The sequence below is a fragment of the Orcinus orca genome, chromosome 4 (assembly GCF_937001465.1).
Source record: "Orcinus orca chromosome 4, mOrcOrc1.1, whole genome shotgun sequence".
NCBI classification, from domain to species: domain Eukaryota; kingdom Metazoa; phylum Chordata; class Mammalia; order Artiodactyla; family Delphinidae; genus Orcinus; species Orcinus orca.
Window position 1 is genome coordinate 55,227,619 of NC_064562.1, and position 72,089 is coordinate 55,299,707.

Genomic DNA, 72,089 nt, shown 5'->3' on the forward strand with positions numbered 1-72,089 from the left:
CTACTCTGTTTACAAGAACCTCAACTTCAGTACACCTTAAATATCCCAGGAAAGAGAACAATGGATAAAGAAAATGTGGTACTTATGTACAATGGAATATCTCTTCACCATGAAATCAATGTAATAAGGCTAGTAGAAGGATAAAGAGTGGATCTAGGTCCGATAATACTACTTGAAATAAGTCAAACAGAAAAAGAAACATATCATAAGATATCACTTATAGAGGGAGGATAAATATGGCTGCACAAAAAATGAATTACAAAACAGAACAGTGTCTCACATTTAGAAAACACACTTATGTCAGCTTAAGGGGAAAGGAGAGGTGGGGTGATGCATAAAACCAGAGTTTGAAATTAGCACAGATACCGTTCAATAAACCAAATAGGTATTAGACAAGATCTACACCTTGCTCAATGAACTGGCCTCAACACACCCCATACACCGCAGAGAAATATATCTGAGTAATAAGAATCTTAAAACCCATGTATTGATATATCTCCATAAGGGAATCAAGTGTGTGCAGAGCGGCACAAACACAGCAGTGAAAATGGGCTAAACCCCATTATAGAAATAAATTTTAAAACCAAAACGCAGAAACAATGAAAGAGAGAAAAATTCTTACAAAATTCGCTCAGGGGCTGTGATGCCACCTGGAATGACCACATATAAACCCACAGCTGGATAAGACATAAGGCTGGACACTTGGGGCTGAGAGGATTGGTGAGCTTTGGTGAGCAACTGCCGACAGTTTAATGCAATACTTCATGCTACTCATTCCAAGGGTCCCAACACTCCAGGTTGAAGGGAATCTTCCTACAGCTAAACCATGCATGGGAAATCCAGCAGATGGTATACCATATGATCGGGAAGGGTTTCTAAAACGCACCTCATTTTCCTCTCCTGGGGCTCCAGATCAACATTCCAGCCACTTTACTAACAACATCCCCACATGGAGAGTCAATGCCTTTAAGTTCCGGTATCGCACAGTCTGCAGATAGTGCGGAGGATGAATGGGAATAGGGGGAACCAGTGAGAAAATAGCTGTAGCGGTTTCAATGGCCACATGTCACTCTAATTTCACATAGGAAGAGGAATTAACCAAAGGCACAGCAAGGCGCCCCAGAAGAAGAATAGGGCCTGAAGAAATCCTGTGGATATGAGGCATGATCACAAAAATAACAGCTGAAAAATGGAACTAAGGGAAACTGCAATTCAAAAACCTGCAGAGTCATACAGGCCAACTATTTTCCAAAAGTATATTGAGGTAAGGCTATGAAGAGGCACTGACAGCAAGGCAGAATTGCAGGAAACCGATTTCAGGAGGTAGACTGGAATTGCATCGAAAACATATGAAAAGACTCAGAACATCGACAATCATGCACTTGGCCAAAAAGGGCGTATGTGTTTCTTCCTGAATATATTCAGGAAGAAATGCATACGCCCTTTCTGGCCAACCAAGCAAGCTTGCAAAGGAAATCTGCACTACAATGAAGTCTCACTGCCCCCCAGTCAAAAGGGCCATCTGAAAAAAGTGTAAAATCCAGAAAGGCAGGACAGGCCATGGAGAACTGGGAGCCTTGTTATGCTGATGGGCAGGATGTAAATTGCCAACAGCCACTCTGGAGAAGTGTATGGTGTTTCCTGAAACATCTAAAAAACAAAGCAACAGAGCCTAGGGAACTTCCACTTATGGTCCTATAGCTTAGGGAAATTAAAATCAAAAAGACACAGCCACCCCAAATTTTGGGACAGCTCTGTTTACAAGAACCTCATTTACGATACAAGTTCAATATCACAGAAAGCAAAAAATGGATAAAGAAGTTTTGGTACTTATGTACAATGCAATATCACTCAGCAAAGAAATCTATGTCACCAGGCCCATAGCAGCATAATGAGTGGATTCTGGTACGATGATTCTAAATGAAATAAGTCACACAGAAAAAGAAACATCATAAGATATCACTAATACATGGAATGTAAACTTGGCTACACAGGAACTGAATTACAAAACAGAACAGGGTCTCAATTGTAGAAAACCAACTTATGCTTGCTTAAGGGGAAAGGTGAGTTGGGGTGCTGCATAAAACCAGAGATTGAAATTAGCACAGATACCGTTCCATAAGCCAAATATGTAATAGAAAAGAGATACTCCTTGCTCAACGAAATGGACTCAACACCCCATATTAAACGCCTAAGGATATACCTGACGAGTAAGAATCTTAAAACCTATGGATTGATATGTCTCCAAAAGAGAATCAAGCATGTGTACAGCGGCATAAATGCAGCAGTGATAGGATTGGTGAGGTTTGGTGAGCAAATGCAGACGCTTTGAAGTCATATTGCATGGTACCCATTCCATGGGTCTCAACTCTCCAGGTTTAAGGGATTCCTCCTTCAGCTAAAACATGCATGTGGAACGCAGAGTATGATCCACCGTGTGATCGGGAAACATGTTCAAATGTGTCTCAGTTTTCGTCCCCTGGTACTCGGGTGCAACATTCCAGACGCTTTACTAACACTCTCCCCACTTGGAGAGTCAGTGCCTTTAACCTCCTGTTTGGCCCAGTTTGTAATTTCTGCAGAAGATGAACACAATAGGGAGAAACAAAGGGACTAGCTGGAGGTGTCTGGACGGGCAAATTTAACTCTCATTTCCCACCAGGAAGAGGAATTAACCAAAGGCTCAGCGTTCCTTGCCAGAACCACACTAGGGCCTGAAGCAATCCTGCGGTGTTGCGGCCAGCTCACAAGAAAGCGAGTTGAAGAAAGGAGCTCAGGGGCACTCTAATTCACAAACATGCAGAGTTATAAATGACAGCTATCGTCCAAAAATACATTGAAGTAAGGCTGCCAAGAGGACTTGAAAGCGGGGCAGAATTGCGGGAAACCAATTGCAGGAGGTAGACTGGAATTGCATGTAAAGCATAGGAAAAGAGGCAGAACGTCCACAATGATGCACTTGGCCAAAAAGGGCGTATGCGTTTATTCCTGAATATATTCAGGAAAAAACGCATACGCCCTTTTTGGCCAACCAAGCAAGCTTGCAATGGAAATCTGCACTACAATGAAGTCTCACTGCCCCCCGGTCAAAAGGGCCATCTGAAAAAAGTGTAAAATCCAGATAGGCAGGACAGGCCATGGAGAACTGGGAGCCCTGTTATGCTGATGGGCGGGATGTAAATTGCCAACAGCCACTCTGGAGAAGTGTATGGTGTTTCCTGAAACATCTAATGAACAAAGCAACAGAGCCTAGGGCACTTCCACTTATGGTCCTATAGCTTAGGGAAATTAAAATCAAAAAGACACAGCCACCCCAAAGTTTGGGACGGCTCTGTTTACAAGAACCTCGTGTATGGTACAAGTTCAATATTACAGAAAGTGAAAAATGGATAAAGAAGTTGTGGTACTTACGTACACTGCAATATCACTCAGCAATGAAATCTATGTCATCAGGCCCGTAGCAGAATAATGAGTGGATTCAGGTACGATGATTCTAAGTGAAATAAGTCACACAGAAAAAGAAACATCATAAGATATCACTAATACACGGAATGTAAACATGGCTGCACAGGAACTGAAGTACAAAACAGAACAGGGTCTCAAATGCACAAAACCAACTTATGCTTGCTTAAGGGGAAAGGTGAGTTGGGGTGCTGCATAAAACCAGAGCTTGAAAGTAGCACAGATACCGTTCCATAAGCCAAATATGTAAGAGACAAGTGCTACTCCTTGCTCAACGAAGTGGACTCAGCACCCCATATTAAACGCCTAAGAATATACCTGACTAGTAAGAATCTTAAAACCTATGGATTTATATGTCTCCGAAAGAGAATCAAGCGTGTGTACAGTGGCATAAACGCAGCAGTGATAGGATTGGTGAGGTTTGGTGAGCAAATGCAGACCCTTTGAAATCATATTGCATGGTACCCATTCCATGGGTCTCAACTCTCCTGGTTTAAGGGATTCTTCCTTCAGCTAAAACATGCATGTGGAACCCAGAGTATGATCCACCGTGTGATCGGGAAACGTGTTCAAATGTGTCTCAGTTTTCATCCCCTGGTACTGGGGTGCAACATTCCAGATGCTTTACTAACACTCTCCCCACTTGGAGAGTCAGTGCCTTTAACCTCCTGTTTGGCCCAGTTTGTAATTTCTGCAGAAGATGAACAGGAATAGGGAGAAACAAAGAGACTAGCTGGAGGTGTCTGGACGGGCAAATTTAACTCTCATTTCCCACCAGGAAGAGGAATTAACCAAAGGCTCAGCGTGCCTTGCCAGAACCACACTAGGGCCTGAAGCAATACTGCGGTGTTGCGGCCAGCTCACAAGAAAGCGAGTTGAAGAAAGGAGCTCAGGGGTACTGTAATTCACAAACCTGCAGAGTTATAAATGACAGCTATCGTCCAAAAATATATTGAAGTAAGGCTGCCAAGAGGACTTGAAAGCGGGGCAGAATTGCAGGAAACCAATTTCAGGAGGTAGACTGGAATTGCATGTAAAGCATAGGAAAAGAGGCAGAACGTCCACAATGATGCACTTGGTCAAAAAGGGCGTATGCGTTTTTTCCTGAATATATTCAGGAAAAAACGCATACGCCCTTTTTGGCCAACCAAGCAAGCTTGCAAAGGAAATCTGCACTACAATGAAGTCTCACTGCCCCCCGGTCAAAAGGGCCATCTGAAAAAAGTATAAAATCCAGAAAAGCAGGACAGGCCATGGAGAACTGGGAGCCTTGTTATGCTGATGGGCGGGATGTATATTGCCAACAGCCACTCTGGAGAAGTGTATGGTGTTTCCTGAAACATGCAAAAAACAAAGCAACAGAGCCTAGGGCACTTCCACTTATGGTCCTATAGCTTAGGGAAATTAAAATCAAAAAGACACAGCCACCCCAAAGTTTGGGACGGCTCTGTTTACAAGAACCTCGTGTACGGAACAAGTTCAATATCACAGAAAGCGAAAAATGGATAAAGAAGTTGTGGTACTCACGTACAATGCAATATCACTCAGCAATGAAATCTATGTCATCAGGCCCGTAGCAGCATAATGAGTGGATTCAGGTACGATGATTCTAAGTGAAATAACTTACACAGAAAAAGAAACATCATAAGATATCACTAATCCACGGAATGTAAACTTGGCTACACAGGAACTGAATTACAAAACAGAACAGGGTCTCAAATGTTGAAAACCAACTTATGCTTGCTTAAGGGGAAAGGTGAGTTGGGGTGCTGCATAAAACTAGAGATTGAAATTAGCACAGATACCGTTCCATAAGCCAAATATGTAATAGACAAGAGCTACTCCTTGCTCAACGAAGTGGACTCAACACCCCATATTAAACGCCTAAGAATATACCTGACTAGTAAGAATCTTAAAACCTATGGATTTATATGTCTCCGAAAGAGAATCAAGCGTGTGTACAGCGGCATAAACGCAGCAGTGATAGGATTGGTGAGGTTCGGTGAGCAAATGCAGACCCTTTGAAGTCATATTGCATGGTACCCATTCCATGGGTCTCAACTCTCCAAGTTTAAGGGATTCTTCCTTCAGCTAAAACATGCATGTGAAACCCAGAGTATGATCCACCGTGTGATCGGGAAATGTGTTCAAATGTGTCTCAGTTTTCGTCCCCTGGTACTTGGGTGCAACATTACAGACGCTTTACTAACACTCTCCCCACTTGGAGAGCCAGTGCCTTTAACCTCCTGTTTGGCCCAATTTGCAATTTCTGCGGAAAATGAACAGGAATAGGGAGAACCAAGGAGAGACTAGCTGGAGGTGTCTGGATGGGCAAATTTAACTCTCATTTCCCACCAGGAAGAGGAATTAACCAAAGGCTCAGCGTGCCGTGCCAGAACCACACTAGGGCCTGAAGCAATCCTGCGGTGTTGCGGCCAGCTCACAAGAAAGCGAGTTGAAGAAAGGAGCTCAGGGGCACTGTCATTCACAAACCTGCAGAGTTATAAATGACAGCTATCGTCCAAAAATATATTGAAGTAAGGCTGCGAAGAGGACTTCAAAGCGGGGCAAAATTGCAGGAAACCGATTTCAGGAGATAGACTGGAATTGCATGTAAAGCATAGGAAAAGAGGCAGAACGTCCACAATGATGCACTTGGTCAAAAAGGGCTTATGCGTTTTTTCCTGAATATATTCAGGAAAAAACGCATATGCCCTTTTTGGCCAACCAAGCAGGCTTGCAAAGGAAATCTGCACTACAATGAAGTCTCACTGCCCCCTGGTCAAAAGGGCAATCTGAAAAAAGTATAAAATCCAGAAAAGCAGGACAGGCCATGGAGAACTGGGAGCCTTGTTATGCTGATGGGCGGGATGTATATTGCCAACAGCCACTCTGGAGAAGTGTATGGTGTTTCCTGAAACATGCAAAAAACAAAGCAACAGAGCCTAGGGCACTTCCACTTATGGTCCTATAGCTTAGGGAAATTAAAATCAAAAAGACACAGCCACCCCAAAGTTTGGGGCGGCTCTGTTTACAAGAACCTCGTTTACGGTACAAGTTCAATATCGCAGAAAGCGAAAAATGGATAAAGAATTTGTGGTAATTACGTACAATGCAAGATCACTCAGCAATGAAATCTATGTCATCAGGCCCGTAGCAGCATAATGAGTGGATTCAGGAACGATGATTCTAAGTGAAATAAGTCACAGAGAAAAAGAAACATCATAAGATATCACTAATAAATGGAATGTAAACTTGGCTACACAGGAACTGAATTACAAAACAGAACAGGGTCTCAAATGTAGAAAACCAACTTATGCTTGCTAAAGGGGAAAGGTGAGTTGGGGTGCTGCATAAAACCAGAGATTGAAATTAGCACAGATACTATTCCATAAGCCAAATATGTAATAGAAAAGAGCTACTCCTTGCTGAACGAAGTGGACTGAACACCCCATATTAAAGGCCTAAGAATATACCTGACTAGTAAGAATCTTAAAACCTATGGATTTATATGTCTCCGAAAGAAAATCAAGCGTGTGTACAACGGCATAAACGCAGCAGTGATAGTATTGGTGAGGTTCGGTGAGCAAATGCAGTCCCTTTGAAGTCATATTGCATGGTACCCATTCCATGGGTCTCAACTCTCCAGGTTTAAGGGATTCTTCTTTCAGCTAAAACATGCATGTGGAACCCAGAGTATGATCCACTGTGTGATCGGGAAATGTGTTCAAATGTGTCTCAGTATTTGTCCCCTGGTACTGGGGTGCAACATTCCAGACGCTTTACTAACACTCTCCCCACTTGGAGACTCAGTGCCTTTAAACTCCTGTTTGGCCCAGTTTCCAATTTCTGCGGAATGAACAGGAATAGGGAGAACCAATGAGAGACTAGCTGGAGGTGTTTGGCCGGGCAAATTTAACTCTCATTTTCCACCAGGAAGAGGAATTAACCAAAGGCTCAGCGTGCCAGGCGGAACCACACTAGGGCCTGAAGCAATCCTGCGGTGTTGCGGCCAGCTCACAAGAAAGCGAGTTGAAGAAAGGAGCTCAGGAGCACTCTAATTCACAAAACTGCACAGTTATAAATGACAGCTATAGTCAAAAAACATATTGCAGTAAGGCTGCCAAGAGGACTTGAAAGCGGGACAGAATTGCAGGAAACCGATTTCAGGAGGTAGACTGGAATTGCATGTAAAGCATAGGAAAAGAGGCAGAATGTCCACAATGATGCACTTGGCCAAAAAGGGCGTAAGCGTTTTTTCCTCAATATATTAAGGAAAAAACGCATACGCACTTTTTGGCCAACCAAGCAAGCTTGCAAAGGAAATCTGCACTACAATGAAGTATCACTGCCCCCTGGTCAAAAGGGCCATCTGAAAAAAGTGAAAATCCAGAAAGGCAGGACAGGCCATGGAGAACTGGGAGCCTTGTTATGCTGATGGGCGGGATGTAAATTGCCAACAGCCACTCTGGAGAAGTGTATGGTGTTTCCTGAAATATCTAAAAAACAAAGCAACAGAGCCTAGGGCACTTCCACTTATGGTCCTAAAGCTTAGGGAAATTAAAATCAAAAAGAAACAGCCACCCCAAAGTTTGGGACGGCTCTGTTAACAAGAACCTCGTTTACAGTACAAGTTCAATATCGCAAAAAGTGAAAAATGGATAAAGAAGTTCTGGTACTTACGTACAATGCAATATCACTCAGCAATGAAATCTATGTCATCAGGCCTGTAGCAGCATAATGAGTGGATTCAGGTACGATGACACTAAGTGAAATAAGTCACACAGAAAAAGAAACATCATAAGATATCATTAGTACACGGAATGTAAACTTGGCTACACAGGAACTGAATTACAAATCAGAACAGGGTATCAAATGTAGAAAACCAACTTATGCTTGCTGAATGGGAAAGGTGAGTTCGGGTGCTGCATAAAACCAGAGATTGAAATTAGCACAGATACCATTCCATAAGCCAAATATGTAATAGACAAGAGCTACTCCTTGCTCAACGAAGTGGACTCAACACCCCATATTAAACGCCTAAGCATATTCCTGACTACTAAGAACCTTAAAACCTATGGATTTCTGTGTCTCCGAAAGAGAATCAAGCGTGTGTACAGCGGCATAAACGCAGCAGTGATAGGATTGGTGAGGTTTGGTGAGCAAATGCAGACCCTTTGAAGTCATATTGCATGGTACCCATTCCATGGGTCTCAACTCTCCAGGTTTAAGGGATTCTTCCTTCAGCTAAAACATGCATGTGGAACCCAGAGTATGATCCACCGTGTGATCGGGAAACATGTTCAAATGTGTCTCAGTGTTCGTCACCTGGTACTCGGGTGCAACATTCCAGACGCTTTACTAACACTCTCCGAACTTGGAGAGTCAGTGCCTTAAAACTCCTGTTTGGCCCAGTTTGCAATTTCTGCGGAAAATGAACAGGAATAGGGAGAACCAATGAGAGACTCGCTGGAGGTGTCTGGACAGGCAAATTTAACTCTCATTTCCCACCAGGAAGAGGATTTAACCAAAGGCTCAGCATTCCGTGCCGGAACAACACTAGGGCCTGAAGCAATCCTGCGGTGTTGCGGCCAGCTCACAAGAAAGCGAGTTGAAGAAAGGAACTCAGTGGCACTGTAATTCACAAACCTGCAGAGTTATAAATGACAGCTATCGTCAAAAAATATATTGAAGTAAGCCTGCCAAGAGGACTTGAAGGTGGAGCAGAATTGCAGGAAACCGATTTCAGGAGGTAGACTGGAATTGCATGTAAAGCATCGGAAAAGAGGCAGAACGTCCACAATGATGCACTTGACCAAAAAGGGCGTATGCGTTTTTTCCTGAATATATTCAGGAAAAAACGCATACGCCCTTTTTGGCCAACCAAGCAAGCTTGCAAATGAAATCTGCAGTACAATGAAGTCTCACTGCTCCCAGGTCAAAAGGGCCATCTGAAAAAAGTGTAAAATCCAGAAAGGCAGGACAGGCCATGGAGAACTGGGAGCCTTGTTATCCTGATAAGCGGGATGTAAATTGCCAACAGCCACTCTGGAGAAGTGTATGGTGTTTCCTGAAACATCTAAGAAACAAAGGAACAGAGCCTAGGGCACTTCCACTTATGGTCCTATAGCTTAGGGAAATTAAAATCAAAAAGACACAGCCACCCCAAAGTTTGGGACGGCTGTGTTTACAAGAACCTCGTTTACGGTACAAGTTCAATATCACAGAAAGCGAAAAATGGATAAAGAAGTTGTGGTAATTACATACAATGCAATATCACTCAGCAATGAAATCTATGTCATCAGGCCCGTAGCAGCATAATGAGTGGATTCAGGTATGATGATTCTAAGCGAAATAAGTCACACAGAAAAAGAAACATCATAAGATATCACTACTACACGGAATGTAAATTTGGTTACACAGGAACTGAATTACAAATCAGAACAGGGTCTCAAATGTAGAAAACCAACTTATGCTTGCTGAAGGGGAAAGGTGAGTTGGGGTGCTGCATAAAACCAGAGATTGAAATTAGCACAGATACCGTTCCATAAGCCAAATACGTAATAGACAAGAGCTACTCCTTGCTCAACGAAGTGGACTCAACACCCCATATTAAACGCCTAAGAATACACCTGACTAGTAAGAATCTTAAAACCTATGGATTTATATGTCTCCGAAAGAGAATCAAGCATGTGTACAGCGGCATAAATGCAGCAGTGATAGGATTGGTGAGGTTTGGTGAGCAAATGCAGACCCTTTGAAGTCATATTGCATGGTACCCATTCCATGGGTCTCAACTCTCCAGGTTTAAGGGATTCTTCTTTCAGCTAAAACATGCATGTGGAACCCAGAGTATGATCCACCGTGTGATCGGGAAACGTGTTCAAATGTGTCTCAGTGTTCGTCCCCTGGTACTCAGGTGCAACATTCCAGACGCTTTACTAACACTCTCCCCACTTGGAGAGTCAGTGCCTTTAACCTCCTATTTGGCCCAGTTTGCAATTTCTGTGGAAAATGAACAGGAATAGGGAGAACCAATGAGAGACTAGCTGGAGGTGTCTGGACGGGCAAATTTAACTCTCATTTCCCACCAGGAAGAGGGATTAAACAAAGGCTCAACATGCCATGCCAGAACCACACTAGGACCTGAAGCAATCATGTGGTGTTGCGGCCAGCTCACAAGAAAGCGAGTTGAAGAAAGGAGCTCAGGGGCACTGTAATTCACAAACCTGCAGAGTTATAAATGACAGCTATCGTTCAAAAATATATTGAAGTAAGGCTGCCAAGAGGACTTGAAAGCGGGGCAAAATTGCAGGAAACCGATTTCAGGAGGTAGACTGGAATTGCATGTAAAGCATAGGAAAAGAGGCAGAACGTCCACAATGATGCACTTGGCCAAAAAGGGCGTATGTGTTTTATCCTCAATGTATTCAGGAAAAAACGCATACGCACTTTTTGGCCAAACAAGCAATCTTGCAAAGGAAATCTGCACTACAATGAAGTCTCACTGCCCCCTGGTCAAAAGGGCCATCTGAATAATGTGAAAATCCAGAAAGGCAGGACAGGCCATGGAGAACTGGGAGCCTTGTTATGCTGATGGGCGGGATGTAAATTGCCAACAGCCACTCTGGAGAAGTGTATGGTGTTTCCTGAAACATCTAAAAAACAAAGCAACAGAGCCTAGGGCACTTCCACTTATCGTCCTATAGCTTAGGGAAATTAAAATCAAAAAGGCACAGCCACCCCAAAGTTTGGGACGGCTCTGTTTACAAGAACCTCGTTTACGGTACAAGTTCAATATCACAGAAAGCGAAAAATGGATAAAGAAGTTGTGGTACTTACGTACAATGCAATATCACTCAGCAATGAAATCTATGTCATCAGGCCCGTGGCAGCGTAATGAGTGGATTCTGGTACGTTGATTCTAAGCGAAATAAGTCACACAGAAAAAGACACATCATAAGATATCACTAATACACGGAATGTAAACTTGGCTACACAGGAACTGAATTACAAAACAGAACAGGGTCTCAAATGTAGAAAACCAACTTATGCTTGCTAAAGGGGAAAGGTGAGTTGGGGTGCTGCATAAAACCAGTGATTGAAATTAGCACAGATACTATTCCATAAGCCAAATATGTAATAGAAAAGAGCTACTCCTTGCTGAACGAAGTGGACTGAACACCCCATATTAAAGGCCTAAGAATACACCTGACTAGTAAGAATCTTGAAACCTATGGATTTATATGTCTCCTAAAGAAAATCAAGCGTGTGTACAACGGCATAAACGCAGCAGTGATAGGATTGGTGAGGTTCGGTGAGCAAATGCAGACCCTTTGAACTCACACTGCATATTACCCATTCCATGGGTCTCAACTCTCCTTGTTTAAGCGATTCTTCCTTCAGCTAAAACATGCGTGTGGAACCCAGAGTATGATCCACCATGTGATCGGGAAACGTGTTCAAATGTGTCTCAGTTTTTGTCCCCTGGTACTCGGGTGCAACATTCCAGATGCTTTACTAACACTCTCCCCACTTGGAGAGTCAGTGCCTTTAATCTCCTGTTTGGCCCAGTTTGCAATTTCTGCGGAAAATGAACAGGAATAGGGAGAACCCATGAGGGACTAGCTGGAGGTGTCTGGACGGGCAAATTTAACTCTCATTTCCCACCAGGAAGAGGAATTAACCAAAGGCTCAGCATGCCATGCCGGAACCACACTAGGGCCTGAAGCAATCTCGCGGTGTTGCGGCCAGCTCACAAGAAAGCGAGTTGAAGAAAGGAGCTCAGGGGCACTGTAATTCACAAAACTGCAGAATTATAACTGACAGCTATCGTCCAAAAATATACTGAAGTAAGGCTTCCAAGAGGACTTGAAAGCGGGGCAGAATTGCAGGAAACCGATTTCAGGAGGTAGACTGGAATTGCATGTAAAGCATAGGAAAAGAAGCAGAACGTCCACAATGATGCACTTGGGGAAAAAGGGTGTATGCGTTTATTCCTGAATATATTCACGAAAAAAGGCAAACGCACTTTTTGGCCAACCAAGCAAGCTTGCAAAGGAAATCTGCACTACAATGAAGTCTCACCTCCCCCTGGTCAAAAGGGCCATGTGAAAAAAGTGTAAAATCCAGAAAGGCAGGACAGGCCATGGAGAACTGGGAGCCTTGTTATGCTGATGGGCGGGATGTAAATTGCCACAGCCACTCTGGAGAAGTGTATGGTGTTTCCTGAAACATCTAAAAAACAAAGCAACAGAGCCTAGGGCACTTCCACTTATGGTCCTATAGCTTAGGGAAATTAAAATCAAAAAGGCACAGCCACCCCAAAGTTTGGGACGGCTCTGTTTACAAGAACCTCGTTTACGGTACAAGTTCAATATCACAGAAAGCGAAAAATGGATAAAGAAGTTGTGGTACTTACGTACAATGCAAGATCACTAAGCAATGAAATCTATGTCATCAGGCCCGTGGCAGCATAATGAGTGGATTCAGGTACGTTGATTCTAAGCGAAATAAGTCACACAGAAAAAGAAACATCATAAGATATCACTAATACACGGAATGTAAACTTGGCTACACAGGAACTGAATTACAAAACAGAACAGGGTCTCAAATGTAGAAAACCAACTTATGCTTGCTAAAGGGGAAAGGTGAGTTGGGGTGCTGCATAAAACCAGAGATTGAAATTAGCACAGATACTATTCCATAAGCCAAATATGTAATAGAAAAGAGCTACTCCTTGCTGAACGAAGTGGACTGAACACCCCATATTAAAGGCCTAAGAATACACCTGACTAGTAAGAATCTTGAAACCTATGGATTTATATGTCTCGAAAGAAAATCAAGCGTGTGTACAACGGCATAAACGCAGCAGTGATAGGATTGGTGAGGTTAGGTGAGCAAATGCAGACCCTTTGAACTCACATTGCATATTACCCATTCCATGGGTCTCAACTCTCCTTGTTTAAGCGATTCTTCCTTCAGCTAAAACATGCGTGTGGAACCCAGAGTATGATCCACCATGTGATCGGGAAACGTGTTCAAATGTGTCTCAGTTTTTGTCCCCTGGCACTCGGGTGCAACATTCCAGATGCTTTACTAACACTCTCCCCACTTGGAGAGTCAGTGCCTTTAATCTCCTGTTTTGCCCAGTTTGCAATTTCTGCGGAAAATGAACAGGAATAGGGAGAACCCATGAGGGAGTAGCTGGAGGTGTCTGGACGGGCAAATTTAACTCTCATTTCCCACCAGGAAGAGGAATTAACCAAAGGCTCAGCATGCCATGCCGGAACCACACTAGGGCCTGAAGCAATCTCGCGGTGTTGCGGCCAGCTCACAAGAAAGCGAGTTGAAGAAAGGAGCTCAGGGGCACTGTAATTCACAAAACTGCAGAATTATAACTGACAGCTATCGTCCAAAAATATACTGAAGTAAGGCTGCCAAGAGGACTTGAAAGCGGAGCAGAATTACAGGAAACCGATTTCAGGAGGTAGACTGGAATTGCATGTAAAGCATAGGAAAAGAAGCAGAACGTCCACAATGATGCACTTGGGGAAAAAGGGTGTATGCGTTTATTCCTGAATATATTCACGAAAAAAGGCAAACGCACTTTTTGGCCAACCAAGCAAGCTTGCAAAGGAAATCTGCACTACAATGAAGTCTCACCTCCACCTGGTCAAAAGGGCCATGTGAAAAAAGTGTAAAATCCAGAAAGGCAGGACAGGCCATGGAGAACTGGGAGCCTTGTTATGCTGATGGGCGGGATGTAAATTGCCACAGCCACTCTGGAGAAGTGTATGGTGTTTCCTGAAACATCTAAAAAACAAAGCAACAGAGCCTAGGGCACTTCCACTTATGGTCCTATAGCTTAGGGATATTAAAATCAAAAAGGCACAGCCACCCCAAAGTTTGGGACGGCTCTGTTTACAAGAACCTCGTTTACGGTACAAGTTCAATATCACAGAAAGCGAAAAATGGATAAAGAAGTTGTGGTACTTACGTACAATGCAATATCACTCAGCAATGAAATCTATGTCATCAGGCCCGTGGCAGCATAATGAGTGGATTCAGGTACGATGATTCTATGTGAAATAAGTCACACAGAAAAAGAAACATCATAAGATATCACTACTACACGCAATGTAAACTTGGCTACACAGGAACTGAATTACAAAACAGATCAGGGTCTCAAATGTAGAAACCAACTTATGCTTGCTTAAGGGGAAAGGTGAGTTGAGGTTCGGTGAGCAAATGCAGACCCTTTGAAGTCATATTGCATGGTACCCATTCCATGGGTCTCAACTCTCCAGGTTTAAGGGATTCTTCATTCAGCTTAAGCATGCATGTGGAACCCAGAGTATGATCCACTTTGTGATCGGGAAACGTGTTCAAATGTGTCTCAGTTTTCGTCCCCTTGTACTCGGGTGCAACATTCCAGAGGCTTTACTAACACTCTCCCCACTTGGAGAGTCAGTGCCTTTAACCTCCTGTTTGGCCCAGTATGCAATTTCTGCGGAAAATGAACAGGAATAGGGAGAACCAATGAGAGACTAACTGGAGGTGTCTGGACGGGCAAATTTAACTCTCATTTCCCACCAGGAAGAGGAATTAACCAAAGGCTCAGCGTGCCATGCCAGAACGACACTAGGGCCTGAAGCAAACCTGCGGTGTTGCGGCCAGCTCACAAGAAAGTGAGTTGAAGAAAGGAGCTCAGGGACACTGAATATATTCAGGAAAAAACGCATACGCCCTTTTTGGCCAACCAAGCAAGCTTGCAAAGGAAATCTGCACTACATTGAAGTCTTACTGACCCCCGCTCAAAAGGGCCATCTGAAAAAAGTGTAAAATCCAGAAAGGCAGGACAGTGCGTGGAGAACTGGGAGCCCTGTCATGCTGAAAGGCAGGATGTAAATTGCCAACAGCCACTCTGGAGAAGTGTATGGTGTTTCCTGAAACATCTAAAAAACAAAGCAACAGAGCCTAGGGCACTTCCACTTATCGTCCTATAGCTTAGGGAAATTAAAATCAAAAAGGCACAGCCACCCCAAAGTTTGGGACGGCTCTGTTTACAAGAACCTCGTTTACGGTACAAGTTCAATATCACAGAAAGCGAAAAATGGATAAAGAAGTTGTGGTACTTACGTACAATGCAATATCACTCAGCAATGAAATCTATGTCATCAGGCCCGTGGCAGCGTAATGAGTGGATTCTGGTACGTTGATTCTAAGCGAAATAAGTCACACAGAAAAAGACACATCATAAGATATCACTAATACACGGAATGTAAACTTGGCTACACAGGAACTGAATTACAAAACAGAACAGGGTCTCAAATGTAGAAAACCAACTTATGCTTGCTAAAGGGGAAAGGTGAGTTGGGGTGCTGCATAAAACCAGTGATTGAAATTAGCACAGATACTATTCCATAAGCCAAATATGTAATAGAAAAGAGCTACTCCTTGCTGAACGAAGTGGACTGAACACCCCATATTAAAGGCCTAAGAATACACCTGACTAGTAAGAATCTTGAAACCTATGGATTTATATGTCTCCTAAAGAAAATCAAGCGTGTGTACAACGGCATAAACGCAGCAGTGATAGGATTGGTGAGGTTCGGTGAGCAAATGCAGACCCTTTGAACTCACACTGCATATTACCCATTCCATGGGTCTCAACTCTCCTTGTTTAAGCGATTCTTCCTTCAGCTAAAACATGCGTGTGGAACCCAGAGTATGATCCACCATGTGATCGGGAAACGTGTTCAAATGTGTCTCAGTTTTTGTCCCCTGGTACTCGGGTGCAACATTCCAGATGCTTTACTAACACTCTCCCCACTTGGAGAGTCAGTGCCTTTAATCTCCTGTTTGGCCCAGTTTGCAATTTCTGCGGAAAATGAACAGGAATAGGGAGAACCCATGAGGGACTAGCTGGAGGTGTCTGGACGGGCAAATTTAACTCTCATTTCCCACCAGGAAGAGGAATTAACCAAAGGCTCAGCATGCCATGCCGGAACCACACTAGGGCCTGAAGCAATCTCGCGGTGTTGCGGCCAGCTCACAAGAAAGCGAGTTGAAGAAAGGAGCTCAGGGGCACTGTAATTCACAAAACTGCAGAATTATAACTGACAGCTATCGTCCAAAAATATACTGAAGTAAGGCTTCCAAGAGGACTTGAAAGCGGGGCAGAATTGCAGGAAACCGATTTCAGGAGGTAGACTGGAATTGCATGTAAAGCATAGGAAAAGAAGCAGAACGTCCACAATGATGCACTTGGGGAAAAAGGGTGTATGCGTTTATTCCTGAATATATTCACGAAAAAAGGCAAACGCACTTTTTGGCCAACCAAGCAAGCTTGCAAAGGAAATCTGCACTACAATGAAGTCTCACCTCCCCCTGGTCAAAAGGGCCATGTGAAAAAAGTGTAAAATCCAGAAAGGCAGGACAGGCCATGGAGAACTGGGAGCCTTGTTATGCTGATGGGCGGGATGTAAATTGCCACAGCCACTCTGGAGAAGTGTATGGTGTTTCCTGAAACATCTAAAAAACAAAGCAACAGAGCCTAGGGCACTTCCACTTATGGTCCTATAGCTTAGGGAAATTAAAATCAAAAAGGCACAGCCACCCCAAAGTTTGGGACGGCTCTGTTTACAAGAACCTCGTTTACGGTACAAGTTCAATATCACAGAAAGCGAAAAATGGATAAAGAAGTTGTGGTACTTACGTACAATGCAAGATCACTAAGCAATGAAATCTATGTCATCAGGCCCGTGGCAGCATAATGAGTGGATTCAGGTACGTTGATTCTAAGCGAAATAAGTCACACAGAAAAAGAAACATCATAAGATATCACTAATACACGGAATGTAAACTTGGCTACACAGGAACTGAATTACAAAACAGAACAGGGTCTCAAATGTAGAAAACCAACTTATGCTTGCTAAAGGGGAAAGGTGAGTTGGGGTGCTGCATAAAACCAGAGATTGAAATTAGCACAGATACTATTCCATAAGCCAAATATGTAATAGAAAAGAGCTACTCCTTGCTGAACGAAGTGGACTGAACACCCCATATTAAAGGCCTAAGAATACACCTGACTAGTAAGAATCTTGAAACCTATGGATTTATATGTCTCGAAAGAAAATCAAGCGTGTGTACAACGGCATAAACGCAGCAGTGATAGGATTGGTGAGGTTAGGTGAGCAAATGCAGACCCTTTGAACTCACATTGCATATTACCCATTCCATGGGTCTCAACTCTCCTTGTTTAAGCGATTCTTCCTTCAGCTAAAACATGCGTGTGGAACCCAGAGTATGATCCACCATGTGATCGGGAAACGTGTTCAAATGTGTCTCAGTTTTTGTCCCCTGGCACTCGGGTGCAACATTCCAGATGCTTTACTAACACTCTCCCCACTTGGAGAGTCAGTGCCTTTAATCTCCTGTTTTGCCCAGTTTGCAATTTCTGCGGAAAATGAACAGGAATAGGGAGAACCCATGAGGGAGTAGCTGGAGGTGTCTGGACGGGCAAATTTAACTCTCATTTCCCACCAGGAAGAGGAATTAACCAAAGGCTCAGCATGCCATGCCGGAACCACACTAGGGCCTGAAGCAATCTCGCGGTGTTGCGGCCAGCTCACAAGAAAGCGAGTTGAAGAAAGGAGCTCAGGGGCACTGTAATTCACAAAACTGCAGAATTATAACTGACAGCTATCGTCCAAAAATATACTGAAGTAAGGCTGCCAAGAGGACTTGAAAGCGGAGCAGAATTACAGGAAACCGATTTCAGGAGGTAGACTGGAATTGCATGTAAAGCATAGGAAAAGAAGCAGAACGTCCACAATGATGCACTTGGGGAAAAAGGGTGTATGCGTTTATTCCTGAATATATTCACGAAAAAAGGCAAACGCACTTTTTGGCCAACCAAGCAAGCTTGCAAAGGAAATCTGCACTACAATGAAGTCTCACCTCCACCTGGTCAAAAGGGCCATGTGAAAAAAGTGTAAAATCCAGAAAGGCAGGACAGGCCATGGAGAACTGGGAGCCTTGTTATGCTGATGGGCGGGATGTAAATTGCCACAGCCACTCTGGAGAAGTGTATGGTGTTTCCTGAAACATCTAAAAAACAAAGCAACAGAGCCTAGGGCACTTCCACTTATGGTCCTATAGCTTAGGGATATTAAAATCAAAAAGGCACAGCCACCCCAAAGTTTGGGACGGCTCTGTTTACAAGAACCTCGTTTACGGTACAAGTTCAATATCACAGAAAGCGAAAAATGGATAAAGAAGTTGTGGTACTTACGTACAATGCAATATCACTCAGCAATGAAATCTATGTCATCAGGCCCGTGGCAGCATAATGAGTGGATTCAGGTACGATGATTCTATGTGAAATAAGTCACACAGAAAAAGAAACATCATAAGATATCACTACTACACGCAATGTAAACTTGGCTACACAGGAACTGAATTACAAAACAGATCAGGGTCTCAAATGTAGAAACCAACTTATGCTTGCTTAAGGGGAAAGGTGAGTTGAGGTTCGGTGAGCAAATGCAGACCCTTTGAAGTCATATTGCATGGTACCCATTCCATGGGTCTCAACTCTCCAGGTTTAAGGGATTCTTCATTCAGCTTAAGCATGCATGTGGAACCCAGAGTATGATCCACTTTGTGATCGGGAAACGTGTTCAAATGTGTCTCAGTTTTCGTCCCCTTGTACTCGGGTGCAACATTCCAGAGGCTTTACTAACACTCTCCCCACTTGGAGAGTCAGTGCCTTTAACCTCCTGTTTGGCCCAGTATGCAATTTCTGCGGAAAATGAACAGGAATAGGGAGAACCAATGAGAGACTAACTGGAGGTGTCTGGACGGGCAAATTTAACTCTCATTTCCCACCAGGAAGAGGAATTAACCAAAGGCTCAGCGTGCCATGCCAGAACGACACTAGGGCCTGAAGCAAACCTGCGGTGTTGCGGCCAGCTCACAAGAAAGTGAGTTGAAGAAAGGAGCTCAGGGACACTGAATATATTCAGGAAAAAACGCATACGCCCTTTTTGGCCAACCAAGCAAGCTTGCAAAGGAAATCTGCACTACATTGAAGTCTTACTGACCCCCGCTCAAAAGGGCCATCTGAAAAAAGTGTAAAATCCAGAAAGGCAGGACAGTGCGTGGAGAACTGGGAGCCCTGTCATGCTGAAAGGCAGGATGAAAATTGCCAACAGCCACTCTGGAGAAGTGTATGGTGTTTCCTGAAACATCTAAAAAACAAAGCAACAGAGCCTAGGGCACTTCCACTTATGGCGCTATAGTTTAGGGAAATTAAAATCAAAAAGACACAGCCACCCCAAAGTTTGGGACGGCTCTGTTTACAAGAACCTCATTTACGGTACAAGTTCAATATCACAGAAAGCGAAAAATGGATAAAGAAGTTGTGGTACTTACGTACCATGCAATATCACTCAGCATTGAAATCTATGTCATCAGGCCCGTAGCAGCATAATGAGTGGATTCAGGTACGATGATTCTAAGTGAAATAAGTCACACAGAAAAAGAAACATCATAAGATATCACTACTACACGGAATGTAAACTTGGGTACACAGGAACTGAATTACAAAACAGAACAGGGTCTCAAATGTAGAAAACCAACTTATGCTTGCTTAAGGGGAGAGGTGAGTTGGGGTGCTGCATAAAACCAGAGATTGAAATTAGCACAGATACCATTCCATAAGCCAAATATGTAATAGACAAGAGCTACTCCTTGCTCAACGAAGTGGACTCAACACCCCATATTAAACGCCTAAGAATATACCTGACTAGTAAGAATCTTAAAACCTATGGATTTATATGTCTCCGAAAGAGAATCAAGCGTGTGTACAGAGGCATAAACGCAGCAGTGATAGGACTGGTGAGGTTCGGTGAGCAAATGCAGAGCCTTTGAAGTCATATTGCATGGTACCCATTCCATGGGTTTCAACTCTCCAGGTTTAAGGGATTCTTCCTTCAGCTAAAACATGCATGTGCGACCCAGAGTAGGATCCACCCTGTGATCGGGAAACGTGTTCAAATGTGTCTCAGTTTTCGTCCCCTGGTACTCGGGTGCAACATTCCAGACGCTTTACTAACACTCTCCCCACTTGGAGAGTCAGTGCCTTTAACCTCCTGTTTGGCCCAGTTTGCAATTTCTGCGGAAAATGAACAGGAATAGGGAGAACCAATGAGAGACTAGCTGGAGGTGTCTGGACGGGCAAATTTAACTCTCATTTCACACCAGGAAGAGGAATTAACCAGAGGCTCAGCGTGCTGTGCCGGAAACACACTAGGGCCTGAAGCAATCCTGCGGCTTTGCGGACAGCTCACAAGAAAGCGAGTTGAAGAAAGGAGATCAGGGGCACTGTCATTCACAAAACTGCAGAGTTATAAATGACAGCTATCGTCCAAAAATATATTGAAGTAAGGCTGCCAAGAGGACTTGAAAGCGGGGCAGAATTGCAGGAAACCGATTTCAGGAAGTAGACTGGAATTGCATGTAAAGAATAGGAAAAGAGGCAGAACGTCCACAATGATGCAGTTGGCAAAGAAGGGCGTATGCGTTTTTTCCTGAATATATTCATGAAAAAACGCATATGCCCTTTTTGGCCAACCAAGCAAGCTTGCAAAGGAAATCTGCACTACAATGAAGTCTCACTGCCCCCCGGTCAGAAGGAGCATCTGAAAAAGTGTAAAATCCAGAAGGCAGGACATGCCATGGAGAACTGGGAGCCTTGTTATGCTGAAGGGCGGGTTGTAAATTGCCAACAGCCACTCTGGAGAAGTGTATGGTGTTTCCTGAAACATCCAAAAAACAAAGCCACAGAGCCTAGGGCACTTTCACTTATGGTCCTATATCTTAGGGAAATTAAAATCAAAAAGACACAGCCACCCCAAAGTTTGGGACAGCTCTGTTTACAAGAACCTCGTTTATGGTACAAGTTCAATATCAGAGAAAGCGAAAAATGGATAAAGAAGTTGTGGTACTTCCGTACAATGCAATATCACTCAGCAATGAAATCTATGTCATCAGGCCCATAGCAGCATAATGAGTGGATTCAGGTACGATAATTCTAAGTGAAATAAGTCACAGAGAAAAAGAAACGTCATAAGATATCACTAATACATGGAATGTCAACTTGGCTACACAGGAACTGAATTACAAAACAGAACAGGATCTCAAATGTAGAAAACCAACTTATGCTTGCTTATGGGGAAAGGTGAGTTGGGGTGCTGCATAAAACCAGAGATTGAAATTAGCACAGATACCGTTCCATAAGCCAAATATGTAATAGACAAGAGCTACTCCTTGCTCAACTAAGTGGACTCAACACCCCATATTAAACGCCTAAGAATATACCTGACTAGTAAGAATCTTAAAACCTATGGGTTTATATGTCTCCGAAAGAGAATCAAGCGTGTGTACTGCGGCATAAACGCAGCAGTGATAGGATTGGTGAGGTTCGTTGAGCAAATGCAGACCCTTTGAAGTCATATTGCATGGTACCCATTCCATGGGTCTCAACTCTCCAGGTTTAAGGGATTCTTCCTTCAGCTAAAACATGCATGTGGAACCCAGAGTATGATCCACCATGTCATCAGAAACGTGTTCAAATGTATCTCAGTTTTTGTCCCCTGGTACTCGGGTGCAACATTCCAGACGCTTTACTAACACTCTTCCCACTTGGAGAGTCAGTGCCTTTAACCTCCTGTTTGGCCCAGTTTGCAATTTCTGCGGAAAATGAACAGGAATAGGGAGAACCAATGAGAGACTAGCTGGAGGTGTCTGGACGGGCAAATTTAACTCTCATTTCCCACCAGGAAGAGGAATTAACCAAAGGCTCAGCGTGCCAGGCCGGAACACCACTGCGGCCTGAAGCAATCCTGCGGTGTTGCGGCCAGCTCACAAGAAAGCGAGTTGAAGAAAGGAGCTCAGGGGCACTGTCATTCACAAACCTGCAGAGTTGTAAATGACAGCTATCGTCCAAAAATATATTGAATTAAGGTTGCCAAGAGGACTTGAAAGCGGGGCAGAATTGCAGGAAACCGATTTCAGGAGGTAGACTGGAATTGCATGTAAAGCATAGGAAAAGAGGCAGAACGTCCACAATGATGCACTTGGCCAAAAAGTGTTTATGTGTTTTTTCCTGAATATATTCAGGAAAAAACGCATACGCCCTTTTTGGCGAACCAAGCCAGCTTGCAATGGAAATCTGCACTAAAATGAAGTCTCACTGCCCCCCGGTCAAAAGGGCAATCTGAAAAAAGTGTAAAAACCAGAAAGGTAGGACACGCCATGGAGAACTGGGAGCCTTGTTATGCTGATGGGCGGGATGTAAATTGCCAAAAGCCACTCTGGAGAAGTGTATGGTGTTTCCTGAAACATCAAAAAACAAAGCAACAGAGCCTAGGGCACTTCCACTTATGGTCCTATAGCTTAGGGAAATTAAAATCAAAAAGACACAGCCACCCCAAAGTTTGGGACGGCTCTGTTTACAAGAACCTCGGTTACGGTACAAGTTCAATATCACAGAAAGCGAAAAATGGATAAAGACCTTGTGGTACTTACGTACAATGAAATACCACTCAGCAATGAAATCTATGTCATCAGGCCCGTAGCAGCATAATGAGTGGATTCAGGTACGATGATTCTAAGTGAAATAAGTCACACAGAAAAAGAAACATCATAAGATATCACTACTACACGGAATGTAAACTTGGCTACACAGGAACTGAATTACAAAACAGAACAGGGTCTCAAATGTAGAAAACCAACTTATGCTTGCTTAACCGGAAAGGTGAGTTGGGGTGCTGCATAAAACCAGAGATTGAAATTAGCACAGATACCGTTCCATAAGCCAAATATGTAATAGACTAGAGCTACTCCTTGCTCAACGAAGTGGACTCTACAGGACATATTAAACGCCTAAGAATATACCTGACTAGTAAGAATGTTAAAACCTATGGATTTATATGTCTCCAAAAGAGAATCAAGCGTGTGTACAGCGGCATAAGCGCAGCAGTGATAGGATTGGTGAGGTTCGGTGCGCAAATGCAGACCCTTTGAAGTCATATTGCATGGTACCCATTCCATGGGTCTCAACTCTCCAGGTTTGAGGGATTCTTCCTTCAGCTAAAACATGCATGTGGAACCCAGAGTATGATCCACCGTGTGATCGGGAAACGTGTTCAAATGTGTCTCAGTTTTTGTCCCCTGGTACTCGGGTGCAACATTCCAGACGCTTTACTAACACTCCCCCACTTGGAGAGTCAGTGCCTTTAAACTCCTGTTTAGCCCAGTTTGCAATTTCTGGGGAAAATGAACAGGAATAGGGAGAACCAATGAGAGACTAGCTGGAGGTGTCTGGACGGGCAAATTTAACTCTCATTTCCCACCAGGAAGAGGAATTAACCAAAGGCTCAGCGTGTCATGCCGGAACCAAACTAGGGCCTGAAGCAATCTTGCCGTGTTGCGGCCAGCTCACAAGAAAGCGAGTTGAAGAAAGGAGCTCAGGGGCACTGTAATTCACAAACCTGCAGAGTTATAAATGACAGCTATCGTCCAAAAATATATTGAAGTAAGGCTGCCAAGAGGACTTGAAAGCAGTGCAGAATTGCAGGAAACCGATTTCAGGAGGTAGACTGGAATTGCGTGTAAAGCATAGGAAAAGAGGCAGAACGTCCACAATGATGCACTTGGACAAAAAGGGCGTATGCGTTTTTTCCTGAATATATTCAGGAAAAAACGCATACGCACTTTTTGGTCAACCAAGAAAGCTTGCAAAGGAAATCTGCACTACAATGAAGTCTCACTGCCCCCCGGTCAAAAGGGCCATCTGGAAAAAGTGTGAAATCCAGAAAGGCAGGACAGGCCATGGAGAACTGGGAGCCTTGTTATGCTGATGGGCGGGATGTAAATTGCCAAAAGCCACTCTGGAGAAGTGTATGGTGTTTCCTGAAACATCTAAAAAACAAAGCATCAGAGCCTAGGGCACTTCCACTTATGGTCCTATAGCTTAGGGAAATTAAAATCTAAAAGACACAGCCACCCCAAAGTTTGGGACGGCTCTGTTTAGAAGAACCTCGTTTACATTACAAGTTCAATATCGCAGAAAGCGAAAAATGGATAAAGAAGTTGTGGTACTTACGTACAATGCAATATCACTCAGCAATGAAATCTATGTCATCAGGCCCGTAGCAGCATAATGAGTGGATTCAGGTACGATGATTCTAAGTGAAATAAGTCACACAGAAAAAGAAACATCATAAGATATCACTAATACACGGAATGTAAACTTGGCTACACAGGAACTGAATTACAAAACAGAACAGGGTCTCAAATGCACAAAACCAACTTATGCTTGCTTAAGGGGAAAGGTTAGTTGGGGTGCTGCATAAAACCAGAGATTGAAAGTAGCACAGATACCGTACCATAAGCCAAATATGTAATAGACAAGAGCTACTCCTTGCTCAATGAAGTGGACTCAACACCCCATATTAAACGCCTAAGCATATACCTGACTAGTAAGAATCTTAAAACCTATGGATTTATATGTCTCCGAAAGAGAATCAATCGTGTGTATAGCAGCATAAACGCAGCAGTGATAGGATTGGTGAGGTTCGGTTAGCAAATGCAGACCCTTTGAAGTCATATTGCATGGTACCCATTCCATGGGTCTCAACTCTCCAGGTTTAAGGGATTCTTCCTTCAGCTGAAACATGCATGTGGAACCCAGAGTATGATCCACCGTGTGATCGGGAAACGTGTTCAAATGTGTCTCAGTTTTCGTCCCCTGGTACTCGGCTGCAACATTCCAGAGGCTTTACTAACACTCTCCCCACTTGGAGAGTCAGAGCCTTTAACCTCCTGTTTGGCCCAGTTTGCAATTTCTGCGGAAAATGAACAGGAATAGGGAGAACCAATGAGAGACTAGCTGGAGGTGTGTGGACGGGCAAATTTAACTCTCATTTCCCACCAGGAAGAGGAATTAACCAAAGGCTCAGCGTGCCGTGCCGGAACCACACTAGGGCCTGAAGCAATCCTGCGGTGTTGCGGCCAGCTCACAAGAAAGCGAGTTGAAGAAAGGAGCTCAGGGGCACTGTCATTCACAAACCTGCAGAGTTATAAATGACAGCTATCGTCCAAAAATATATTGAAGTAAGGCTTCCAAGAGGACTTGAAAGCGGAGCAGAATTGCAGGAAACCGATTTCAGGAGGTAGACTGGAATTGCATGTAAAGCATAGGAAAAGAGGGAGACCGTCCACAATGATGCACTTGGCCAAAAAGGGCGTATGCGTTTTTTCCTGAATATATTCAGGGAAAAACGCATACGCCCTTTTTGGCCAACCAAGCAAGCTTGCAAAGGAAATCTGCACTACAATGAAGTCTCACTGCCCCCCGGTCAAAAGGGCCATCTGAAAAAAGTGTAAAATCCAGAAAGGCAGGACAGGCCATGGAGAACTGGGAGCCTTGTTATGCTGATGGGCGGGATGTAAATTGCCAACAGCCACTCTGGAGAAGTGTATGGTGTTTCCTGAAACTTCTAAAAAACAAAGCAACAGAGCCTAGGGCACTTCCACTTATGGTCCTATAGCTTAGGGAAATTAAAATCTAAAAGACACAGCCACCCCAAAGTTTGGGACGGCTCTGTTTACAAGAACCTCGTTTACGGTACAAGTTCAATATCGCAGAAAGCGAAAAATGGATAAAGAAATTGTGGTACTTACGTACAATGCAATATCACTCAGCAATGAAATCTATGTCATCAGGCCCATAGCAGCAAAATGAGTGGATTCAGGTACGATGATTCTAAGTGAAATAAGTCACAAAGAAAAAGAAACATCATAAGATATCACTACTACACGGAATATAAACTTGGCTACACAGGAACTGAATTACAAAACAGAAGAGGGTCTCAAATGTAGAAAACCAACTTATGCTTGCTTAAGGGGAAAGGTGAGTTGGGGTGCTGCATAAAACCAGAGATTGAAATTAGCACAGATACCATTCCATAAGCCAAATATGTAATAGACAAGAGCTACTCCTTGCTCAACGAAGTGGACCCAGCACCCCATATTAAACACCTAAGAATATACCTGACTAGTAAGAATCTTAAAACCTATGGATTTATATGTCTCCGAAAGAGAATCAAGCATGTGTACAGTGGCATAAACGCAGCAGTGATAGGATTGGTGAGGTTCGGTGAGCAAATGCAGACCCTTTGAAGTCATATTGCATATTACCCATTCCATGGGTCTCAACTCTCCAGGTTTAAGGGATTCTTCCTTCAGCTAAAACATGCATGTGGAACCCAGATTATGATCCACCGTGTGATCGGGAAACATGTTCAAATGTGTCTCAGTTTTCATCCCCTGATACTCGGCTGCAACATTCCAGACGCTTTACTAACACTCTCCCCACTTGGAGAGTCAGTGCCTTTAACCTCCTGTTTGGCCCAGTTTGCAATTTCTGCGGAAAATGAACAGGAATAGGGAGAACCCATGAGAGACTAGCTGGAGGTGTCTGGACACGTAAATTTAACTCTCATTTCCCACCAGGAAGAGGAATTAAACAAAGGCTCAGCGTAGCATGCAGGAACCACACTAGGGCCTGAAGCAATCCTGCAGTGTTGCGGCCAGCTCACAAGAAAGCGAGTTGAAGAAAGGAGCTCAGGGGCACTGTCATTCACAAACCTGCAGAGTTATAAATGACAGCTATCGTCCAAAAATATGTTGAAGTAAGGCTGCCAAGAGGAATTGAGAGTGGGGCAGAATTGTAGGAAACCGATTTCAGGAGGTAGCCTGGAATTGCATGTAAAGCATAGGAAAAGAGGCAGAAAGTCCACAATGATGCACTTCGCCAAAAAGGGTGTATGCGTTTTTTCCTTTATATATTCAGGAAAAAACGCATACGCCATTTTTGGCCAACCAAGGAAGCTTGCAAAGGAAATCTGCACTACAATGAAGTCTCACTGCCCCCCGGTCAAAAGGGCCATCTGAAAAAACTGTAAAATCCAGAAAGGCAGGACAGGCCATGGAGAACTGGGGGCCTTGTTATGCTGATGGGTGGGATGTAAATTGCCAACAGCCACTCTGGAGAAGTGTATGGTGTTTCCTGAAACATCCAAAAAACAAAGCAATAGAGCCTAGGGCACTTCCACTTATGGTCATACAGCTTAGGGAAATTAAAATGAAAAAGACACAGCCACGCCAAAGTTTGGGACAGCTCTGTTTACAAGAACCTCGTTTACGGTACAAGTTCAATATCGCAGAAAGAGAAAAATGGGTAAAGAAATTGTGGTACTTACGTACAATGCAATATCACTCAGCAATGAAATCTATGTCATCAGGCCCATAGCAGCATAAAAAGTGGATTCAGGTACGATGATTCTAAGTGAAATAAGTCACACAGAAAAAGAAACATCATAAGATATCACTAATACACGGAATGCAAACTTGGCTACACAGGAACTGAATTACAAAACAGAACAGGGTCTCAAATGTAGAAAACCAACTTATGCTTGCTTAAGGGGAAAGGTGAGTTGGGGTGCTGCATAAAACCAGAGATTGAAAGTACCACAGATACCGTTCCATAAGCCAAATATGTAATAGACAAGAGCTACTCCTTGCTCAACGAAGTGGACTGAACACCCCATATTAAACCCCTAAGAATATACCTGACTAGTAAGAATCTTAAAACCTATGGATTTATATGTCTCTGAAAGAGAATCAAGCATGTGTACAGCGGCATATACACAGCAGTGATAGGATTGGTGAGGATCGGTGAGGAAATGCAGACCCTTTGAAGTCATATTGCATGGTACCCATTCCATGGGTCTCAACTCTCCTGGTTTAAGGGATTCTTCCTTCAGCTAAAACATGCATGTGGAACCCAGAGTATGATCCACCATGTGATCGGGAAACGTGTTCAAATGTGTCTCAGTTATCATCCCCTGGTACTCGGGTGCAACATTCCAGACGCTTTACTAACACTCTCCCCACTTGCAGAGTCAGTGCCTTTAACATCCTGTTTGGCCCAGTTTGCAATTTCTTCGGAAGATGAACAGGAATAAGGAGAAGCAATGGGAGACTATCTGTAGGTGTCTGGACGGGCAAATTTAACTCTCATTTCACACCAGGAAGATGAATGAACCAAAGGTTCCGCATGCCGTGCTGGAACTAGATTAGGGCCTTAAGAGATCCTGCAATTTTGCGGCCAGCTCACAAGAAAGCGAGTTGAAGAAATGAGCTGAGGGGCACTGTAATTCACAAACCTGCGGAGTTATAAATGACAGCTATCATCAAAATTATACTGAAGTAAGGCTGTGAAGAGGACTTGAATGCGGGGCAGAATTGATGGAAACCGATTTCAGAAGGTACACGGGAGTCGCTCTTAAAGCATAGGAAAAGAGACAGAACTTGGAAAATAATGCACTTGGCAAAAAAGGGCATATGTGTTTTATCCAGAGCTGTTTTAACTGAGGGGAGGAGATTCTCAGCAGGCTCCAACTGCCACCTGAGAGCTCACATTGCCAAGGCAACGTGAGCAAGCCAGGCAGGAGTTACCTCACAGCAGTTGTCCCACCTCACAGAAGGGTGAGAAACCCAGCCAACATCAGACTCTCACCAGAGGGCCCACATCACCAAGGGGATGGGAACCAGGCAGGAGTGTCTTCACACCAGTGGGGCCACATCATCGAAAGGTGAGGTACTCAGCACAAACCAGAGGACCCACATCACCAAGGGCCTCGGAGTGAGGCAGGCAGGAGTAGCCTCACAACACTGGGCCCATAGAATAAAAAAGTGAGGAATCCAGCAGTTGGAACCTCCCAGCAGGTGGCCCAGAGCACCGAGGCTATGGGATCCAGGCCACAGTGAACTCACAAAAGAGGGCCCATGTCATGAAACTGAGCAACCCAGCCATTGGGACCTCAGAGCAGGAGGCCCACATCCCCATGGGGATGGAAATCTGGTAGGAGTGTCCTCGCACCACTGAGAACGTATCAGAAAATTTTGGGCGACCAGCAGTTAGGGCCTGACGCCAGAGGACCCTCATCACCAAGGGAAGGAGGCTCCCAGCAGGCTCCAACTGCCACCAGAGGGCTGACGTCGCCAAGGCGATGTGTGCCAACCAGGCACGAATGACCTCACAGCAGAGGGCCCACCTCAGAGAAGCGTGACGAACCCAGTCAGGATCAGACTCGCACCAGAGGGCCCACATCACCAAATGGATTGGAACCAGGCAGGAGTGTCCTCACATGAGTAGGGCCACATCATCTAAAGGTGAGGAACCCAGAACATGTGGCTTCAAACCATAGGACACCCATCACCAAGGGGCTGGGAGTGAGGCAGGCAGGAGGAGCCTCATAACAGAGGGCCCAAAAATAAGAAAGGTGAGGAATCCAGCAGGTGGAACGTCCCAGCAGGCGGCCCAGAGCACAGAGGGTAGGGGATACAGGCCGGAGTGAACTAACACCAGACAGCCCACATCATGAAACTGTGAGCAACCCAGACATTGGGACCTCAGAGCAGAAGGCCCACATCCCCATGGTGATGGGAACATGACAGGAGTGTCCTGGCATCACTGGGCTCACATCAGAAAACGTGGGGTGCTCAGAAGTTAGGGCCTGACGCTAGAGGGCACTCATCACCGAGAGGAGGAGGCTCCCAGCAGGCTCCAGCTGCCACCAGAGGGCCAACGTCGCCAAGGCGATGTGTGCCAGCCCGGCAGGAGTGACCTCACAGCAGAGGGCCCACCTCACAGAAGGGTGAGGAACACAGCCAGGATCAGACTCTCACCAGAGGGCCCACATCACCAAGGGGATGGGAACCAGGCAGGAGTGTCCCCACACCAGTGGGACAACATCATCGAAAGGTGAGGATCCCAGCACATGTAGCCTCAAACCACAGGAACCACATCACCAAAGGGTTCGGAATGAGGCTGGCAGGACCGGCCTCACAACACAGGGTCCATAGAATATAAAAGTTGAGGAATCCAGCAGTTGGAATCTCCCAGCAAGTGGCCCAGAGCACCGAGGCTATGGGATCCAGGCTGCAGTGAACTCACAGCAGAGGGCCCACATCATGAACCTGTGAGCAGCCCAGCCGTTGGGACCTCAGAACAGAAGGCCCACATCCCCATTGGGATGGGAACCTGGCAGGAGTGGCCTCGCACCACTTAGCACATATCAGAAAATGTTAGGAGCCCAGCAGTTAGGGCCTGACGCCAGGGGGCCCTCATAACTGAGGGGAGGAGACTCCCAGCAGGTTCCAACTGCCAACAGAGGGCCCACGTCTACAAGGTGGCATGTGCCAGCCAGGCAGTAGTGACCTCACAGCAGAGGGCCTATCTCACAGAAGGGTGAGGAACCGAGGCAGGATGAGACTCTCGCCAGAAGGCCCACAACACCAAGGGGATGGGAACCAGTCAGGACTGTCCTCCCACCAGTGGGGCCACATCATCGAAAGGTGAGGAACCCAGCACATGTGGCCTCATATCAGAGGACATACATCACAAAGGGGATGGGAGTGAGGCAGGTAGGAGTAGCCTAAACACAGAGGGCCCAAAGAATAAAAAAGGTGAGGAATCCAGCAGTTGGAACTTCCCAGCAGGCGGCTGAGAGCACAGAAGCTATGGGATGCAGGCAGGAGTGAACTAACACCAGAGAGCCCACATCATGAAACTGTGAGCAACCCAGGCGTTGGGACCTCAGAGCAGAAAGCCCACATCCCCATGGGAATGGGAACATGACAGGAGTGTCCTGGCATCACTGGGCTCACATCAGAAAACGTGGGGAACCCAGCAGTTAGAGCCTGATGCTAGAGGGCCGTCATCACTGAGGGCAGGAGGCTCCCAGCAGGTTCCATGTGCCAACAGAGGGCCCACGTTGCCAAGGTGATGTGTGCAAGTCAGGCAGGATTGACCTCACAGCAGAGGGCCTACCTCACAGAAGAGTGAGGAACCCAGCCAGGATAAGACTGTCACCAGAAAACCCACATCACCAAGGGGATGGGAACCAGGCAGGAGTGTCCTCACACCAGTGGGGCCACATCATTGAAAGTTGCGGAACCCAGCACATGTGGCCTCAAACCAGAAGACCCACATCACGAAGGGGTTGCGAGTGAGGCAGGCAGGAGGAGCATCACAACAGAGGACCCATAGAATACAAAAGTTGAGGAATCGAGCAGTTGGAACCTCCCAGCAGGCGGCCCAGGGCACAGAGGCTATAGAATCCAGGCCACAGTGAACTAACACCAGAGAGCCCACATCATGAAATTGTGATCAACACAGCCGTTGGAACCTCAGAGCAGAAGGCCCACATCCCCATGGAGATGGGAACCTAAGAGGAGTGCCCGAGCATCACTGGGCTCACTAAGAAAAGTTGGGGAGCCCAGCAGTTAGGGCCTGACGTCAGAGGGCCCTCATCACAGAGGTGAGGAGGCTCCCAGCAGGGTCCAAGTGCCACCAGAGGGCTCATGTCCACAAGGCGAGGTGAGCAAGCCAGGCAAGAATTACCTGATAGTAGAGGGCCCACCTCACAGATGGGTGAGGAACCCAGCCAGGATCAGACTCTCACCAGAGGGCCCACATCACAAAGGGGATGGGAACCACTCAGGATTATCCTCACACCAGTGGGGCCTCATCATCTTAAGGTGAGGACCCAGCACATGTGTCCTCAAACCAGAGGACCCACATCACCAAGGGCCTTGGAGTGAGGCAGGCAGGAGTAGCCTCACAACACAGGGCACATAATATAAAAAACGTGAGGATTCCAGCATTTAGACCTTCCAGCAGGCGGCCCAGAACACCGAGGCTATGGGATCCAGGCCACAGTGAACTCATAGCAGAGGGCCCACATCATAAAACTGTAAGCAACCCTGGCGTTGGGACCACAGCACAAAAGGCCCACATCCCCATGGGAATGGGAACCTGGCTGGAGTGTCCTCGCACCACTGGGCGCACATCAGAAAATGTGGGGAGCCCACCATTTAGGGCCTGACGCCAGAGGGCCGTCATCACCGAGAGGAGGAGGCACCCTGCACGCTCCAACTGCCACCAGAGGGCTCACGTCTCCAAGGTGACGTGTGCCAGCCAGGCAGGAGTGACCTCACAGCAGAGGGCCTACCTCACAGAACGTTGAGGAACCCAGCCAGGATTAGACTCTCGCCAGAGGGCCCACATCACCAAGGGGATGGGAACCAGGCAGGAGTGTCCTCACACGAATGGGGCCACATCATCGAAAGGTGAGGAACGCAGCACATGTGGCCTCAAGCCATAGGACAGTCATCACCAAGGGGCTGGCAGTGAGGCAGGCAGGAGGAGCCTCACAACAGAGGGCACATAGAATAAAAAAGTTGAGGAATCCAGCAGTTGGAACCTCCCAGCAGGCGGCTCAGAGCACCGATGATAAGGGATCCTTGCCGGAGTGAACTCACAGCATAGGGCCCACATCATGGTACTGTGAGCAAGCCAGCCGTTTTGACCTCAGAGCAGAAGGCCCATATCCCCATGGGGATGGGAACCTGGCAAGAGTGTCCTCACTCACTTGGCGCACATCAGAAAATGTGGGGAGCCCAGCAGTTATGGCCTAAGGCAAGAGGGCCCTCATCACCGAGGGGAGGAGGATCCCAGCACACTCCAACTGCCACCAGAGGGCCCACGTCGCCAAGGTGACATGTGCCAGACAGGCATGATTGACCTCACAGCAGAGAGCCCACCCCACAGAAGGGTGAGGAACCCAGCCAGGATCAGACGCTCACCTGAGGGCCCACATCAGCAAGGGGATGGGAACCAGTCAGGACTGTCTTCCCTCCAGTGGGGCCACATCATCGAAAGGTGAGGAACCCAGCACATGTGGCCTCAAATCAGAGGACACATATCACTAAGGGAATGGGAGTGAGGCAGGCAGGAGTAGCCTAAAAACAGAGGGCCCAAAGAATAAGAAAGGTGAGGAATCCAGCAGTTGGAACCTCCCAGCAGGCGGCCGAGAGCACAGAAGCTATGGGATCCAGGCCTCTGTGAACTAACACCAGAGAACCCACATCATGAAAATGTGAACAACCCAGCCACTGGGACCTCAGAGCAGAAGGCCCACATCCCCATGGAGATGGGATCCTAAGAGGAGTGCCAAAGCATCACTGGGCTCACTATGAAAAGTTGGTGAGCCCAGCAGTTAGGGCCTGACGCCAGAGGGCCCTCATCACCGAGGGGAGGAGGCTCCCAGCAGGCTCCAAGTGCCACCAGAGGGCTCATGTCCACAAGGCGAGGTGAGCAAGCCAGGCAGGAGTGACCTCACAGCAGATGGCCCACCTCACAGATGGGTGAGGAACCCAGCCAGGATCAGACTCTCAACAGAGGGCCCACATCACCAAGGGGATGGGAACCAGGCAGGAGTCTCCCAAGACCATTGGTCCCACATCATCGAAAGGTGAGGAACCCAGCACATGTGACCTCAAACCAGACGACACACATCACGAAGGGGCTGGGAGTGAGGCAGGCAGGAGGATCCTCACAACAGAGGGCCCAAAAAATTAAAAAAGTGAGGAATCCAGCAGTTGGAACCTCCCAGCAGGCGGCCAAGAGCACAGAGGCTATGGGATCCAGGCCTCTGTGAACTAACACCAGAGAGCCCACATCATGAAAATGTGAACAACCCAGCCGTTGGGACCTCAGAGCAGAAGGCCCACATCCCCATGGAGATGGGATCCTAAGAGGAGTGCCAAAGCATCACTGGGCTCACTATGAAAAGTTGGGGAGCCCAGCAGTTAGGGCCTGACCCAAGAGGGCCCTCATCACCGGGGGGAGCAGATTCCCAGCACACTCCAACTGCCACCACATGGCTGACTTCACCAAAGCAATGTGTGCCAGCCATGCAGGAGTGACCTATCAGCAGAGGGTCTCCCTCACAGAAGGGTGAGGAACACAGCCAGGAACAGACTCTCACCAGGGGGTCCACATAACCACGTGGATGAGAACCAGGCAGGAGTGTCCTCACACTAGTGGGGCCACATCATCGAAAGGTGAGGAACCCAGCAAAGGTGGCCACAAACCAGAGGACCCACATCACCAAGGGGTTGAGAGTGAGGTAGGTGTCTGGACGGGCATATTTAACACTCATTTCCCACCAGAAAGAGGAAGTAACCAAAGGCTCAGCGTGCCCTGCCAGAAGCAGATTAAGGCCTGAAGCAGTCTTGCGGGTTTGCGGCCAGCTCACAAGAAAGCAAGTTGAAGAAAGGAGCTCAGGGGCCCTGTAATTCACAAACCTGCAGAGTTATAAATGACAGATAACGTTCAAAAATATATTGAAGTAAGGCTGCGAAGAGGACTTGAAAGCGGGGCAGAATTTCAGGAAACCGATTTCAGGAGGTAGACTGGATTTGCATTTAAAGCATAGGAAAAGAGGCAGAACATCGACAATGATGCACTTGGCAAAAAAGGGCGTATGAGTTTGTTCCTGAATATATTCAGGAAAAAACACATACGCCCTTTTTGGCAAACCAAGCAAGCTTGCAATGGAAATCCGAACTACGATGAAGTGTCACTTCCCCCCGGTCTAAAGGGCCATCTGAGAAAAGTGTAAAATCCAGAAAGGCAAGACAGGCCATGGGGAAAAAGGAGCCTTGTTATGCTGATGGGCGGGATGTAAATTGCCAACAGCCACTCTGGAGAAGTGTGTGGTGTTTCCTGATACATCTGAAAAACAAAGCAACAGAGTCTAGGGCATTTCCACTTATGGTCCTATAGCTTAGGGAAATTAAAATCAAAAAGACACAGCCACCCCAAAATTTGGGACGGCTCTGTTTACAGGAACCTCTTCTACAGTACAAGTTAAATATCCCAGAGAACAAATAATTGATAAAGAAGTTGCGGTACTTACGTACAACAGAATACCACTCAGCAATGAAATCTGTGTCACCAGGCCTGTACCAGCATAATGAGTGGATTGAGGCACGATGATTCTAAGTGAAATAAGTCACACAGAAAAAGAAACATCATAAGGTATCACTAATGCACGGAATGTAAACTTGGCTACACATGAACTGAATTACAAAACAGAACAGGGTCTCAAGTTTAGAAAACCAACTTATGCTTGCTTAAGGGGAAAGGTGAGTTGGGGTGCTGCATAAAACCAGAGTTTGAAATTAGCACAGATACCATTCCATAAGCCAAATATGTAATAGACAAGACCTACCCCTTGCTCAACGAAATGGACTCAACAATGAGGTATCACCTCACACCTGTTAGAATGGGCATCATCTGAAAATCTACAAACAACAAATGCTGGAAAGGGTGTGGAGAAAAGGAAGCCTCTTCCACTATTGTTGGGAATATAAATTGATACAGTCACTATGGAGAACAATATGGAGTTTCTTAAGAAACTAATAATAGAATTACCATATGATACAGCAATCCCAGTACTGGACATATACCCAGACAAAACCATAAATCAAAAAGAGACATTCAACGCAATGTTCATTGCATCACTATTTACAATATCGAGGTAATGGAAGCAACCTAAATGTCCACAGACACGAATGCATAAAGATGTGGTACATATATAAAATGGAATATTACTAAGCCATGAAAGGAATGAAATTGGGTCATTTGTAGAGATGTCGATGGATCTAGAGACTGTCATACAGAGTGAAGTAAGTCAGAAAGAGAAAAATAAATCTTGTATATTCATGCATATATGTGGAACCTAGAAAAACTGTGCAGATTAACCTTTTTGCAAGGCATAAATAGAGCAACAGATGTAGACAACAATCGTATGGACAACAAGGGGGCAAAGCTCTTGGGGGGGTGGTGGTGGGAGGAGTTGAGAGATTGGGATTGGCATGTAAACATTTATATGTATAAAATAGATAACCAATAAGAACCTGCTGTATAAAAATATAAAATAAAATTCATAATTAAAAAGAAATAAAATTTAAAAAATAAAACAGAAAAAGCAATTATTCCCTTCACATACATGTATTTATATGAATAAATTATTTCCATGCTTATATCTGTAAATACGAAAAAGAGGAATAAAATCTACCTTGAACCAAAAACGAAAAAGAGAAAAAAAAAACAGAACCCACCAGTTACACAGAGGAAAACCGTAGCAGGGCACTTGCTCCAGTTGTAAACAATTCTGAAGTTGGTCAGTGGTGGGGAATCGTCTCCCATTCAGCCAGCAGCCCCCATACAACAAGCGTCCTCATTGCAAAGCTGGGGCACCGTGCCGAGGCATCTGTGAGTAAACGTGAGCTGAGCCCCAGGCCAGTTGCTGCTGAACTGTTCCCACCCTTCCCAGGTAAAACACCTGAATATATACAAGGACTTGAAAGCCTAGAGGAAGGGCCATGGAGCCATACGAGTGACAGCATGCCAGCTGACTTGGTGCCTGCAGGACAGCCAGGATGGTCCTGGCCCTGGGTGCTCTTCTGGAAGATTTCCATTTCCCTGCCTGAGATACTCGTCCTGTCCCTGCCCCCACTGCTTTTTTCCTTCCTCACCTCTGCCCAGGGAGAAATTCCAGCAGCAGGTATGGGTGACACATCCTCTTCTTTAGCAGGTGGCAGCCTGGCAACTGCTGCAGGAAGTCCAGCAGAGCCCCACTCACACTGGGCCACCCACAAAGCCGTGGCCTCTCACTCCCTCCCACCAGCCCAGCCCCGAGACTGCTGACAGGGCAGAGAAAATGGCGTCAGGCACAGCTGCAGGGACTCTTGCTGCCTGGAGTGGTATTTATATTGATCTCAACCCAGGCACACCTGGGGAGGGCTGGCCGGCAAGGTAAGGTTGCCCAGGTCAGCCAATCATCACCCCTCAGGGGCTCACAGTTGCAGAAAATGGAACTTGCTGAACCGGCCAGGTCCAAGGAACAGGTGTGGGCTCCTGAGAGTCAGGATAGACAAGGGGATGCAGCTTTGGCTTGTTTTCTGATCATTTTATCTGGCCCATGAGTGGGAGACAACTTCAAGAAAACCCTCTCCTAATGAGAGGAACCCAGGAGTCAGGGAGAGGAGGGGTGGGTGGTGGTTGGAGACAGAGGCCTGGTGCCCTGGGTGCAGTGGAAATCTCTGGAAGACCAGGTGGAGGGAGGCCACACAGAGTGATGCCCAGGGTCACAGACCTGTCGCAGCTGCTGTTTGTTAGTTCAAGTCCTGCTCTGAGGTGCTCTGTGTCAGCTCTGAGCGACAGGTGAGCTGGGGGTGCTCTTCAATGAGGGCTATGTGCATGGTTTCTGTGTGCCCAGCCCTGCCACGGTACCTACAAGGGTAGCTCTGTATCCTGGGAGTGGCCTGACCACGAGAGCCCCGTGGGCTGGGTTGGGGGTGGGGTACCTGCCCAGGAGAGCTCCATATCCTGGGATTGGCCTGACCACGAGAGCCCCATGGGCTGCTGGGGACCTGGTAAAGGATGTCAGGACAGTCAGTGAAGTCACCGAGGATATACCTCCAGTTGCTCCTGATTCCTACACCCTGCTGGTCATTCTACCAACCACCAGGACATGGTATTCTGTATTAGTCTTCACTGATGCCTTCTTTTGTATTCCATTAGTCCCAGAGTCACAAGAAATTTTGGCTTGTGAGTGGCAGGACTCAACATACAACTAAAACAATACTTCCGGGCCGTCTTGCCCCAAGGGTTGAAAAATTCCCACACCATCTTTGGGGAAAGCTTAGCTAAAGACCGGAAAGTTCTACCTCTGGAAAAGGAAACCCTCCTTCAATATGCAGACGACATTCTGATCGCCAGCCCTACTAAGGAGGCCTCTGAACTACCAAGCCAATAAAGGATAGAAGTTGTCCAAGAAAAAGCTCAAATATCACAGACTGCGGTGACCTGCCTGGGCTTCATTCTCACACAAGGTCAGAGAAGCCCATCCCAGGAAAGGGAAGAAACCATTTGCAGCCTTACCCCTTTCTAAAACTAGAAGACAGCTTAGGGGTTCCTGGGGAGGCCAGGGTTTGCTGCTTCTGGATCCCTAACTACAGTCTACTAGCTGGGCCTCTATATGAAACACTGAAAGGAAAAGATGATGATCCTTTTGAACAGAATCCAGAAGTGGCCTTTCAAGAATGGAAAGAGCAGTCAATTCAGACCCTTGCCCTGGAACTCCCTAATTGAGCTAAACCCTTTGACCTTTCCATTCCCGGTGAAAGGTGAATCGCCATTGGAGAATTAGTGCAAAAACTGGGACCACTTGAAATGGAACAATGCAAGAATGCCATCCAGGTAGGATAAACTACAGTCACCAAGGGGCTTGGCCCACTGCCACATCTGGCCAAGATACTGGCGGTATCTAAAATCCTGGAAATCAGCAGCCCAAAAGGCCACCTCCCTCCTAAGGGAAAAGGACCCCACGTGGTGATCCTAATCACCAACCATGCCCTGAAGTTGCAGGGTTCGCTCCGTGGGCACACCGACCTCGAGTGAGGAGGCCCTCCAACTCCAACATCCAGATAGATAACCGGGGGCAACAGGGCACCATGACGACTCATGTGAACATCACTTGACCTGGAGTTTCTCTCATAAAACAACAATAGTGTGTCCCGAAGTAGACTACTGCTTGCAGGACTTACTGCACCCGGAGGGGAGCTAATAATCTTGGCGGGGGAACCGTATATCACACTGTCACCATAGAAAAGCCTACAGACACCGTGATGATGGTGGCCAATAAGACTGGCTGGACTCCTGTTTACTTCAAAAGGCTGTTGACTCAGTGGCCATCATGGTCCTTGATCACCACTGACCCTGGACTGTCTGGGAGTTGAGCGGGCAGGGCTCTGACACCTGGTGCTGTTTTTACGTTAATTCAGGGGCCTAATTGAAGAAAGAGCAGACTACTGGTCAGAGCATCTAGGCTGGCAGAAACGGTCAGCCTAATGTGGCCGAACAAATGTGGGGCGGGGTGAAATCGGCCCCCACAGCGTCTCTGCACATCTCTTTCCTGGACCCTTAAAGGTCATTAGAATCTATAACACTTCCAATGCTGGTGCTCAGGCGGACGAGCAGGGAGGCAGGGGTCCTGGGGCCAATCAACGTCACCTGGAGGCTGCTGGGGAGAAGTTCTGACCCTCGTTCCCTTGTATGAGGGCTCCCAACTCAGCACTCAGCAGTTACAGAAGAAGGGTCTGCACCCTCAGCACTCCAAGAATGAGGAACGGGACAAAAGGCAGAGGAGGGGTTTGTCCCCAGCAAAGCCCATTAAAAATCCCTGGGAGATAAAAATAGAATCTGGGCAATAAAGTCAAGTCTGACCTTTTTTATCCTTTGTGCTTTGTCTAATTTCACGTGCTCCTAGGGTCCCGCATGCAGAGGTTCCACACCCAGTACTTCAGACCAGATTTCCTAGTGCAGAATGGCTGGGTCGACACCTCAGCTCCTGGGGCCCAGTGCAGACTCCGAGATATAGAGCCTGAGCTGCAGCCAACCCGGCCCTCGAGAGCTCTGTCCCCTCCCTCCCACTGACTCTGACAGGATCTCTACACAGCAGCCCAGCCCACAGCCCACGGGGTAGTGCATGCTCTCACCTCTCCATTCTCTGATCAAAATATAAAGTTTCCTTTGCTTGTGAACCAAACTCAGTCTCGATCTGTTGGCCCCAATGACACTGGGCAGGGGGACACTTGTTGGGGTCCACTCTGGAGGATCAGTAACAGAAATTGAGACTATTGTAACTTCAATGAACAGATGTGTGAGCCAAACTGTAGTTAACATAGAACAGTTTATAAGGCTCGGGTAAAATAAGATGTTTCTAACACTTCCATTTGATATTTCCATCACTTTATTATAAGCAAGTCCAGTGAAAAGGTTTGTCTTATTTGTCAGGTCAATATTAGAGAAATGAAGTGATTTCTTTCCAAGGATGTACATCTAATAATCTTGGTTAAAGCTTCAATCTTGTTTTAAATGCTTTTCCATTGAAAATGATACCTCTCTTTCAGCTCCCCCATTTCTGAGAAGTATAAAATCTTATAATTTATTATTACCAAAGGGGAAAGGTGGGAGGAGGGATAAATTAACAGTTTGGAATTAACACATACACACTGCTATGTATAAAAGAGATCATCAACAAGGAACTACTGTATAGCACAGGGAACTACACTCAATATTTTGCAATAACCTATAAGGGGAAATAATCGGAAAAAGAATAGATATTTTTATTGACATCATCTATCAATGACAGTTAAAGTGTAACCTAAGGGAAGCCGGTGGTGAGTGCTTCTGACCCTGAAGACTTCAATCATCTAAAGTTTGGACTCTGCCTACTTCCCAAGGCCCTTAATGAACATATGTGTAGCCGTAGCTTAAAAAACTCCCCAGTTTGGGTTTCGGGGAGACACTGATTTTGAAAAAGCCCTGGTGTTCTCCTTACATGAATGGGACTCTTCCTACTGCTAAAACATGTCTGTCACACCCAGAGGATAGTATACCGTCTGATCGGGAAGAGTTTGGAAAAGGCATCTCCTCTCCTCATCTCCTGGTGCTCGGGTTCACCCCTCCAGCGTCTTTACTAACAGTCTCCCCACTTGGAGATGTCAGCACTGTCAACATCCTGTTGCGTACAGTTTGGAATTTGTCCAGAGGATGAAGCGGAAGGATGAGGAACAATGAGAGACAAGTCCTAGGTGTTCAGACAGGCACATGTCACTCTAATTTCCAATCAGGAAGACGAATTGACCAAAGGCTAGGGTTGCCCATGGAAACAGTATAGGGCTTGAGGAAATCCCACTGCTTTGTGGCCAGTTCCCATAAACACAAGTTGAACAATGGAACTCAGGGGCAGTAAAATTCACGAAACTGCAGAGTTGAAAATATCTATCACTGAAAAATGTCTTGAGGAAAGTCAGAGAAAAGGATTGGTAAGCAAGGGAGAATGGCAGGAAAGGGATTTGAGGAGGTAGAAAGGACTCGCCATTAAGCACAAGAAAAGGGGCTGAACATTGCCAACATTGCAGTTGGCCAAAAAGGCTGTATGCATTTCTTTCTGTATATATTCAAGAAAAGGGCATACACTTTTTTAGCCAACCAAACAGGTGGGCACTGGAAATCAATACTACAAAAGATATCACTTCGCATCAGTCAGAAGAGCCATCCTCATAAAGTGTAAACACCAGAAATGCAGGACAGGGCAAGGAGAAGAGGGAGCCCTGTGAGGCTTATAGTGGAAATGTATATTGCCAACGGCCATTCTGGAGAAGTGTATTGTGTTTACTAAAGCATCTAAAAAATGAGCTACAGAGCATAGGGCACTTGCACTCATGGGCGTATATCTTGGGAAAAACAAAAATCGAGAGGACACAGGCACCCCAATGTTTACTGCCTCTCTGTTTAAAAGATCCTCGACTAGGATATAACTTAAATGTCTCTGGAGGGAAAAAATGGATAGAGATGTGGTACTTATGTAGAGTGGAATATTACTCAGCCTGGAAATCAATGAAATATGGCCAGTTGTAACAACTCCGGAGGAGTTACGTATGATCATTCTAAGTGACATAATTCAAAAAGAAAAAGACACATATCATAAGATATCACTTAAAGGTGGAATCCAAAATGGCTACACATGAAATAAATTACAAAACAAAAACATAGTCAAATATGTAGAAAACACGCGTAAGGCTGCTAAACGGGAAAGGTGGGGAGGGGTGAGGCATCATCCAGGAGGTTGAAATTAGCAAAGATACCATTCCAAATACCAAACTGATAATCAACAAGGCCTACATGGTAGCTAAAAGAACTGCACTCAGCACACTCAAGTCACCGGAAAAGAATATCTATGACTGGTAAGAATCTGAAAAAGAATTTATTGATGTCTCTCTGTACGTGAATCAAGTGGATGTACAGCAGCAAGAAACAGAGCTTTGAAAATCAGCTGTAACCAATATAGTAATAAATTGAAAAAAATAAACGACAGAGAGACAGGGAAAACCTCTTACAACTTTTCCTCAGGGACGGTGATGCAACATGGATTGAACACATCTAGACCCACAGCAGGATGAGACATAAGGCTGGAAACTGTTCACGCTAAGAGAAATGTGAGGTTGGGTGAGGAAATGCACACCCTTTAAAGTAATACTACCTGGTACCCATTCAATGGGTCCCAAATCTGCAGGTTCAAGGAATCTTCCTACAGCTAAAACATGCATGGAAAACCCAGAGGACTGTACACCATGTGATCGGGAGATGTGTCTAAAATGCACCTCATTTATCCTCTCCTGGTGCTCCTGTTCATCATTCCAGCCACGTTACTTAGAATCTCCCCACTTAGAGAATCAGCACATTTAAACTTCTGTTTCACACATTTTGCAAATTGTGAGGAGGATGAACGGGAAGAGGGGGAACCAATAAGAGAATAGTTGTAGGGGTTTGGACGGGCACATATCACTCTAATTTCCCATTAAGAATAAGAATTAAAAAAAGGCTCAGCCCACCTCGCCGGAGCCAAAATAGGGCCTGAAGCAAACCTGCGGCTTTGAGGTCAGCTCACAAAAGAGCAACTTAAAAAATGGAGCTCAGGGTCACTGCAATTCACAAACCTGCAGAGTTATAAATGAAAACTAACGTCCAAAAATATGTTGAGGTAAGGCAAAGAAGAGGATCTGAATGCAAGACAGAATTGCAAGAAACAGATTTCAAGAGATAGATTGGACTCGTCTTTAAAGCACATGAAAAGCGGCAGAATTTCGACAATGATGCAGTTGGCCCAAAAGGGAGTATGCGTTTTTTCCTGAATATATCCAGGAAAAAACGCATACGCACTTTATGGGCAAGCAAGCAAGCAAGCAATGCAAATGTGCACAACAAAGAAGTCTCACTTCCCACCGGTCAAAAGGGCCATCCGAAAAAATTGTAAAAACCAGAAATGCAGGACAGGCCATGGAGAACAGGGAGCCTTTATACGCTGATGGACAGTGTGTGAACTGCCGCGAGCCACTCTGGAGAAGTGTATGGTGGTTCCTAAATCATCTAAAAAACAGAGCTACAGAGCATAGGCCACTTCCAATCACGGAAGTATATCTAGGGAAGTCTAAAAATCAACAAGACACAAGCACACCACAGTTTAGGGCTACTCTGTTTACAAGAACCTCAACTTCAGTACACCTTAAATATCCCAGGAAAGAGAACAATGGATAAAGAAAATGTGGTACTTACGTACAATGGAATATCTCTTCACCATGAAATCAATGTAATAAGGCTAGTAGAAGGATAAAGAGTGGATTTAGGTCCGATAATACTACTTGAAATAAGTCAAACAGAAAAAGAAACATATCATAAGATATCACTTATAGAGGGAGGATAAATATGGCTGCACAAAAAATGAATTACAAAACAGAACAGTGTCTCACATTTAGAAAACACACTTATGTCAGCTTAAGGGGAAAGGAGAGGTGGGGTGATGCATAAAACCAGAGTTTGAAATTAGCACAGATACCGTTCAAAAAACCAAATAGGTATTAGACAAGATCTACACCTTGCTCAATGAACTGGCCTCAACACACCCTATACACCGCAGAGAAATATATCTGAGTAATAAGAATCTTAAAACCCATGTATTGATATATCTCCATAAGGGAATCAAGTGTGTGCAGAGCGGCACAAACACAGCAGTGAAAATGAGCTAAACCCCATTATAGAAATAAATTTTAAAACCAAAACGCAGAAACAATGAAAGAGAGAAAAATTCTTACAAAATTCGCTCAGGGGCTGTGATGCAACCTGGAATGACCACAAATAAACCCACAGCTGGATAAGACATAAGGCTGGACACTTGGGGCTGAGAGGATTGGTGAGCTTTGGTGAGCAACTGCCGAAAGTTTAATGCAATACTTCATGCTACTCATTCCAAGGGTCCCAACACTCCAGGTTGAAGGGAATCTTCCTACAGCTAAACCATGCATGGGAAATCCAGCAGATGGTATACCATATGATCGGGAAAGGTTTCTAAAACGCTCCTCATTTTCCTCTCCTGGGGCTCCGGATCAACATTCCAGCCACTTTACTAACAACATCCCCACATGGAGAGTCAATGCCTTTAAGTTCCGGTATTGCACAGTCTGCAGTTAGTGCGGAGGATGAATGGGAATAGGGGGAACCAGTGAGAAAATAGCTGTAGCGGTTTCAATGGCCACATGTCACTCTAATTTCACATAGGAAGAAGAATTAACCAAAGGCACAGCAAGGCGCCCCAGAAGAAGAATAGGGCCTGAAGAAATCCTGTGGATATGAGGCAAGAAAACAAAAATAATCCACAATGAGTGGATTCAGTTACGATGATTCTAAGTGAAATAAGTCACACAGAAAAAGAAACATCATAAGATATCACTACTACACGGAATGTAAACTTGGCAACACAGGAACTGAATTACAAAACATAACAGGGTATCAAATGTAGAAAACCAACTTATGCTTGCTTAAGGGGAAAGGTGAGTTGGGGTGCTGCATAAAACCAGAGATTGAAATTAGCACAGATAACGTTCCATAAGCCAAATATGTAATAGACAAGAGCTACTCGTTGCTCAACGAAGTGACTCAACACCCCATATTAAACGCCTAAGAATATACCTGACTAGTAAGAATCTTAAAACCTATGGATTTATATGTCTCCAAAAGAGAATCAAGCATGTGTACAGCAGCATAAACGCAGCAGTGATAGGATTGGTGAGATTTGATGAGCAAATGCAGACCCTTTGAAGTCATATTGCATGGTACCCATTCCATGGGTCTCAACTCTCCAGGTTTAAGTATTCTTCCTTCAGCTAAAACATGCATGTGGAACCCAGAGTATGATCCACCATGTGATCGGGAAACGTGTTCAAATGTGTCTCAGTTTTCGTCCCCTGGTACTCGGTTGCAACATTCCAGACGCTTTACTAACACTCTCCCCACTTGGAGAGTCAGTGCCTGTAACCTCCTGTTGGGCCCAGTTTGCAATTTCTGCAGAAGATGAACAGGAATAGGGAGAACCAATGAGAGACTAGCTGGAGGTGTCTGGACGGGCAAATTTAACTCTCATTTCCCACCAGGAAGAGGAATTTACCAAAGGCTCAGCATGCCATGCCGGAACCACACTAGGGCCTGAAGCAATCCTGCGGTGTTGCGGCCAGCTCACAAGAAAGCGAGTTGAATAAAGGAGCTCTGGGGCACTGTCATTCACAAACCTGAAGAGTTATAAATGACAGCTATCGTCCAAAAATATATTGAAGTAAGGCTTCCAAGAGGACTTGAAAGCGGGGCAGAATCTTAAGAAACCAATTTCAGGAGGTAGACTGGAATTGCATGTAAAGCATAGGAAAAGAGGCAGAACGTCTACAATGATGCACTTGGCCAAAAAGGACTTATGCGTTTTTTCCTGACTATATTCAGGAAAAAACGCATAAGTCCTTTTTGGCCAACGAAGCAAGCTTCCAAAGGAAATCTGCACTACAATGAAGTCTCACTTACCCCCGGTCAAAAGGGCCATCTGAATAAAGTATAAAATCCAGAAAGGCAGGACAGGCCATGGAGAACTGGGAGCCTTGTTATGCTGATGGGCGGGATGTAAAATGCCAACAGCCACTCTGGAGAAGTGTATGGTGTTTCCTGAAACATCTAAAAAACAAAGCAACAGAGCCTAGGGCACTTCTACTTATGGTCCTATAGCTTAGGGCAATTAAAATCAAAAAGACACAGCCACCCGAAAGTTTGGGACGGCTCTGTTTACAAGAACGTCGTTTACGGTACAAGTTCAATATCGCAGAAAGCGAAAAATGGATAAAGAAGTTGTGGTACTTACGTACAATGCAATATCACTCAGCAATGAAATCTATGTCATCAGGCCCGTAGCAGCATAATGAGTGGATTCAGGTACGATGATTCTAAGTGAAATAAGTCACACAGAAAAAGAAACATCATAAGATATCACTAATACACGGAATGTAAACTTGGCTACACAGGAACTGAATTACAAAACAGAACAGGGTCTCAAATGTAGAAAACCAACTTATGCTTGCTTAAGGGGAAAGGTGAGTTGGGGTACTGCATAAAACCAGAGATAGAAATTAGCACACATACCGTTCCATAAGCCAAATATGTAATAGACAAGAGCTACTCCTTGCTCAACGAAGTGACTCAACACCCCATATTAAACGCCTAAGAATATACCTGACTAATAAGTATCTTAAAACCTATGGATTGATCCAGGAGCAGGAAGATGGCGGAAGAGTAAGATGCAGAGATCACCTTCCTCCCCACAGATACACCAGAAATACATCTACACGTGGAACAACTCCTACAGATCACCTACTGAATGCTGGCAGAAGACCTCAGATCTCCCAAAAGGCAAGAAACTCCCCACGTACCTTGGTAGGGCAAAAGAAAAAAAGAATAAACAGAGACAAAAGGATAGGGACGGCACCTGCACCAGTGGGAGGGATCTGTGAAGGAGGAAATGTTTCCACACACTAGGAAGCCCCTTCATGGGCGGAGACTGCGGGAGGCGGAGGGGGGAGCTTCGAACCTGCGGAGGAGTGCACAGCAACGGGTGCGGAGGGCAAATCGGGGAGATTCCCGCACAGAGGATCGGTGCCGACCGGCACTCACCAGCCCGAGAGGCTTGTCTGCTCACCCGCCGGGGCGGGCGGGGCTGCGAGCTGAGGCTCTGAGGCTCGGGTTTCTGTTTCGGACGGAGCGCAGGGAGAGGACTGTGGTTGGCGGCTTGAACATATCCTGAAGGGGTTAGTGCACCACAGCTAGCCGGGAGGGAGTCCGGGGAAAAGTCTGCACCTGCCGAAGAGGTAAGAGACTTTCTTCCCTCTTTGTTTCCTGGTGCTTGAGGAGAGGGGTTTAAGAATGCTGCTTAAAGGAACTCCAGAGACGGGCGCGAGCCGCGGCTGAAAGCGCGGACCCCAGAGACGGGAGCGAGCCGCGGCTGAAAGCGCGGACCCCAGAGACGGGCGCGAGCCGCGGCTGAAAGCGCGGACCCCAGAGATGGGCGCGAGCCGCGGCTGAAAGCGCGGACCCCAGAGACGGGCGCGAGCCGCGGCTGAAAGTGTGGACCCCAGAGATGGGCGTGAGCTGCGGCTGAAAACGCGGACCCCAGAGACGGGCGCGAGCCGCGGCTGAGGGCGCGGACCCCAGAGACGGGCGCGAGCCGCGGCTGAGGGTGCGGACTCCAGAGACGGGCACAAGCCGCAGCTGGAGGTGCGGACCCCAGAGGCGGGCGGGAGACGTTGGGGCTGCTGCTGCCGCCACCAAGGGGCCTGTGTGCGAGCGCAGGTCGCTCTCCACGCCCCTCTTCCGCGGAGCCTGTGCAGCCCGCCACTGCCGGGTTCCCGGGATCCGGGGACGACTTCCCCAGGAGAGCGCACGGCGGGCCTCGGGCTGGTGCAGGGTCACGCCAGACTTTGCCGCCGCAGGCCCGCCCCGCATTCCATGCCCCTCCCTCCCCGCCAGCCTCAGTACGCCAGAACCCCCGAATCAGTGGATCCTTTAACCCCGTCCTGTCTGAGCAAAAAACAGACGCCCTCCAGCGACCTACACGCAGAGGCAGGGCCAAATCCAAAGCTGAGCCCCTGTGAGCTGTGAGAACAAAGAAGAGAAAGGGAAATCTCTCCCAGCAGCCTCAGAAGCAGCGGATTAAAGCTCCACAATCAACTTGATGTACCCTGCATCTGTGGAATACATGAATAGACAGCCAATCATCCCAAATTAAGGAGGTGGACTTTGGGAGCAAGATCTATGATTTTTTTCCCTATTCCTCTTTTTGTGAATGTGTATGTGTATGCTTCTGTGTGAGATCTTGTCTGTATAGTCTTGCTTCCACCATTTGTCCTAGGGTTCTATCCCTTCATGGTTTTTTCTTAAAATTTTTTTCTTAATAATCAATTTTAATTTTAAGAACGTTATTATACTTTACCTTCGTCCTTTCTTTTTCTTTCTTTCTTTCCTTCCTTCCTTCCCTCCTTTAGACAATGAATCATCCCAAATTGAGGAGGTGGTCTCTGACAGCAAGATTTATGATTTTTCCCCCTTTACCTCTTTTAGTGAGGGTGTATGTGTACGCTTCTGTGTAAGATTTTGTCTGTATAGCTTTGCTTCCAACATTTGTCCTAAGGTTCTATCCATCCCTTTTTTTTTTCCTAAATAAGAATTTTTTAATTCAATAACTTTATTATACTTTATTTTATTTTTACTGTATCTTCTTTCTTTCTGTTTTTCCTTCTTTCCCTCCTTCCTTCCTTCCTTCCTCCCTTCCTCCCTCCCTCCTTTCGTTCCTTCTTGCCTTCTTTCCTTCGTTGCTTCTTTCTTTCTTTCTTCCTTCCTTCCTTCCTTCCCTCCTTCCTTCCCTCCTTTCCTTCTTTCTTTCCTCATACTTCTACTAATTCCCTCTACTTTTTCTCCCTTTTATTCTGAGCCGTGTGGATGAAAGGCTCTTGGTGCTCCAGCCAGGAGTCAGGGCTCTGCCTCTGAGGTAGGAGAGCCAACTTCAGGACACTGGTCCACAAGAGACCTCCCAGCTCCACATAATATCAAATGGCGAAAATCTCCCAGAGACCTCCATCTTAACACCAGCACCCAGCTTCACTCAACGACCAGCAAGCCACAGTGCTGGACAACCTGTGCCAAACAACTAGCAAAACAGGAACACAACCCCACCCATTAGCAGAGAGGCAGTCTAAAATCATAATAAGGCCACAGACACCCCAAAACACACCACCAGACGTGAACCTGCCCACTAGAGAGACAAGATCCAGCCTCATCCACCACAACACAGGCACTAGTCCCCTCCACCAGGAAGCCTACACAACCCATTGAACCAACCTTAGCCACTGGAGACAGACATCAAAAACAGGAGGAACTACGAACCTGCAGCCTGCAAAAAGGAGACCCCAAACACAGTAAGATAAGCAAAATGAGAAAACAGAAAAACACACAGCAGATAAAGGAGCAAGATAAAAATTCACCAGACCTAACAAATGAAGAGGAAATAGGCAGTCTACCTGAAAAAGAATTCAGAATAATGATAGTAAGGTTGATCCGAAATCTTGGAGATAGAATGGACAATAGAATGGACAAAATGCAAGAATCAGTTAACAAGGACCTAGAAGAACTAAAGATGAAACAAGCAACGATGAACAACACAATAAATGAAATTAAAAATACTCTAGATGGGATCAATAGCAGAATAACTGAGGCAGAAGAACGGATAAGTGACCTGGAAGATAAAATAGTGGAAATAACTACTGCAGAGCAGAATAAAGAAAAAAGAATGAAAAGAACTGAGGACAGTCTCAGAGACCTCTGGGACAACATTAAACGCACCAACATTCGAATTATAGGGGTTCCAGAAGAAGAAGAGAAAAAGAAAGGGACTGAGAAAATATTTGAAGAGATTATAGTTGAAAACTTCCCTAATATGGGAAAGGAAATAGTTAATCAAGTCCAGGAAGCACAGAGAGTCCCATACAGGATAAATCCAAGGAGAAATACGCCAAGACACATATTAATCAAACTGTCAAAAATTAAATACAAAGAAAGCATATTAAAAGCAGCAAGGGAAAAACAACAAATAACACATAAGGGAATCCCCATAAGGTTAACAGCTGATCTCTCAGCAGAAACCCTACAAGCCAGAAGGGAGTGGCAGGACATACTGAAAGTGATGAAGGAGAAAAACCTGCAGCCAAGACTACTCTACCCAGCAAGGATCTCATTCAGATTTGATGGAGAAATTAAAACCTTTACAGACAAGCAAAAGCTGAGAGAGTTCAGCACCACCAAACCAGCTTTACAACAAATGCTAAAGGATCTTCTCTAGGCAAGAAACACAAGAGAAGGAAAAGACCTATAATAACGAACCCAAAACAATTTAGAAAATGGGAATAGGAACATACATATCGATAATTACCTTAAATGTAAATGGACTAAATGCTCCCACCAAAAGACACAGATTAGCTGAATGGATACAAAAACAAGACCCTTATATATGCTGTCTACAAGAGACCCACTTCAGACCTAGAGACACATACAGACTGAAAGTAAGGGGATGGAAAAAGATATTCCATGCAAATGGAAACCAAAAGAAAGCTGGAGTAGCAATTCTCATATCAGACAAAATAGACTTTAAAATAAGGACTATTAAAAGAGACAAAGAAGGACACTACATAATGATCAAGGGATCGATCCAAGAAGATATAACAATTGTAAATATTTATGCACCCAACATAGGAGCACCTCAATACATAAGGCAAATACTAACAGCCATAAAAGGGGAAATCGACAGTAACACATTCATAGTAGGGGACTTAAACACCCCACTTTCACCCATGGACAGATCATCCAAAATGAAAATAAATAAGGAAACACAAGCTTTAAATGATACATTAAACAAGATGGACTTAATTGGTATTTATAAGACACTCCATCCAAAAACAACAGAATACACATTTTTCTCAAGTGCTCATGGAACATTCTCCAGGATAGATCATATCTTGGGTCACAAATCAAGCCTTGGTAAATTTAAGAAAATTGAAATTGTATCAAGTATCTTTTCTGACCACAACGCCATGAGACTAGATATCAATTACAGGAAAAGATCTGTAAAAAATACAAACACATGGAGGCTAAACAATACACTACTTAATAATGAAGCGATCACTGAAGAAATCAAAGAGGAAATCAAAAAATACCTAGAAACAAATGACAATGGAGACACAACGACCCAAAACCTGTGGGATGCAGCAAAAGCAGTTCTAAGGGGGAAGTTTATAGCAATACAAGCCCACCTTAAGAAGCAGGAAACATCTAGAATAAACAACCTAACCTTGCACCTCAAGCAATTAGAGAAAGAAGAACAAAAAAAACCCAAAGCTAGCAGAAGGAAAGAAATCATAAAAATCAGATCAGAAATAAATGAAAAAGAAATGAAGGAAACAATAGCAAAGATCAATAAAACTAAAAGCTGGTTCTTTGAGAAGATAAACAAAATTGATAAACCACTAGCCAGACTCATCAAGAAAAAAAGGGAGAAGACTCAAATCAATAGAATTAGAAATGAAAAAGGAGAGGTAACAACTGACACTGCAGAGATAAAAGAGATCATGAGAGATTACTACAAGCAACTCTATGCCAATAAAATGGACAATCTGGAAGAAATGGACAAATTCTTAGAAATGCACAACGTGCCAAGACTGAATCAGGAAGAAATAGAAAATATGAACAGACCAATCACAAGCACTGAAATTGAAACTGTGATTAAAAATTTTCCAACAAAGAAAAGTCCAGGACCAGATGGCTTCACAGACGAATTCTATCAAACATTTAGAGAAGAGCTAACACCTATCCTTCTCAAACTCTTCCAAAATATAGCAGAGGGAGGAACACTCCCAAACTCCTTCTACGAGGCCACCATCACCTTGATACCAAAACCAGGCAAGGATGTCACAAAGAAAGAAAACTACAGACCAATATCACTGATGAACATAGATGCAAAAATCCTCAACAAAATACTAGCAAACAGAATCCAACAGCACATTAAAAGGATCATACACCATGATCAAGTGGGGTTTATTCCAGGAATGCAAGGATTCTTCAATATATGCAAATCTATCAATGTGATAAACCATATTAACAAATTGAAGGAGAAAAACCATATGATCATCTCAATAGATGCAGAGAAAGCTTTTGACAAAATTCAACACCCATTTATGATAAAAACCCTGCAGAAAGTAGGCATAGAGGGAACTTTCCTCAACATAATAAAGGCCATATACGACAAGCCCACAGCAAACATCATCCTCAATGGGGAAAAACTGAAAGCATTTCCACTAAGATCAGGAACAAGACAAGGGTGCCCACTCTCACCACTCTTATTCAACATAGTTTTGGAAGTTTTAGCCACAGCAATCAGAGAAGAGAAGGAAATAAAAGGAATCCAAATCAGAATAGAAGAAGTAAAGCTGTCACTGTTTGCAGATGACATGATCCTATACATAGAGAATCCTAAAGATGCTACCAGAAAACTACTAGAGCTAACCAATGAATTTGGTAAAGTGGCAGGATACAAAATTAATGCACAGAAATCTCTGGCATTCCTATATACTAATGATGAAAAATCTGAAAGTGAAATCAAGAAAACACTCCCATTTACCATTGCAACAAAAAGAATAAAATATCTAGGAATAAACCTACCTAAGGAGACAAAAGACCTGTATGCAGAAAATTATAAGACACTGATGAAAGAAATTAAAGATGATACAAATAGATGGAGACATATACCATGTTCTTGGATTGGAAGAATCAACATTGTGAAAATGACTCTACTACCCAAAGCAATCTATAGATTCAATGCAATCCCTATCAAACTACCACTGGCATTTTTCACAGAACTAGAACAAAAAATTTCGCAATTTGTATGGAAACACAAAAGACCCCGAATAGCCAAAGCAATCTTGAGAACAAAAAAAGGAACTGGAGGAATCAGGCTCCCTGACTTCAGACTATACTACAAAGCTACAGTTATCAAGACGGTATGGTACTGGCACAAAAACAGAAAGATAGATCAATGGAACAGGATAGAAAACCCAGAGATAAACCCATGCACATATGGACACCTTATCTTTGATAAAGGTGGCAGGAATGTACAGTGGAGAAAGGACAGCCTCTTCAATAAGTGGTGCTGGGAAAACTGGACAGGTACATGTAAAAGTATGAGATTAGATCACTCCCTAACACCATACACAAAAATAAGCTCAAAATGGATTAAAGACCTAAATATAAGGCCAGAAACTATCAAACTCTTAGAGGAAAACATAGGCAGAACACTCTATGACATAAATCACAGCAAGATTCTTTCTGACCCACCTCCTAGAGTAATGGAAATAAAAACAGAAATAAACAAATGGGACCTAATGAAACTTCAAAGCTTTTGCACAGCAAAAGAAACCATAAACAAGACCAAAAGACAACCCTCAGAATGGGAGAAAATATTTGCAAATGAAGCAACCGACAAAGGATTAATCTCCAAAATTTACAAGCAGCCCATGCAGCTCAATAACAAAAAAACAAACAACCCAATCCAAAAATGGGCAGAAGACTTAAATAGACATTTCTCCAAAGAAGATATACAGTCTGCCAACAAACACATGAAAGAATGCTCAATATCATTAATCATTAGAGAAATGCAAATCCAAACTACAATGAGATATCATCTCACACCAGTCAGAATGGCCATCATCAAAAAATCTAGAAACAATAAATGCTGGAGAGGGTGTGGAGAAAAGGGAACCCTCTAGCACTGCTGGTGGGAATGTGAATTGGTTCAGCCACTATGGAGAACAGTATGGAGGTTCCTTAAAAAACTACAAATAGAACTACCATATGACCCAGCAATCCCACTACTGGGCATATACCCTGAGAAAACCGAAATTCAAAAAGAGTCATGTACCAAAATGTTCATCGCAGCTCTATTTACAATAGCCCGGAGATGGAAACAACCTAAGTGCCCATCATCGGATGAATGGATAAAGAAGATGTGGCACATATATACAATGGAATACTACTCAGCCATAAAAAGAAATGAAATTGAGCTATTTGTAATGAGGTGGATAGAACTAGAGTCTGTCATACACAGTGAAGTAAGTCAGAAAGAAAAAGACAAATACCGTATGCTAACACATATATATGGAATTTAAGAAAAAAAATGTCATGAAGAACCTAGGGGTAAGGCAGGAATAAAGACACAGACCTCCTAGAGAATGGACTTGAGGTTATGGGGAGGGGGAAGGGTGAGCTGTGACGGGGTGAGAGAGAGTCATGGACATATACACACTAACAAACGTAGTAAGGTAGAGAGCTAGTGGGAAGCAGCCGCATGGCAGAGGGATATTGGCTTGGTGCTTTGTGACAGCCTGGAGGGGTGGGATAGGGAGGGTGGGAGGGAGGGAGACGCAAGAGGGAAGAGATATGGGAACATATGTATATGTATAACTGATTCACTTTGTTATAAAGCAGAAACTAACACATCATTGTAAAGCAATTAAACCAAAATAAAGATGATAAAAAAAAAAAACCTATGGATTTATATGTCTCTGAAAGAGAATCAAGCATGTGTACAGCAGAATAAACGCAGCAGTGATAGGATTGGTGAGGTTCGGTGAGCAAATGCAGACCCTTCGAAGTCATATTGCATGGTACCCATTCCATGCGTCTCAACTCTCCAGGTTTAATGGATTCTTCCTTCAGCTAAAACATGCATGTGGAACGCAGAGTATGATCCACCATGTGATCGGGAAACGTGTTCAAATGTGTCTCAGTTTTCGTCCCCTGGTACTCGGGTGCAACATTACATACACTTTACTAACACTCTCCCCACTTGGAGAGTCAGTGATTTAACCTCTTGTTTGGCCCAGTTTGCAATTTCTGCGGAAAATGAACAGGAATAGGGAGAACCAATGAGAGACTAGCTGGAGGTGTCTGGACGGGCAAATTTAACTCTCATTTCCCACCAGGAAGAAGAATTAACCAAAGGCTCAGCATGCGGTGCCGGAAACACACTACGGGCTGAAGCAATCCTGCGGTGTTGCGGCCAGCTCACAAGAAAGCGAGTTGAAGAAAGGAGCTCAGGGGCACTGTAATTCACAAACCTGCAGAGTTATAAATGACAGCTATCGTCCAAAAATATATTGAAGTAAGGCTGCCAAGAGGACTTGAAAGCGGGGCAGAATTGCACGAAACCGATTTCAGGAGGTAGACTGCAATTGCATGTAAAGCATAGGAAAAGAGGCAGAATGTCAACAATGATGCACTTGGCCAAAAAGGGCGTATGCGTTTTTTCCTGAATATATTCAGGAAAAAACGCATACGCCCTTTTTGGCCAAACAAGCAAGCTTGCAAAGGATATCTGCACTAAAATGAAGTCTCACTGCCCCCCGGTCAAAAGGGTCATCTGAAAGAAGTGTAAAATCCAGAAAGGCAGGACAGGCCATGGAGAACTGGGAGCCTTGTTATGCTGATGGGTGGGATGTAAATTGCCAACAGCCACTCTGGAGAAGTGTATGGAGTTTCCTGAAACATCTAAAAAACAAAGCAACAGAGCCTAGGGAACTTCCACTTATGGTCCTATAGCCTAGGGAAATTAAAATCAAAAAGACACAGCCACCCCAAAGTTTGGGATGGCTCTGTTTACAAGAACCTCGTTTACGGTACAAGTTCAATATCACAGAAAGCGAAAAGTGGATAAAGAAGTTGTGGTACTTACGTACAATGCAATATCACTCAGCAATGAAATCTATGTCATGAGGCCCGTAGCAGCATAATGAGTGGATTCAGGTACGATGATTGTAAGTGAAATAAGTTTAGTTGGGGTGCTGCATAAAACCAGAGATTGAAATTAGCACAGATACCGTTCCATAAGCCAAATATGTAATAGACAAGAGCTACTCCTTGCTCAAAGAAGTGGACTCAACACCACATATTAACCGCCTAAGAATATACCTGACTAGTAAGAATCTTAAAACCTATGGATTTATATGTCTCCAAAAGAGAATCAAGCGTGTGTACAGTGGCATAAACGCAGCAGTGATAGGATTGGTGAGGTTCGGTGAGCAAATGCAGACCCTTTGAAGTCATATTGCATGGTACCCATTCCATGGGTCTCAACTCTCCAGGTTTAAGGGATTCTTCCTTCAGCTAAACATGCATGTGGAACCCAGAGTATGATCCACCATGTGATCGGGAAACGTGTTCAAATGTGTCTCAGTTTTCGTCCCCTGGTACTCGGGTGCAACATTCCAGACGCTTTACTAACACTCTCCCCACATGAAGAGTCAGAGCCTTTAACCTCCTGTTTGGCCCAGTTTGCAATTTCTGCGGAAGATGAACAGGAATAGGGAGAACCCATGAGAGACTAGCTGGAGGTGTCTGGACGGGCAAATTTATCTCTCATTTCCCACCAGGAAGAGGAAGTAACCAAAGGCTCAGCATGCCATGCCGGAAACACACTAGGGCCTGAAGAAATACTGCGGTGTTGCGGCCAGCTCACAAGAAAGCGAGTTGAAGAAAGGAGCTCAGGGGCACTGTCATTCACAAACCTGCAGAGTTATAAATGACAGCTATCGTCCAAAAATACATTGAAGTAAGGCTGCCAAGAGCACTTGAATGTGGGGCAGAATTGCAGGAAACCGATTTGAGGAGATAGACTGGAGTTGCATGTAAAGCATAGGAAAAGAGGCAGAACGTCCACAATGATGCACTTGGCCAAACAGTGCGTATGCGTTTTTTCCTGAATATATTCAGGAAAAAACGCAAACGCCCTCTTTGGCCAACCAAGCAAGCTTGCAAAGGAAATCTGCACTACAATGAAGTCTCACTGCCCCCGGTCAAAAGGGCCTTCTGAAAAACGTGTAAAATCCAGAAAGGCAGGACAGGACATGGAGAACTGGGAGCCTTGTTATGCTGATGGGCAAGATGTAAATTGCCAACAGCCACTCTGGAGAAGTGTATGGTGTTTCCTGAAACATCTAAAAAACAAAGCAACAGAGCCTAGGGCACTTTCACTTATGGTCCTATAGCTTAGGGAAATTAAAATCAAAAAGACACAGCCACCCCAAAGTTTGGGACGGCTCTGTTTACAAGAACCTCGTTTACGTTACAAGTTCAATATCACAGAAAGCGAAAAATGGATAAAGAAGATGTGGTACTTATGTACAATGCAATATCACTCAGCAATGAAATCTATGTCATCAGGCCCGTAGCAGCACAATGAGTGGATTCAGTTACGATGATTCTAAGTGAAATAAGTCACACAGAAAAAGAAACATCATAAGGTATCACTAACACACGGGATGTAAACTTGGCTACACAGGAACTGAATTACAAAACAGAACAGGGTCTCAAATGTAGAAAACCAACTTATGCTTGCTTAAGGGGAAAGGTTAGTTGAGGTGCTGCATAAAACCAGAGATTGAAATTAGCACAGATACCGTTCCATAAGCCAAATATGTAATAGACAAGAGCTACTCCTTGCTCAATGAAGTGGACTCAACACCCCATATTAAACGCCTAAGTATATACCTGACTAGTAAGAATCTTAAAACCTATGGATTTATATGTCTCCGAAAGAGAATCAAGCGTGTGTACAGCGGCATAAACGCAGCAGTGATAGGATTGGTGAGGTTCGGTGAGCAAATGCAGACCCTTTGAAGTCATATTGCATGGTACCCATTCCATGGGTCTCAACTCTCCAGGTTTAAGGGATTCTTCCTTCAGCTAAAACATGCATGTGGAACCCAGAGTATGATCCACCGTGTGATTGGGAAATGTCTTCAAATGTGTCTCAGTTTTCGTCCCCTGGTACTCGGGTGCAACATTCCAGACGCTTTACTAACACTCTCCCCACTTGGAGAGTCAGTGCCTTTAACCTCCTGTTTGGCCAAGTTTGCAATTTCTGCGGAAGATGAACATGAATAGGGAGAACCAATGAGAGACTAGCTGGAGGTGTCTGGATGGGCAAATTTATCTCTCATTTCCCACCAGGAAGAGGAATTAACCAAAGCCTCAGTGTGCCGTGCCAGAACTACACTAGGGCCTGAAGCAATCCTGTGGTGTTGCGGCCAGCTCACAAGAAAGCGAGTTGAAGAAAAGAGCTCAGGGGCACTGCAAATCACAAACCTGCAGAGTTATAAATGATAGCTATCGTCCAAAAATATATTGAAGTAAGGCTGCCAAGAGGAGTTGAAAGCGGGGCAGAATTGCAGGAAACCGATTTCAGGAGGTAGACTGGAATTGCATGTAAAGCATAGGAAAAGAGGCAGAACGTCCACAATGATGCACTTGGCCAAAAAGGGCGTATGCGTTTTTTCCTGAATATATTCAGGAAAAAACGCATACGCCCTTTTTGGCCAACCAAGCAAGCATGCAAAGGAAATCTGCACTACAATGAAGTCTCACTGCCCCCCAGTCAAAAGGGCCATCTGAAAAAAGTGTAAAATCCAGAAAGGCAGGACAGGTCATGCAGAACTGGGAGCCTTGTTATGCTGATGGGCGGGATGTAAATTGCCAACAGCCACTCTGGAGAAGTGTATGGTGTTTCCTGAAACATCTAAAAAACAAAGCAACAGAACCTAGGGCACTTCCACTTATGGTCCTATAGCTTAGGGAAATTAAAATCAAAAAGACACAGCCACCACAAATTTTCGGATGGCTCTGTTTACAAGAACCTCGTTTACAGTACCAGTTCAATATCACAGAAAGCGAAAAATGGATAAAGAAGTTGTGGTACTTACGTACAATGCAGTATCACTCAGCAATGAAATCTATGTCATCAGGCCCGTAGCAGCATAATGAGTGGATTCAGGTACGATGATTCTAAGTGAAATAAGTCACACAGAAAAAGAAACATCATAAGATATCACTAATACACGGAATGTAACCGTGGCTACACAGGAACTGAATTACAAAACAGAACAGGGTCTCAAATGTAGAAAACCAACTTATGCTTGCTTAAGGGGAAAGGTGAGTTGGGGTGCTGCATAAAACCAGAGATTGAAATTAGCACAGATACTGTTCCATAAGCCAAATATGTAATAGACAAGAGCTACTCCTTGCTCAACGAAGTGGACTCAACACCCCATATTAAATGCCTAAGAATATACCTGACTAGTAAGAATCTTAAAACCTATTGATTTATATGTCTCCGAAAGAGAATCAAGCATGTGTACAGCGACATAAACGCAGCAGTGATAGGATTGGTGAGGTTCGGTGAGCAAATGCAGACCCTTTGAAGTCATATTGCATGGTACCCATTCCATGGGTCTCAACTCTCCAGGTTTAAGGGATTCTTCCCTCAGATAAAACATGCATGTGGAACCCAGAGTATGATCCACCATGTGATCGGGAAACGTGTTCAAATGTGTCTCAGTTTGCGTCCCCTGTTACTCGGGTGCAACATTCCAGACGCTTTACTAACACTCTCCGCACTTGGAGAGTCAGTGCCTTTAAACTCCTGTTTGGCCCAGTTTGCAATTTCTGCGGAAAATGAACAGGAATAGGGAGAACCAATGAGAGACTAGCTGGAGGTCTCTGGACGGGCAAATTTAACTCTCATTTCCCACCAGGAAGAGGAATTAACCAAAGGCTCAGCGTGCCATGCCGGAACCACACTAGGGCCTGAAGCAATCCTGCGGTGTTGCGACCAGCTCACAAGAAAGCGAGTTGAAGAAAGGAGCTCAGGGGCACTGTCATTCACAAACCTGCAGAGTTATAAATGACAGCTATCGTCCAAAAATATATTGAAGTATGGCTGCCAAGAGCACTTGAAAGCGGGGCAGAATTGCAGGAAACCGATTTCAGGAGGTAGAATGGAATTGCATTTAAAGAATAGGAAAAGTGGCAGAACGTCCACAATGATGCACTTGGCCAAAAAGGGCGTATGCGTTCTCTCTTGAATATATTCAGGAAAAAACGCATACGCCCTTTTTGGCCAACCAAGCAAGCTTGCAAAGGAAATCTGCACTACAATGAAGTCTCACTGCCCCCCGGTCAAAAGGGCCATCGGAAAAAAGTGTAAAATCCAGAAAGGCAGGACAGGCCATGGAGAACTGGGAGCCTTGTTATGCTGATGGGCGGGATGTAAATTGCCAACAGCTACTCTGGAGAAGTGTATGGTGTTTCCTGAAACATCTAAAAAACAAAGCAACAGAGCCTAGGGCACTTCCACTTATGGTCCTATAGTTTAGGGAAATTAAAATCAAAAAGACACAGCCACCCCAAAGTTTGGGACGGCTCTGTTTACAAGAACCTCATTTACGGTACAAGTTCAATATCGCAGAAAGCGAAAAATGGATAAAGAAGTTGTGGTACTTACGTACAATGCAATATCACTCAGCAATGAAATCTATGTCATCAGGCCCGTAGCAGCACAATGAGTGGATTCAGTTACGATGATTCTAAGTGAAATAAGTCACACAGAAAAAGAAACATCATAAGGTATCACTAACACACGGGATGTAAACTTGGCTACACAGGAACTGAATTACAAAACAGAACAGGGTCTCAAATGTAGAAAACCAACTTATGCTTGCTTAAGGGGAAAGGTTAGTTGAGGTGCTGCATAAAACCAGAGATTGAAATTAGCACAGATACCGTTCCATAAGCCAAATATGTAATAGACAAGAGCTACTCCTTGCTCAATGAAGTGGACTCAACACCCCATATTAAACGCCTAAGTATATACCTGACTAGTAAGAATCTTAAAACCTATGGATTTATATGTCTCCGAAAGAGAATCAAGCGTGTGTACAGCGGCATAAACGCAGCAGTGATAGGATTGGTGAGGTTCGGTGAGCAAATGCAGACCCTTTGAAGTCATATTGCATGGTACCCATTCCATGGGTCTCAACTCTCCAGGTTTAAGGGATTCTTCCTTCAGCTAAAACATGCATGTGGAACCCAGAGTATGATCCACCGTGTGATTGGGAAATGTCTTCAAATGTGTCTCAGTTTTCGTCCCCTGGTACTCGGGTGCAACATTCCAGACGCTTTACTAACACTCTCCCCACTTGGAGAGTCAGTGCCTTTAACCTCCTGTTTGGCCAAGTTTGCAATTTCTGCGGAAGATGAACATGAATAGGGAGAACCAATGAGAGACTAGCTGGAGGTGTCTGGATGGGCATATTTATCTCTCATTTCCCACCAGGAAGAGGAATTAACCAAAGGCTCAGTGTGCCGTGCCAGAACTACACTAGGGCCTGAAGCAATCCTGTGGTGTTGCGGCCAGCTCACAAGAAAGCGAGTTGAAGAAAAGAGCTCAGGGGCACTGCAAATCACAAACCTGCAGAGTTATAAATGACAGCTATCGTCCAAAAATATATTGAAGTAAGGCTGCCAAGAGGAGTTGAAAGCGGGGCAGAATTGCAGGAAACCGATTTCAGGAGGTAGACTGGAATTGCATGTAAAGCATAGGAAAAGAGGCAGAACGTCCACAATGATGCACTTGGCCAAAAAGAGCGTATGCGTTTTTTCCTGAATATATTCAGGAAAAAACGCATACGCCCTTTTTGGCCAACCAAGCAAGCATGCAAAGGAAATCTGCACTACAATGAAGTCTCACTGCCCCACAGTCAAAAGGGCCATCTGAAAAAAGTGTAAAATCCAGAAAGGCAGGACAGGTCATGCAGAACTGAGAGCCTTGTTATGCTGATGGGCGGGATGTAAATTGCCAACAGCCACTCTGGAGAAGTGTATGGTGTTTCCTGAAACATCTAAAAAACAAAGCAACAGAACCTAGGGCACTTCCACTTATGGTCCTATAGCTTAGGGAAATTAAAATAAAAAAGACACAGCCACCCCAAATTTTCGGATGGCTCTGTTTACAAGAACCTCGTTTACAGTACAAGTTCAATATCACAGAAAGCGAAAAATGGATAAAGAAGTTGTGGTACTTACGTACAATGCAGTATCACTCAGCAATGAAATCTATGTCATCAGGCCCGTAGCAGCATAATGAGTGGATTCAGGTACGATGATTCTAAGTGAAATAAGTCACACAGAAAAAGAAACATCATAAGATATCACTAATACACGGAATGTAACCGTGGCTACACAGGAACTGAATTACAAAACAGAACAGGGTCTCAAATGTAGAAAACCAACTTATGCTTGCTTAAGGGGAAAGGTGAGTTGGGGTGCTGCATAAAACCAGAGATTGAAATTAGCACAGATACCGTTCCATAAGCCAAATATGTAATAGACAAGAGCTACTCCTTGCTCAACGAAGTGGACTCAACACCCCATATTAAATGCCTAAGAATATACCTGACTAGTAAGAATCTTAAAACCTATTGATTTATATGTCTCCGAAAGAGAATCAAGCATGTGTACAGCGACATAAACGCAGCAGTGATAGGATTGGTGAGGTTCGGTGAGCAAATGCAGACCCTTTGAAGTCATATTGCATGGTACCCATTCCATGGGTCTCAACTCTCCAGGTTTAAGGGATTCTTCCTTCAGATAAAACATGCATGTGGAACCCAGAGTATGATCCACCATGTGATCGGGAAACGTGTTCAAATGTGTCTCAGTTTGCGTCCCCTGTTACTCAGGTGCAACATTCCAGACGCTTTACTAACACTCTCCCCACTTGGAGAGTCAGTGCCTTTAACCTCCTGTTTGGCCCAGTTTGCAATTTCTGCGGAAAATGAACAGGAATAGGGAGAACCAATGAGAGACTAGCTGGAGGTGTCTGGACGGGCAAATTTAACTCTCATTTCCCACCAGGAAGAGGAATTAACCAAAGGCTCAGCGTGCCATGCCGGAACCACACTAGGGCCTGAAGCAATCCTGCGGTGTTGCGACCAGCTCACAAGAAAGCGAGTTGAAGAAAGGAGCTCAGGGGCACTGTCATTCACAAACCTGCAGAGTTATAAATGACAGCTATCGTCCAAAAATATATTGAAGTATGGCTGCCAAGAGCACTTGAAAGCGGGGCAGAATTGCAGGAAACCGATTTCAGGAGGTAGACTGGAATTGCATTTAAAGAATAGGAAAAGTGGCAGAACGTCCACAATGATGCACTTGGCCAAAAAGGGCGTATGCGTTCTCTCTTGAATATATTCAGGAAAAAACGCATACGCCCTTTTTGGCCAACCAAGCAAGCTTGCAAAGGAAATCTGCACTACAATGAAGTCTCACTGCCCCCCGGTCAAAAGGGCCATCGGAAAAAAGTGTAAAATCCAGAAAGGCAGGACAGGCCATGGAGAACTGGGAGCCTTGTTATGCTGATGGGCGGGATGTAAATTGCCAACAGCTACTCTGGAGAAGTGTATGGTGTTTCCTGAAACATCTAAAAAACAAAGCAACAGAGCCTAGGGCACTTCCACTTATGGTCCTATAGTTTAGGGAAATTAAAATCAAAAAGACACAGCCACCCCAAAGTTTGGGACGGCTCTGTTTACAAGAACCTCATTTACGGTACAAGTTCAATATCGCAGAAAGCGAAAAATGGATAAAGAAGTTGTGGTACTTACGTACAATGCAATATCACTCAGCAATGAAATCTATGTCATCAGGCCCGTAGCAGCATAATGAGTGGATTCAGGTACGTTTATTCTAAGTGAAATAAGTCACTCAGAAAAAGAAACATCATAAGACATCACTATTACACAGAATGTAAAATTGGCTACACAAGAACTGAATTACAAAAAAGAACAGGGTCTCAAATGTAGAAAACCAACTTATGCTTGCTTAAGGGGAAAGGTGAGTTGGGGTGCTGCATAAATCCAGAGATTGAAATTAGCACAGATACCGTTCCATAAGCCAAATATGTAATAGACAAGAGCTACTCCTTGCTCAACGAAGTGGACTCAACACCCCATATTAAACGCCTAAGAATATACCTGACTAGTAAGAATCTTAAAACCTATGGGTTTATATGTCTCCGAAAGAGAATCAAGCGTGTGTACAGCAGCATAAACGCAGCAGTGAAAGGATTGGTGAGGTTCGGTGAGCAAATGCAGACCCTTTGAAGTCATATTGCATGGTATCCATTCCATGGGTCTCAAGTCTCCAGGTTTAAGGGATTCTTCCTTCAGCTAAAACATGCATGTGGAACCCAGAGTATGATCCACCATGTGATCGGGAAACGTGTTCAAATGTGTCTCAGTTTTCGTCCCCTGGTACTCGGGTGCAACATTCCAGACGCTTTACTAACACTCTCCCCACTTGGAGAGTCAGTGCCTTTAACCTCCTGTTTGGCCCAGTTTGCAATTTCTGCGTAAGATGAACAGGAATAGGGAGAACCAATGAGAGACTAGCTGGAGGTGTCTGGACGGGCAAATTTAAGTCTCATTTCCCACCAGGAAGAGGAATTAACCAAAGGCTCAGCGTGCCGTGCCGGAACCACACTAGGGCCTGAAGCAATCTTGCGGTGTTGCGGCCAGCTCACAAGAAAGCGAGTTGAAGAAAGTAGCTCAGGGGCACTGTCATTCACAAATCTGCAGAGTTATAAATGACAGCTATCGTCCAAAAATATATTGAAGTAAGGCTGCCAAGAGGACTTGAAAGCGGGGCACAATTGCAGGAAACCGATTTCAGGATGTAGACTGGAATTGCATGTAAAGCATAGGAAAAGAGGCAGAACGTCCAGAATGACGCACTTGGCCAAAAAGGGCGTATGCGTTTTTTCCTGAATATATTCAGGAAAAAACGCATACGCACTTTTTGGCCAACCAAGCAAGCTTGCAAAGGAAATCTGCACTACAATGAAGTCTCACTGCCCCCCGGTCTAAAGGGCCATCTGAAAAAAGTGTAAAATCCAGAAAGGCAGGACAGGCCATGGAGAACTGGGAGCCTTGTTATGCTGATGGGTGGGATGTCAATTGCCAACAGCCACTCTGGAGAAGTGTATGGTGTTTCCTGAAACATCTAAAAAACAAAGCAACAGAGCCTAGGGCACTTCCACTTATGGTCCTATAGCTTAGGGAAATTAAAATCAAAAAGACACAGCCACCCCAAAGTTTGGGACAGCTCTGTTTACAAGAACCTCGTTTACGGTACAAGTTCAATATCACAGAAAGCGAAAAATGGATAAAGAAGTTGTGCTACTTACGTACAATGCAATATCACTCAGCAATGAACTCTATGTCATCAGGCCTGTAGCAGCATAATGAGTGGATTCAGGTACGATGATTCTAAGTGAAATAAGTCACACAAAAAGAAACATCATAAGATATCACTAATACACGGAATGTAACCTTGGCTACACAGGAACTGAATTACAAAACTGAACAGGGTCACAAATGTAGAAAACCAACTTATGCTTGCTTAAGGGGAAAGGTGAGTTGGGGTGCTGCATAAAACCAGAGATTGAAATTAGCACAGATACCGTTCCATAAGCCAAATATGTAATAGACAAGAGCTACTCCTTGCTCAACGAAGTGGACTCAACACCAAATATTAAACGCCTAAGAATATATCTGACTAGTAAGAATCTTAAAACCTATGGATTTATATGTCTCCAAAAGAGTCAAGCGTGTGTACAGCGGCATAAACACAGCAGTGATAGGATTGGTGATGTTCGGTGAGCAAATGCAGACCCTTTGAAGTCATATTGCATAATACCCATTCCATGGGTCTCAACTCTCCAGGTTTAAGGGATTCTTCCTTCAGCTAAAACATGTATGTGGAACCCAGAGTATGATCCACCATGTGATCGGGAAACGTGTTCAAATGTGTCTCAGTTTTCGTCCCCTGGTACTCGGGTGCAACATTCCAGACGCTTTACTAACACTCTCCCCACTTGGAGAGTCAGTGCCTTTAACCTCCTGTTTGGCCCAGTTTGCAATTTCTGCGGAAAATGAACAGGAATAGGGAGAACCCATGAGAGACTAGCTGGAGGTGTCTGGACGGGCAAATTTAACTCTCATTTCCCACCAGGAAGAGGAATTAACCAAAGGCTCAGCATGCCGTGCCGGAACCACACTAGGGCCTGAAGCAATCCTGCGGTGTTGCGGCCAGCTCACAAGAAAGCGAGTTGAAGAAAGGAGCTCAGGGGCACTGTCATTCATAAACCTGCAGAGTCATAAATGACAGCTATCCTCCAAAAATATATTGAAGTAAGTCTGCCAAGAGGACTTGAATGCGGGGCAGAATTGCAGGAAACCGATTTCAGGAGGTAGACTGGAATTGCATGTAAAGCATAGGAAAAGAGGCAGAACGTCCACAATGATGCACTTGGCCAAAAAGGGCGTATGCGTTTTTTCCTGAATATATTCAGGAAAAAACGCAAACGCCCTCTTTGGCCAACCAAGCAAGCTTGCAAAGGAAATCTGCACTACAATGAAGTCTCACTGCCCCCCGGTCAAAAGGGCCTTCTGAAAAACGTGTAAAATCCAGAAAGGCAGGACAGGACATGGAGAACTGGGAGCCTTGTTATGCTGATGGGCCAGATGTAAATTGACAACAGCCACTCTGGAGAAGTGTATGGTGTTTCCTGAAACATCTAAAAAACAAAGCAACAGAGCCTAGGGCACTTCCACTTATGGTCCTATAGCTTAGGGAAATTAAAATCAAAAAGACACAGCCACCCCAAAGTTTGGGACGGCTCTGTTTACAAGAACCTCGTTTACGTTACAAGTTCAATATCACAGAAAGCGAAAAATGGATAAAGAAGATGTGGTACTTACGTACAATGCAATATCACTCAGCAATGAAATCTATGTCATCAGGCCCGTAGCAGCACAATGAGTGGATTCAGTTACGATGATTCTAAGTGAAATAAGTCACACAGAAAAAGAAACATCATAAGGTATCACTAACACACGGGATGTAAACTTGGCTACACAGGAACTGAATTACAAAACAGAACAGGGTCTCAAATGTAGAAAACCAACTTATGCTTGCTTAAGGGGAAAGGTTAGTTGAGGTGCTGCATAAAACCAGAGATTGAAATTAGCACAGATACCGTTCCATAAGCCAAATATGTAATAGACAAGAGCTACTCCTTGCTCAATGAAGTGGACTCAACACCCCATATTAAACGCCTAAGTATATACCTGACTAGTAAGAATCTTAAAACCTATGGATTTATATGTCTCCGAAAGAGAATCAAGCGTGTGTACAGCGGCATAAACGCAGCAGTGATAGGATTGGTGAGGTTCGGTGAGCAAATGCAGACCCTTTGAAGTCATATTGCATGGTACCCATTCCATGGGTCTCAACTCTCCAGGTTTAAGGGATTCTTCCTTCAGCTAAAACATGCATGTGGAACCCAGAGTATGATCCACCGTGTGATTGGGAAATGTCTTCAAATGTGTCTCAGTTTTCGTCCCCTGGTACTCGGCTGCAACATTCCAGACGCTTTACTAACACTCTCCCCACTTGGAGAGTCAGTGCCTTTAACCTCCTGTTTGGCCAAGTTTGCAATTTCTGCGGAAGATGAACATGAATAGGGAGAACCAATGAGAGACTAGCTGGAGGTGTCTGGATGGGCAAATTTATCTCTCATTTCCCACCAGGAAGAGGAATTAACCAAAGCCTCAGTGTGCCGTGCCAGAACTACACTAGGGCCTGAAGCAATCCTGTGGTGTTGCGGCCAGCTCACAAGAAAGCGAGTTGAAGAAAAGAGCTCAGGGGCACTGCAAATCACAAACCTACAGAGTTATAAATGACAGCTATCGTCCAAAAATATATTGAAGTAAGGCTGCCAAGAGGAGTTGAAAGCGGGGCAGAATTGCAGGAAACCGATTTCAGGAGGTAGACTGGAATTGCATGTAAAGCATAGGAAAAGAGGCAGAACGTCCACAATGATGCACTTGGCCAAAAAGGGCGTATGCGTTTTTTCCTGAATATATTCAGGAAAAAACGCATACGCCCTTTTTGGCCAACCAAGCAAGCATGCAAAGGAAATCTGCACTACAATGAAGTCTCACTGCCCCCCAGTCAAAAGGGCCATCTGAAAAAAGTGTAAAATCCAGAAAGGCAGGACAGGTCATGCAGAACTGGGAGCCTTGTTATGCTGATGGGCGGGATGTAAATTGCCAACAGCCACTCTGGAGAAGTGTATGGTGTTTCCTGAAACATCTAAAAAACAAAGCAACAGAACCTAGGGCACTTCCACTTATGGTCCTATAGCTTAGGGAAATTAAAATCAAAAAGACACAGCCACCACAAATTTTCGGATGGCTCTGTTTACAAGAACCTCGTTTACAGTACAAGTTCAATATCACAGAAAGCGAAAAATGGATAAAGAAGTTGTGGTACTTACGTACAATCCAGTATCACTCAGCAATGAAATCTATGTCATCAGGCCCGTAGCAGCATAATGAGTGGATTCAGGTACGATGATTCTAAGTGAAATAAGTCACACAGAAAAAGAAACATCATAAGATATCACTAATACACGGAATGTAACCGTGGCTACACAGGAACTGAATTACAAAACAGAACAGGGTCTCAAATGTAGAAAACCAACTTATGCTTGCTTAAGGGGAAAGGTGAGTTGGGGTGCTGCATAAAACCAGAGATTGAAATTAGCACAGATACTGTTCCATAAGCCAAATATGTAATAGACAAGAGCTACTCCTTGCTCAACGAAGTGGACTCAACACCCCATATTAAATGCCTAAGAATATACCTGACTAGTAAGAATCTTAAAACCTATTGATTTATATGTCTCCGAAAGAGAATCAAGCATGTGTACAGCGACATAAACGCAGCAGTGATAGGATTGGTGAGGTTCGGTGAGCAAATGCAGACCCTTTGAAGTCATATTGCATGGTACCCATTCCATGGGTCTCAACTCTCCAGGTTTAAGGGATTCTTCCCTCAGATAAAACATGCATGTGGAACCCAGAGTATGATCCACCATGTGATCGGGAAACGTGTTCAAATGTGTCTCAGTTTGCGTCCCCTGGTACTCGGGTGCAACATTCCAGACGCTTTACTAACACTCTCCCCACTTGGAGAGTCAGTGCCTTTAACCTCCTGTTTGGCCCAGTTTGCAATTTCTGCGGAAAATGAACAGGAATAGGGAGAACCAATGAGAGACTAGCTGGAGGTGTCTGGACGGGCAAATTTAACTCTCATTTCCCACCAGGAAGAGGAATTAACCAAAGGCTCAGCGTGCCATGCCGGAACCACACTAGGGCCTGAAGCAATCCTGCGGTGTTGCGACCAGCTCACAAGAAAGCGAGTTGAAGAAAGGAGCTCAGGGGCACTGTCATTCACAAACCTGCAGAGTTATAAATGACAGCTATCGTCCAAAAATATATTGAAGTATGGCTGCCAAGAGCACTTGAAAGCGGGGCAGAATTGCAGGAAACCGATTTCAGGAGGTAGAATGGAATTGCATTTAAAGAATAGGAAAAGTGGCAGAACGTCCACAATGATGCACTTGGCCAAAAAGGGCGTATGCGTTCTCTCTTGAATATATTCAGGAAAAAACGCATACGCCCTTTTTGGCCAACCAAGCAAGCTTGCAAAGGAAATCTGCACTACAATGAAGTCTCACTGCCCCCCGGTCAAAAGGGCCATCGGAAAAAAGTGTAAAATCCAGAAAGGCAGGACAGGCCATGGAGAACTGGGAGCCTTGTTATGCTGATGGGCAAGATATAAATTGCCAACAGCTACTCTGGAGAAGTGTATGGTGTTTCCTGAAACATCTAAAAAACAAAGCAACAGAGCCTAGGGCACTTCCACTTATGGTCCTATAGTTTAGGGAAATTAAAATCAAAAAGACACAGCCACCCCAAAGTTTGGGACGGCTCTGTTTACAAGAACCTCATTTACGGTACAAGTTCAATATCGCAGAAAGCGAAAAATGGATAAAGAAGTTGTGGTACTTACGTACAATGCAATATCACTCAGCAATGAAATCTATGTCATCAGGCCCGTAGCAGCACAATGAGTGGATTCAGTTACGATGATTCTAAGTGAAATAAGTCACACAGAAAAAGAAACATCATAAGGTATCACTAACACACGGGATGTAAACTTGGCTACACAGGAACTGAATTACAAAACAGAACGGGGTCTCAAATGTAGAAAACCAACTTATGCTTGCTTAAGGGGAAAGGTTAGTTGAGGTGCTGCATAAAACCAGAGATTGAAATTAGCACAGATACCGTTCCATAAGCCAAATATGTAATAGACAAGAGCTACTCCTTGCTCAATGAAGTGGACTCAACACCCCATATTAAACGCCTAAGTATATACCTGACTAGTAAGAATCTTAAAACCTATGGATTTATATGTCTCCGAAAGAGAATCAAGCGTGTGTACAGCGGCATAAACGCAGCAGTGATAGGATTGGTGAGGTTCGGTGAGCAAATGCAGACCCTTTGAAGTCATATTGCATGGTACCCATTCCATGGGTCTCAACTCTCCAGGTTTAAGGGATTCTTCCTTCAGCTAAAACATGCATGTGGAACCCAGAGTATGATCCACCGTGTGATTGGGAAATGTCTTCAAATGTGTCTCAGTTTTCGTCCCCTGGTACTCGGGTGCAACATTCCAGACGCTTTACTAACACTCTCCCCACTTGGAGAGTCAGTGCCTTTAACCTCCTGTTTGGCCAAGTTTGCAATTTCTGCGGAAGATGAACATGAATAGGGAGAACCAATGAGAGACTAGCTGGAGGTGTCTGGATGGGCAAATTTATCTCTCATTTCCCACCAGGAAGAGGAATTAACCAAAGGCTCAGTGTGCCGTGCCAGAACTACACTAGGGCCTGAAGCAATCCTGTGGTGTTGCGGCCAGCTCACAAGAAAGCGAGTTGAAGAAAGGAACTCAGGGGCACTGTAATTCACAAACCTGCAGAGTTATAAATGATAGCTATCGTCCAAAAATATATTGAAGTAAGGCTGCCAAGAGGACTTGAAAGCGGGGCAGAATTGCACGAAACCGATTTCAGGAGGTAGACTGCAATTGCATGTAAAGCATAGGAAAAGAGGCAGAATGTCAACAATGATGCACTTGGCCAAAAAGGGCGTATGCGTTTTTTCCTGAATATATTCAGGAAAAAACGCATACGCCCTTTTTGGCCAAACAAGCAAGCTTGCAAAGGATATCTGCACTAAAATGAAGTCTCACTGCCCCCCGGTCAAAAGGGTCATCTGAAAGAAGTGTAAAATCCAGAAAGGCAGGACAGGCCATGGAGAACTGGGAGCCTTGTTATGCTGATGGGTGGGATGTAAATTGCCAACAGCCACTCTGGAGAAGTGTATGGAGTTTCCTGAAACATCTAAAAAACAAAGCAACAGAGCCTAGGGAACTTCCACTTATGGTCCTATAGCCTAGGGAAATTAAAATCAAAAAGACACAGCCACCCCAAAGTTTGGGATGGCTCTGTTTACAAGAACCTCGTTTACGGTACAAGTTCAATATCACAGAAAGCGAAAAGTGGATAAAGAAGTTGTGGTACTTACGTACAATGCAATATCACTCAGCAATGAAATCTATGTCATGAGGCCCGTAGCAGCATAATGAGTGGATTCAGGTACGATGATTCTAAGTGAAATAAGTTTAGTTGGGGTGCTGCATAAAACCAGAGATTGAAATTAGCACAGATACCGTTCCATAAGCCAAATATGTAATAGACAAGAGCTACTCCTTGCTCAAAGAAGTGGACTCAACACCACATATTAACCGCCTAAGAATATACCTGACTAGTAAGAATCTTAAAACCTATGGATTTATATGTCTCCAAAAGAGAATCAAGCGTGTGTACAGTGGCATAAACGCAGCAGTGATAGGATTGGTGAGGTTCGGTGAGCAAATGCAGACCCTTTGAAGTCATATTGCATGGTACCCATTCCATGGGTCTCAACTCTCCAGGTTTAAGGGATTCTTCCTTCAGCTAAACATGCATGTGGAACCCAGAGTATGATCCACCATGTGATCGGGAAACGTGTTCAAATGTGTCTCAGTTTTCGTCCCCTGGTACTCGGGTGCAACATTCCAGACGCTTTACTAACACTCTCCCCACATGAAGAGTCAGAGCCTTTAACCTCCTGTTTGGCCCAGTTTGCAATTTCTGTGGAAGATGAACAGGAATAGGGAGAACCCATGAGAGACTAGCTGGAGGTGTCTGGACGGGCAAATTTATCTCTCATTTCCCACCAGGAAGAGGAAGTAA